Source organism: Pavona decussata, unplaced genomic scaffold (assembly GCF_977016875.1).
Source record: "Pavona decussata unplaced genomic scaffold, jaPavDecu1.1 SCAFFOLD_329, whole genome shotgun sequence".
NCBI lineage: Eukaryota > Metazoa > Cnidaria > Anthozoa > Scleractinia > Agariciidae > Pavona > Pavona decussata.
Window position 1 is genome coordinate 596165 of NW_028145717.1, and position 63174 is coordinate 659338.

General features: G+C 38.1%; 1 protein-coding gene and 1 pseudogene across 2 annotated transcripts; one reads left to right on the forward strand and one right to left on the reverse strand.

Annotated features, from left to right (window-relative positions):
• Positions 1–12643: 12643 nt before the first annotated feature.
• On the forward strand, positions 12644–25747 carry LOC146453567 (uncharacterized). Its single transcript, XM_085096475.1, has 4 exons — positions 12644–12889; positions 21305–21519; positions 23497–23521; positions 25330–25747. Exons 1-4 carry the CDS (start codon positions 12757–12759, stop codon positions 25545–25547), a joined length of 591 nt encoding a protein of 196 aa, XP_084952601.1. The 5' UTR covers positions 12644–12756; the 3' UTR covers positions 25548–25747.
• A 4384-nt stretch (positions 25748–30131) lies between these two features.
• LOC146453568 (bifunctional heparan sulfate N-deacetylase/N-sulfotransferase 4-like) lies at positions 30132–56992 on the reverse strand (annotated as a pseudogene). The gene is made up of 8 exons (XR_014859475.1): positions 56629–56992; positions 49702–50618; positions 43845–44084; positions 41848–42033; positions 41246–41374; positions 40245–40426; positions 38487–38703; positions 30132–31544 (listed from the first exon to the last, which is right to left on the reverse strand). The product of XR_014859475.1 is annotated as a bifunctional heparan sulfate N-deacetylase/N-sulfotransferase 4-like (transcript).
• Positions 56993–63174: the final 6182 nt, after the last annotated feature.

The following is a 63174-nucleotide window of genomic DNA, read 5'->3' on the forward strand; positions in this document are numbered from 1 at the left end:
AAAAATAAGCCGTTTCTCGACCTTCAGCTCGTGGTTGCCCTCGGGCAACGCACAAGGGGAATAAATCACATAACCCCTCGCTTCAGGCCGATAACTGTTACTCAGACCTGTTTTCTTTTTTATTATAATAATAACAATAATAATAATAATAATAATAATAATAATAATAATAATAATAATAATAATAATAAAATCTTTCTTTATTATAATATTCCAAGCAAAATTAATATTTACAAGTTAAAAGTAGAAAAAAGAGCTATTAAAACCTATTTACAATTCAATATTTAAAATTCATTTCGATTAAAAAAAAGCGACTATTTCCAAGCACAACAGAGCTATTTTCAAGCACAATTTTTTAACAATAGTAAGACTAAAATTTTGATGAAATAAAAAAGTTGTTAAAAAGATCCTAAAATACTAATTTACAACGTCACGCCATCATTCACTTTCTAAAATTAGCGGAGACACGATTGGCTAGCGTTTAAGCGGCAGTCATCAATGAAATCCCCAAATGGAATTTTGTGAAAAGGTGTCCTGGAGCCTCTTACGCATGTGTGTACCGACCTTAAAATCTCAAAAGAAAGCAATGTTCTAATCCAAGTGATAGTAATGTGATAAGGTTCCTCATTCTTTTCTGAGAGCTTCTCGGCTAGGCGTTTGAGAAAGCAATTGCAGTCGGCTCCCATCCCACCGTTGGTTCCAAAAACTAGGGGAGTGAAAGATCCAATTTCAACGTCCAGCACCCTCTGTTGGTACTTCCGCTTTTTCTCCTCTTCCTGCTCTTTAAAGATTGTAATAATAATAATAATAATAATAATAATAATAATAATAATAATAATAATAATAAGAATAATAATAATAAGAATAATAATGGTAATAATCAATATTTACAATTCATCAATTTTTTACAGAGCAAACGCGGTACAATTACGAAAGCATTAAAACCAAAAAGATGATAAAATTTAAAAAAGATAATAACAGATTTCGAGGGCATTGTATTACTTTCTTTATTATTTTCAGGAGAGTAATAATAATAATAATAATAATAATAATAATAATTTTCAGATTTTTATTGCATGAATCCATTTTGATGTCTTATTGCGTAAGCTCATTTTAAGTAAACATAAGAAGTTTGGATTTTCTGTTAGACGTCTTTAAAGTATTTTAGTCCAAAAGTAATTATATTTAAAGGGTTTTATTTTTTGATTCACTTTTAGAGCTTCAGTGTATATGATTTTTTCTTGGTGAACATTAGGATTTAGGGGTTTGATTAGAAGTTAGTGAATAGTTGTTACGGTTTAGTCTTCGAGAGGTTGGCTACGGTTTGCCGCCCAACTATCGTTTGCTTAGGTTCTGGGCATCCACAAGTTTACACTGCCTTTATAATAATAAAATTATTTGCACTCCCTGGGTGGGGCTTTTCAGTGACAATACGAAATACTATATTACTTTATTTAAAATGGTAATTAAGACTAAAGTAATAACAATGAATATTTAGATAAATAATTAGATAAATAAATATCATTAATACAGATCGCTACTCTATTAATTTGTGATAGTTACGAGCCGGGTTTTACTTTTACCTGACGTAACCTTATTAAACTTATGTACATGTGTAACAAGTGTACGCACTGCAAATGGAAGATTAAATAAAAGAAAAGATTCTCCCAGTTATCTACCGCAACAAGACTGTTGCGAAAAATCTGGTGCATAAAAAACCCCAAAACAGCGAACTAATGCAAGAATTATTCACAAGCGGTCAGCTTAGCGACGCCAACAGAAAAGATTCCTCCCAACTACTGCGATCGGCATGGTTTGACTTGATCTTTTACTTTGGAAAAAAGGACAAGAAAATTAAAGAAAACTTACCAAAGAGATGCTGGTTCTGCAGACTACTCCCCAAGTAAGGCCGTACTATGAGTCAATGATTCAACAGACCAACAGACGAAGCCGATGGAAAGATGTTTGAAATTATTAATTCCAGTCGCTGCCCAGTGAAACCAATTGAGAAATTCCTCAAGGATCTCAATCCCAAATTGGACTGCCTGTTCCAGAGACCGAGGGAAGTTTCAGGAAAATTCAATCCTGAGAATGAAACCGTGTGGTATTGTAATTCAGCAGTCGGTAAATTCACACTCGCTAATATGATGAAAACCATGAGTAAGGCAGCTGGAATTACTCCACATCTCAACAACGTGTGTGAAGCTACAGAAGTTACCGTTTTACCAGATAGCAATGTGGAGGCAAAACAAATCAAGGCAGTGACAGGCCACTAATCGTACAGCTCGATTGGAATCGTATTACACACGGACGTCCTTCCACCAGAAGGAGAACATGTCGAATATTTTGAGTCGACTTATCTCCGGACTTGAGAGCCATCACAGCGGGTGTCTAGAAACCTAAGACCTAAGACCTGGAAACCTAAGACCCAGAAACCTAAGACCCGGAAACCTAAGACCTGGAAACCTAAGACCCGGAAACCTAAGACCTGGAAACCTACGACCCGGAAACCTAAGACCTGGGGTCCGTTTCTCGAAGTAAGTATATTTTTAAATGTTTTTTGGCCGATTACTCAGTGATTACAGACACGGTACTTGGGCAATGTTTTCATAGAATTATAAGATTCTAAAATTTAGTATTCTATCTAACAAAAATTGTACTTCTGTTAAGAAACATTCATCACCAAAGACACCTGACTTATCGGGCTCGGTAACTTAGCGGGACTTTCGAGAAACGAGCCCCTGGAAACCTAAGACCCGGAAACCAAAGACCTGGAAACCTAATACCCGGAAACCTAAGACCCGGAAACCTAAGACCTGGAAACCTAAGACCTGGAAACCTAAGACCCGGAAACCTAAGACCCGGAAACCTAAGACCTGGAAACCTAAGACCCGGAAAGCTAAGACCCGGAAAGCCAAGACCCTTGTTTTAAAACGTTATTTTTTTAAATTTAAGAAATAATGATAATTATACTTCAACTTCCCACACATGGATTACTGCTTTGCTGAACACCGGGTCCTAAAATTTCAACAGTCCCATTTTCTTTCGGGTTTCCTCCATAGTTACAGTCAATTAACGTCACGCGTGACCAGTATTTCCGAGAATGAAATGAACATGTTCAAGATTATATTCAAATGCCGGACATTACAATTTCATTTTCTCGGAAATACTGGTCACGCGTGACGTGGATTGACTGTAACAGAAAAAAATATATTCAAGATACTTGGAAAACAATTGTTATTCTTAAAACACTTAATGTAATGTAAAGAAACGTTGAACTTCATAGCCTTACACCGTCGATAAACTTGGGAAATTTCTACGGGAACCCTGAAACCTCGTTGGCGATTTTCAAAACTGCGTTCCAATTTTTTTAAAACACCGGTCAAGCAGGATTCCGGGTGGGCTGGGAGTGATAACTGCCCTCTTAGTTAATGGGTTGTTTATCAGAGAGTAATATACGTGGGAAAATAACCCGTCAAGCTATTATTAATAATGATTAAAACTATTTTAAAAAAAATTATTTCTGAAGCCGGCTCCTATTGTCGCCTTCTTTCATTCTAATCACAGTATTCACTGTTACGATCGTACAATAATATACAAAGACACAAGTAATACTTTCTTTGCTTCTAAATGCGTAGTTTAATATCAACATTAAGACTTAATTACGTTATCGAACCAGCAAGAAGGAAAAACACACATCGTAAAATTCGAACACACAACGACTGATTAAAATTGCCTTTGGTCTTTGTAAAATAAAGCATCAAAGTACGGTTGACATCTCTATCAAATGAACAATTACACGCTTTACACTTGGAATAAAAATTCCTGCAGAATAGGATATATCGCAACTCAGTTAGAGCGGTAATTAATACTTACAACGACATAACGTTTATGTGTTTCACTACTAACTTGTTTTGCAAATCCCTAACGCTGAATGAAGCATAACAGGAGGACCAGTATTTCCGAGAATGAAATGAACATTCGAATTGCTCTTTGTAATGTCCGGCATTTGCATAAATCTTGAACATGTTCATTTCATTCTCGGAAACGCTGGTCACGCGTGATGTTAATTGACTGTAACTATGGAGGAAACCCGAAAGAAAATGAGACTGTTGAAATTTTAGAACCCGGCGTTCAGCAAAGCAGTAATCCTTGTGAGGGAAGTTGAAGTATAATATTCATTATTTCTTTAATTAAAAAAAAAAGAAATAACGTTTTAAAACAAGGGTCTTGGCTTTCCGGGTCTTAGCTTTCTGGGTCTTAGGTTTCCAGGTCTTAGGTTTCCAGGTCTTAGGTCTTAGGTCTTACGTCTTAGGTTTCTAGACACCCCCATCACACCAGCCACCAGCTCTTCGGAATCGTTCCATTGTTAAGGTCCAGATTCTGAACGAGAAAAATCCATCCACTTCTTCTTCTACCGTTGCATCCCAAGTTTATCAGCAGTCAAACATCCATCTTCCACAATCGTTCAGCTTTCATGATTGCACGCTCTCAGTTGTAAACAACAACTTTTTTCGCTAAACTGCATTCAACTTGCCATAAATTTCTACTCATTTACGTTTTTTAGATTACCGGTAAAAATGTGGCTTCCAAAGGAAACTTTTACGTCAGTGTATCTTTGATTATTTGATTTGATTGTACTCGTTTCAGCTTCGAGCGAATGACAGTTTCAGTATAAAATCTCGAACGAAAAGCAAAGGCGCACACAGAGGCCAATGCAATGTGGTGAAGTTGTCAATTATCCATCCGCGGTTTGACCTATTTAGATCACAATTCAATGAATTGTGAATTTGTCTTGTTGTTAAGTTTTGAACAACTATCACGCGAAAGAGATTTCAAGGTTATAATCTAGTTGTCAAATAATAATAATAATAATAATAATAATAATAATAATAATAATAATAATAATAATAATAATAATGATCGTTTACTCAACCTTTTTGCAGTATAAACTGAATTACAAGGCGGGTCATTAATTACGTACAAATATATATCGGACACATAAATATAACATATCACATTTCGCTATTTCAAACAAGATTCTGGTATTTTATGGTGCAAAAATTTCCAAATCTGTTAGTTCTTGCGGAGGCAGCCACAAAAACAGATTCTCCTGTTCTAAGGGCATACGGTCTTGTGTTCGCAACTCTCGGCACTAGACTTCGTAGCAGGTCGGAAGAGGAGTAACTTCGCTTGAGAAATGTTATACACGCATCCTCCCTCCTCTGGCACAGCAAGATTAAGCCTGACTTCTTAAGCGCGTCCTCATAGCACAGAGAAGGAAAGATCATTCTTAGCGCCCTCTTTTGTATTGACTCAATTTGATCACTTAAGTATTGCGTGAGGCCAGCCCAAGCGGGACTCGCATACTCTAAAACAGACCTGATGATACTACAATAGACAAGAACAAGTTGCCTATAAGGGCGCGTATTGCATATAGCCGCTTAATCCCTTTCTTTACAATATGATTGACATGCTCGTTCCATGTTAAGTTATCGGACAGGTGAACCCCTAACAGCTTGTAACAGGAAACCTTTTCAATACATAAGATAACAATAGAGTTGATGTTCGCGGGCCTTAACATATATTTGACCCGACTTAGGCTCATTTTACGGCGAGGGCTAAACTGAGTTCTGAGTCAGGCCAAAAATATATTTAAGCCCAGAAACATCAACTCTATTACTATTATAGTAATAATTTGAGAGGGCATTCAGAAAAGGAATCATAGGCAGTACAGTAAGCAATTTCTTGATCGTTGCGGGCGTCGCGTCAGCGTTTATAAGGGCTTTAAGGTAGGACGACTACGGACTACGGCTACGGTTGGACTTGAGTCGGCGCCTGGATCGAGTCAGACTGCGCATGATCATTAGCACGCGAGTCTCCCGCGTTGTTCGTAGTCCTTCTGCTACGGAGAGTAGTCGGTGTGTTTCACGTAGTGGCGACTACGTAAGTATTTTTTTGCTGTTTCTTGCCAGTTTTTCTTTCCAATGTTACAATGTTAGGTGAAACAAACCGAAACCTTCTTCTTTTGAGTTAAAGTAGTGGAGGGCAGATGTGCTTTTGTTCATTTAGCGCCGCAAATTAACTGACACAGTACGATGTGACGACCATGTAAACAAAGCACACTAAGCTATCATAAGCTTTCTGTAATTTCTTGTTTTTTCTCTTTTAACGCAGAATTCACAATGTCTAAGAAAGAAGATACTACTAGGTAAGTTATGTTTAGAGATGATTCACACTTTTAAAATCGATATTGCTACCATAAGCAATTAAGCTTAATTTTAACATTTGTTTACTTTTCAGAGGCAGTGCCGATGTGGTTTCTTGGTCTACAAAGTATTAGAAGCTTATGTTTTCACTCTGTAGTCTCTGGTACAGGAATAAACAATTGCCTTTCTATGTACTCCAATTGTGCCATCTATTATTGCTTATTTTTTCATCCTTACTCTAACGTTGCGTAGTGGAAATCTTTAATGTCAAAATGCACTTCGATTTTCCTGCCCTTTCAGCGTACTCGCGCCAGTCCACGATTTGTATGGCCTGGCGCGTCCTACTAAGCATAGTCAGTAGCCCTTAGTCGTCCTATCTTAAACTCTTTTAAAAAGGGAGCTTACGAATCGACGACTTTCGCACGACGGCGCCGTTGGGTCACCTTATAGTCCGGCGTCGTCGTCCTGTAGAAATTTGAATTTACGATTCGCAGTAAAGACGACGACGTTTATGCGCGACCGGCAAATTTTCCCGCCGTTTTTGAAGTTTGTTTTAATCTTTTGACAATGCGAGTTGTTTAAATCAAAAGGCTTATTTCAGAGAAACGAGAGCTTGTATCGCATACGCTTATGGAAGCAACTTTATAAACGAACAAGAATTTTTACTTTTGTACGACCGTCACAAGTCAACAAATCCAGAGTTTCCGTACTGGAACTACGACAGGTTCGATTTAAACGAGAAATCAAACGACGAATGCAAGGCCGAGTTTCGTTTCTACAGGGACGACATTTTTAAACTTGTTGAACAGCTACAGCTACAGCAATTTACTCTTCATTCATACCGTGTCGTGCTTTGACCGCTTTCAGTGTTGTTTGAACACATAGCGTTTGCCATGGCACTGCAGAAGGTCGTTTCATAAACGAAAACAGACAAAACAATTGAAATCAAACGTCAAGGAAATGCCCCTAATGTGATACTTAAATTAGCTGGCAAAAAATACCCGAATTATCGAGATAAAACTTTGAAAACTAACCACACCTCCTCCTGTTTCTAAGACGCCGGTAAATCGCTCTTACCAACGTCGTCGACTTTGGCGCGAAGCTGGCATGTACTCAGAAAGGCATGCGCAGTGAGCATGTCACGCAATCTAACGGCGGCGTCGTGCAAAAGTCGTCGATTCGTAAACTCACAAAAGCTTTCATTTTTGCATAAGCTTAAAACTTTAACAGAAAACCGAAAAAATTGTCAAAAGAATCTTTGCTTTTAAGTTTTCAAAGGGAAAATAACAGAATTTTGTAAACAGCGAAGAAATTGTCACAGCTGTTGAAATTAATTGTGCAGTTACTTAACAGAGCAGGTTTCCATCGACGAAAACAAATTTACATTCACCTCGCCGTAGGCCATGGAGCTACTACAGGCATTATTTCGCCCATCGCCAACGTGTTACTGTAAGTCCTTTTCGGACCACTAAGAATTTGCTTCTATATTAGGTTTTTCAGCCATTTTGTAGCTCAAAACAGTTTCTTTCCAAATGGCGGCGCTTTCAGTCAAACAAAACTAAACAAAGAAGAACACGGCGCGAACAGTTGAATGGTTTCCAGTTCTGATTGGTTGGCTGTGTTAGTTTCTTCTCTCTCATTGGCTCAGAGCAGCGGAGCAGAATTCTCCATTTTAGCCCGCAAAATAGGCCGCAATGCCCGATAAAATTATTACAATGTTCATTAGTCCCTTTGAAAGATACATAAAAGAATAACCAGACATTCAAAGAAATCTCGTTATCGCTTCACCAATCGATAAAGATAGACAACAGCCAAGTTATCTTATACAAAAGGAGACCATTTTAAGACCTGTCTCGAGCTATGGATACATTAGCCAGTCATCTTCTAGATTTGGCAATATGCTTGTGGAAAGGTTAAAATATTTTCTGACTATTAAAAGGTTTTTTCTAAAGGAATATACACCGTACAGCGCTGCTTTTAGGTTCTGCGCTCGATAAGATTAAACGAAACCTTCACTTTCGATATAAAATAGTTACATTGCTGGAAATATCATTTAATTTCAAATTTCGTTGGGAAACAAAGAAATAGTACTTCTGTACCAGTAGAAAAGTTCATAAGGGTTTATTATTTGACTTTTTACTATAAAGGCTGGAACGTTTAGAAGATTTTGGTTATATTATCGGCTATTACAGCCGTCCTTTGTATCTAATTGCTCGCAAATTTTTAAGTGTCCGATCGCATGTCCTTCATGCAAAGACATAGCTGATTATCAGTGTTATAACCAGAGGCCTATTGGTACATTTCAAATTCAGGTATAAAAATATATATATAATGACGTTCATATAAACAAATATCCACCACATGCACGAGAAGTCTCCAATAACCATTTCCCAGAATTGAAACTAAAAAATGTTCACAAAAACTGCCAACTTAGTAGACAAATCTTCTTAGGGAATTCGTAATTTCAACGCATATGAATTTATACCATGTTTGGTAGTACGAACAATAAAAAGACCTGTCAAACTTCTTCCGGTGGCTATATTGATTATCTGATTATGATATCAGTTTGTAGTCGCATATGATTCAATATCGACTGTAAAGACTTAATTTATTGGCCTTCCCCAGTCATGACAGACCATGCATAATCACACTTGATTAAAAGTAAAGCTTATGACATCCAAAAAACGATCCATTATATTATATTTGCATCTCTTCTCATGGCTTCTTGGTCGACACTGACGCTATTACGAGAAATGTATCCACGTGTTATCATTCACTGCTTTGTTTCTCTCTCAGTGGCTTACTTGCGTTTTTTCGGTATGATGTTGAGGTTGATTGGTTGCTTTCTGTACGACTGTGCGACGTTCACATCTGTTCGTTACAAGTTGTTCTACACTCGCCCGGATTGGCTTCAAAGCGTATGTAAAACATTTATCTCCGGTTATGAAATGAGGCCTCAAGGTTGTTCATTGTTAAAGTCATAAATATATTCAAAGCTTTGACACATTTCAATATAAAAGGAGGCGTCAAGCCTTTTCATCGGTCAAGCCATAAATGGATACAAAGCTTTTGCCGCATTTATTAATAAATATCTGGCGACGTTTAACAACAACATTGCCTTGAGTTATATAACTACTATGCTGGTGATTCTCCATGTGTTATGTCACATTGCATAATTAAAGAAACGATATTTGTTGTTGTTGTTGTTGTTGTTGTTAATGCTTGCTGTTTAATTTTTCTTCCAAGTCATGTTACTGTTTCCTGTTGTACTGTTACATGTTACTGATGGAAAATCGCGTATTTTGGCTTAAGGTGGCTTCCATAACGTGTCACGTGTCACGCTTTATAAACAGCAGTAACAGCTTTACACATATGCCAATGTCTTATTCAAGCAAACAGAATTTGCGTATCAAATGCAGCCGTTCTGACATATTTTACGCGTTTCATTCCAGTTGACAGGTGGTTCGTTGTTATTATTGACGAACCGTGACGAACTCTTACCTTAGCTCAACACAAAATTATTTGTGTCTTATTCTGAAACAGGACAAAGGGGAAAGTTTGCTGTAAATGGATACAGGACTACGCCCGAAGAACGTGTAACGAGGATTACACGCTTCATCATATACTTTGTACAGGGCGAAGTGAGTTAGAGTAAGTTAGCAACATCGTGTTAGGTGACCTAGTTTTCACTGCTGTTAACTTCGTCATGAAAGCTAAGGAAATGTCTGTTCAGCAGCTTTCAGGAAGGCCTTAAGATTTTACCCTCGTTGCAGATGTATATAGAGGATATTACACGGTGGCGCGAAGATATGGTAAAAACAATATTTTGCCAACCAGCGCAGCGATTGAGTAAAATACTGTTTTTAACACGAGAAAATAAAATTCATATGTTCAAGCAACCTTCTTTCTATTATGTAGACAAATCTATCCGTCGCTATTTTTCACCGACTGTTTGCGCAAACATCCGTGAAAAAGCTAGAAATGACGTCATCAATATGCTCACTAGGGAGGACGCAAAAAAATTACCCCATTCGGGTCCTGGATGTTTTTTTTGTATGAATTTTACGAGTCGTGTATTTTCCAGTAAAACACTAGTGTCTATATAATTATAATACGCAGTATTACAACCACCGGTTTGTATAGCGAATAAACAGCACACCAGGAGGAAGCTGGTCAAAAGGTTTTCCAAACTGATTTAGAGTGCTTATCTTCAGAATTTTTTTCATACCACAATGTTAAAGGAATTGCCCGAGAGCTTTCCTTTGAATGAATACAGTCACAGTATAAGAGACATGCATAATCATTAGCTATTGTTTATAAGTACATTTTTCTAGACATTGAATGCCGACAAACTGTAGAAAGCTATGACCATACCAACTAACTATCGGGATCTTAGTCTGGGAGAATAGAAGGATGATTTTTTTTTTACAGAATTTTAATTTTTCGAAGCTGTTCTCAAGGTATAGTTTTAAACGTCTTGGCGCTGTATGTTGAAAACATTTTATAATTTATGAAGGTTTATATGTTTCGCTCTATCGCTTTACCAAGGAAATAAACAAGTAGGATTGCATCATGGTATCAATTATTTAATTTTAATTTTAGCTTGACGAAAAAGGATTCCAATTCCAAGACTATTGGATTAAGATTTTATGCAACGAAGCTTCCTGTTCTGCTTTCTGGGGTCGTTTTAGAAGCTAACGCAGTTTGAACTGTTCTGATTACTTTATGCTGGGTATTTGGTAAATCCGAGGTGCTGAAGACTTTTGAACTATCCTAACTGGTCTTAGTTTTACTCTAATTAAAAGACATACTTGTCCCTTGAAATCCAAAATAATTGAAATAATTCAGTTTGAGAAGACGACAACCGTATACAATATTTCGTAAGCGATAGTTAACAAAAATTATTCTACTTATAGAGACCCTATGTAAAAAGTGGCTAACATTTTAGTAATCTTTTGTTTGCATTCAAATTAGCCCTACTAACCTCGTTCTTGAGATGAAAAGTCAAAAGAAAAATTAGCCAAAGACGATGCTACTGAGGCTTATGCAGGCAAATGAATGTTTAAATGTCAGTCATTTTTGTTTAAGGTCTATTTCTCAGTTTTGTATCAAATAATTATAAGTGCAACTCGTAAAGTTGATATTAAATTTAAATACAATGCGCTCTCGTGGAATAGTTTTTTTTAGGCATCTTGAGAAAACAATATTCTACTTATAGACGCTATGCAAAAATGGCTGACATTTAGAATTCGTTGTTTGCGCATGCATTCAAATTGGCCCTACCAACCTCGTTCTCGAGTTCTAAAATCAAAAGAATATTACCCTTGAACGAGGCTAGTGAGGCTAATTTGAATGCACACAAAGAAATTTAGATGTCAGTCATTCTTGAATAAGATCTTTTTCTAAGTGCAACTTGTCAAGTTGATCTTTAAAATTAATTAATTTTATCAATTGATTAATTAATTAATACGATGCGCTCTCGTCAAATAGCCTTTTCTTAGACATTTTGAAAAAAAAAAATCAAGTTATGGTTAATCGATCCTGAAACTAATGGAGTAAGAAACAAGTTACAAGTCTGTCAAAGACTTTTAAGGAGAGCTAGAAAATTTTAGTGGTGTATGCGAAAACAGAGGTATCTATGAGGAAAAGAGAAATCCTCTTTCTTCCTGGAATACGGAACAACTTTTCAATTACTTAGTGATCAAAGAACTGTTATGTGGTGGTAAGTTATAAGATGTCCAAAGTCCTTCCAACTCAAAGAAATAGATCAGTATAATCTAAACAAAATGGATATCTGGTTTGGGATTTTACAACTTTCTTCGTTAATTATGACGGATTTTCGAGTCCGCTGCTTTGCGCCAAACATCACATCCTATGAAAAGAGTATAGCAAATGTGATGTTAAAAGACACGAGTCCTTCTTTTATTTTCTTTCTTTCTTTCTTTAACTCTTTTCTTTTCTTTCTTTTTTTTTTTTTTGAGCTATTATACACACAAACGCAGTTTTGTTTTAAATAGTGATACCGCCAAACGGTCGGTGTATTAGAAGTTTGGCGAAAATTTTGCGTGAACAATTTTTTGAGGACACTTGTTTGTTTACTGTCGCAATTTGTTGAAATAGACTAAAATATTATGAATTAGTTCCCGAAAAATGTTCACCCCATAAGATATTTTTTATTAAAAATGTCTCATTACATTAGCTTTGATACTTTTTTCCCTCGATTTGGGATCGACATGCTAAGCGTTCTTACCTTTGTACGTCGGCTATTGATCAGATTAACACAATGCTAGCACGTTTATTTTAATTAAAGACTTGCTCTGTACAAACTAATTTATGCTTAACACCTTGACATGTCTTTACGTTTGCCAACCAAGAAATGAAAGATACACATTAATAGATGGTGACATATATTAAAAAAGCATTTACATCAAAAATAGAGGCAACTTAGCTTTCCTTTGCAAAAACGACACTTAAACGCCCGTTTCATTTTGTAGAGAAGAGTTTAAGTTGTTCTAACACAAGCAATTCTGTTTTCAGCCATCACAGAATGAGTCGACAGCGTTCATACCCGTTGTGTGTATGGTCTATATTTTCTATCATGGCTGTCTTTTTCTTCGCTGTGGATTCGGTGATAGACCGGAGTTCATCGCAACGATCTGCTTATTTTCAAGCATTTGAAGGTAATTCAAGAGTTATGGTAATTTTAAAATATTTTAAACTACTCTTTGAAGGTGTTGAGTAATTATAAGTCACAGAAAACGTCTGCGTTGGTGACTACTGGCTATTTCCATCGGTATATATTCATTGAGTCTCCCAAACATCAACGAGAGCCCTTCCATTGAGCTCAGTATAGATGGTTTAAAATGAACATCGTCTTCAAAGTATCACTGTAAAGGCAGAGTTAAATGTGACTTCAATTTTTATTTGGATTTGACAAGCCTATTTGAGACGCATGTTTTTCGCTTGAGAAGAGAACCCGTCGCTCGACGATTATAGCATATCGCTGACTGCTTTTGTCATCTTCATTCATCCTTTTTTATGGAAAAAAATTTTTGAAACTAAAAGCAGCACGACTATCCGTGTTGGCTTTTAGAATTGGAATATTTTTGTGTATTTTAGCCGGCCAGTTTCTATAATTGTGCATCTAGTTCAGTAGTAAAAACTAAAAACAATATAATATATATTTACTGTAATGATCCAGGATGTCCTGAAATAAATAATATACGGTGCGAATTGTAATTTTAGAGCTTAACATTAAAAGAAAAAAAGCGCCAAAATAAAACCACAACACTTAGCCTCAATTCATACATCGTATTGACTTTAGTCAATTCAAAAAGCATTGAAGCCCTGCAAGAACAAACGTGACCAACGAATGGCCAAAATTTTGAATAAATTTCGTTTCCTATGAACTCGAATTATGTTCAACCGGACTGAAACGGGATGAGAATAAGCGGTGTCAAGGTATTACAAGTAAGAATAACTTCCAACTTCCTGCAATCTAATGCCTTTAGCAATTGCCATTTTCTCCCGTAATCTGCTGCAGATGGTTGCACTGTACGCTAATTCGAACGGGCTGAATTGCAAAGTTGCCCCGGCTAACAATTTTTTTGAGTTTTGGGGTTTAAATTAGTGCAATACAGCCAAGCAGAGAAAATTGCATGCGGGTAATTTTTGCATGGAAAAATAAAGTTGGATATATTAAGATTGTACTGTATACATAAAAATGTCAATACAGCTGTCTTGGTTATGAGGAAGCACTATATTGATAATGGATACCAACAATTTAAATCATAAGGGGATGTCAATTTGGATAATAGACCTGTGAAAAAAAATTGCAGTTCAACCGTCAACTTACTGTCAGGCAAGAGTAGGACTTTAGGCGTTAATGTTGTGAAATTCTATCCTTCGCGACGTGATCATATGGCAATTCACAATCTCTTTTGAACGCTTTCGAGAGACTTGCAAACGCTTTGACTAAAACATTAACACCAAATTGTATCTGTTACAAAGGAAATCATATTCTCTTGTCTCGCAATTTTCTTCAAGTTAGGATACCGGTATATTTTTTGCGTATTTATCTTTTTTTTCTTCGTAGTGAAGAGGTTATCGCCATGGCAACTAGCAAATTTTTATTGGGTGCAATAGAAAATAAAAATAATTAAGAGTGATTGTCAGTAAAAATCAAAGAAATCGTGGCCACGGTCAAAAAATCGATTTCGCTCATACTTTGTCAGTTTGAAGGCCTAGGTAAGCAACTGAAGGATATGAAGTTAGTTTTTTGAAATATTCCATTTAACGGCAGAAAACCACGAAAAACGGTCACCCTACCGGAAGCTCGGATTTCACCTAGCGGAAACTCGAAATTTTACACTTTTCAGCTTCTCGCTACACAGACGTTTACATAGCTGTGAATCTTTCCTAAGTATAATTGAATACATTGATTCTTCCTTAGTCAAACCATGGCAATAATTTTTATCTCTACTCATTTGTGAGCGAACTGAGACCCGATTAAGAAGACACACTTTTCTCATTTACGCGAAGGTGTAAAATAATCCAAACTCAGCGGCGAAAAAAGCTGACCGGTAGTTCTTCAAATCCTCTGATATTATAACCAAAGAGAGTTCAGTCATTGATTTTTAGGTCTACGTTTTGAAATCTTTAGGATCTAGTAGCACTTTTGCATGAACGCCGATCAAAATTCGATAAAATTCCAATTGGGCGCCTTTGAAATCTACAACTCTACATAACAAAGCACTATTGAATAAATTAACTCCTCGGCCAAAGTTTATACATAAACATAAGGGTTTTACGTTTTTAGCGGTTTGAACCGTTTTAAAGTATTTATTGATGTTAAATATTGTCTACACAGGTAAAACAAACTATGAAACACCAAAATTACCACGAGCTGAAATTAAATCTCCCAGGCTCGCTCCCTTATCTGTGTCACGCACGAGCGACTTAGCTACAATTAGTACAGTAACAAACCGATATTTACATCTGTTGATTTAAAATAAGTCTTATTTTAAAATATCTTACTCAACGATGTACCTCTGCTCCTTGAGCAATTCAGCTTAAAACAGCCATAGAGTCTGGTCTAGGATCTTGCGCTAAGGCTAGTTACGTTACATTCAACCCGTCAAGCACTCGGCACGTCAAATGGGATGGTGTAAGCTTACTCAACAACTTCAAGTATGAGGAGAACGGAATACGAGCGTGGAGGGCATTTAGGGACCGATCGTTTATAACGTCCTAGGGGGGGGGGGGGGGAGGGGGGTGGTTTTCTAAAAAATCGAGTGTATAAAAATTTTACCCCCAAAAAAATCTTTCAAACAAGAGTATTACCCCCCACTACAATGAAAGTTTGAAAATTTTACCCCCCCCCCCCCCCCCCTTCCCCATGGTTAGCCTGGTGGTTGAATTGTTGAGAACGTCCTGGGCACAACGCTTGGTTACATGCGGAAATCGCTAGCTCTCTGAATCTGAACTGGCAAGAGAAACAATCAGAAGTTAGGCGAAATTCAAGTAAGGGAACGTACCTTATAATATCTCTTCAATGTCTTGATAATAACGATGTTTATTGCTGGAGTCAATTCTTCAGTCGTCAAACTGAAGAAGGTATACGGAAGGTCAAAACAGCTCGGGGTTTGAGAGCAGTACAGGAGCATTTGATGTATGGATGTGGACATATAGAATTTGAAGAAGCCTACCATCTCTATTCGTCTTTCAGTCAATTTTTTTTTGCCCAGATAAACAAGCCTTTAGAGATAAACTGCTTGATGAAATACACGGTTTGCCTGTCAATGTCACTACTCAACCTATTACGTGCAAGATCTTTGTCCCTCTGAAGAATAGTAGCGATATGGAGAAGTATCTAGTCGATTTTACCAACTCTATGATTGATGAGAAGAATGATTGCTAAATACATTTAGTTGGTACCTTTTGTATGTCTTAAAATTTTACCCCCTCACTTATCTTACAAGGTAAAAAATTACCCCCCCCCCCCAAAAAAAAGAGCTCGTTTAAAAAAATCCCCCCCCCCCCCCCCTCAAATGCTTAACGCCCCTTACAATGGGATGGGCACTTAAGACAATCACAAAGAAGATACGTTTTACGCAAAAACAGAATGAATTTTTGCAACAGCAATTTGAAATTGGCGAGCAGAGTGGAAGGAAAGTAGATCCGAATGAAGTCTCAAAAATGATGAGATCTTCAAGGGACGAGTTAGGAGCTCGTCCATTTCTACCAGAAGAAGTCCTAACAGGACAGCAAATCATTGGATTCTTCTCACAACCGGCAGGAAAGAAAAGGCCTCCTCCCAGTACAGTGAACCGGGAAGAGTCGGACAAAGAGACCACTAGAGAAGATGATAGAGGATCACAAGAACAGGTAATCCAATCTGAAATCTGTGCGCAAGTGATGAGAGAGGTTTCCCTTAAGCACCCCATTGTATCCTCGTCAGGTTACAACATCTGTGAACTCATGTGCATGGGCAAGGAAAAGCTGATGTCACTGAGTGTGGACATGCTGCGCAGCATTTGCGATGAACTTGGTGTGGACGTCTCTGATGTAACACAAAGACGAAAGAATCCGTCTATTAGTCGTGTAGGCGAGTGCGGCTGTACCTCATAAGCAGCTTAATAAACTGTTTTCTGTTCACTAATTCTGCCTTGCGCATAATTGTATAAAAGATAACATTATTTATTTTTTTTCGAAAAATCGTTTTATTTGATCAGGTTATCTTTATTAAAAGTGTGTTCAGTGAAGAGGTAGATACACTAATGGTATCGCGACCACCTCAAGGCTGCCACCGCGATTAAACCGGCCAACCAGCACGTAATGTAACTCGCTAATTACAGTTGTAAATCAATTCAAAGTCTTAGGGCTAAAAAGTTTGAAATTGTCTCCGCAAGAAGCCAAGACAAATTCAAAGTAACAAAGTTTGACGAACAAGATTGATCAAAGATCTACTTAAATATAGTTTTCTGGGGAAATGGCCATATTGGAGTGATGCAAGGACCGTAATTGTGCTATTAGACGTAAACATATAATTGTTAATGTGACATTTCCACTTGTATACTGTGCAAACTGTTTACTTTGTGGGTGGTTGGGGAGAGAGACACTGGAGAGAATAGTATGGTTGTTAAATCCTCCCCCCCCCCCCCCCCCCCCAACCCCTTCCCTCCTTTTTAACTGTCGTAAAAATGACCGTGCACATTATTTATTCTTCGGTGCCTTCTTTGGAAACGTCTTAGTATTTTTCATCGAATATTGTCAAAATTAAACTTTATTTTCTCTATCAATGACAGACTGTACTGTTGTTTGACAAGCGCAATCAATAAAACATGCAAGTCGTAAATCTCATAGTGCTTTCAATAGTCACATAGGAAGACAGAATGAAGAGGATACAAACTCACGCTCATTGGAGACAGTTCCTGCTTGGTAGTATATTTTGCAGTTGTTATTTACCTGAGTCCGTGAGGACCTATTTTGAAAGGTCAAATATCTTCATAGATTGGAAAAAATATATTCCTATTCCAGTGCGGCTACTTTCCACAGCTCCTGCTGAGTGACCCGAAACAACTCCCGGTATGGTGCAAAAATTACTTTTCAAAATGATGTATTAAGTCAGTAAGTGACACAGGCATAATCGAAAAAAAAAAAAGCCCGAGTGCTTCATGGGACAAACATCCTGCATACTGCTAGGATTGGAATGTCATGTGTGGCATACGCGCAATGGAATAAATGTGATGGAATATTTTTGAGCCTGGTGAATAAATGAGAATGGTGTATTATTCAGTAAGTGACACAGGCATAATCAGAAAAAAAAAGAAATCCGAGTGCTCCCTCAGGAGTGGAACCTATTGACATCGTGTCAGGTTATGCCTAACCAGACACGATGAGACGGACGGGTGGTCATCTCCAATAAATTCGTTGGCTTTTAAAAACATGCAATCTTGCAAAAATCAAATCTTGTTCAAGTCTGGAGAGTTTTTTTTTAGGACTGTGCGATGTTTTATATCCTTGTTACACTGAGCGTGAGTAGTGTGACGGAAGTTGAGTAGCAAGTGCGTTCGCCTGCGCGGCAAATCCCACCGACAATACTCAAGAACGAGCAAGACATCGTTGTTATGTATGTCCATTAACTTCACCAACAACATACTCTGGTTATGTGGTTAAGTAGATTTGTTTATTCAGAGAACAGTGCAATGTTTGCTTTTCGTGGAAACAGTTACTTCCGATTGGTTATCGACGGCACAAAACTTCTTATACTAAATAAAATCAATTCTAATTGAATTACTATTAAGGTATTTTTTTTTTTATTTCAGCAAGTTAATTGGGGAACCTGGCGCATCGTTGAGTAAGATATTTTAAAATAAGACTTATTTTAAATCAACAGATGTGAATATCTGTTTGTTACGGTATTAATTGTAGCTAAGTCGCTCGTGCGTGACACAGATTAGGGAGCGAGCCTGGGAGATTTGATTTCAGCTCGTGGTAATTTTGGTGTTTCATAGTTTGTTTTACCTGTGTAGACAATATTTAACATCAATAAATACTTTAAAACGGTTCAAACCGCTAAAAACGTAAAACCCTTATGTTTATGTACAAACTTTGGCCGAGGAGTTAATTTATTCAATAGTGCTTTGTTATGTAGAGTTGTAGATTTCAAAGGCGCCCAATTGGAATTTTATCGAATTTTGATCGGCGTTCATGCAAAAGTACTACTAGATCCTAAAGATTTAAAAACGTAGACCTAAAAATCAATGACTGAACTCTCTTTGGTTATAATATCAGAGGATTTGAAGAACTACCGGTCAGCTTTTTTCGCCGCTGAGTTTGGATTATTTTACACCTTCGCGTAAATGAGAAAAGTGTGTCTTCTTAATCGGGTCTCAGTTCGCTCACAAATGAGTAGAGATAAAAATTATTGCCATGGTTTGACTAAGGAAGAATCAATGTATTCAATTATACTTAAGAAAGATTCACAGCTATGTAAACGTCTGTGTAGCGAGAAGCTGAAAAGTGTAAAATTTCGAGTTTCCGCTAGGTGAAATCCGAGCTTCCGGTAGGGTGACCGTTTTTCGTTGTTTTCTGCCGTTAAATGGAATATTTCAAAAAACTAACCTCATATCCTTCAGTTACTTACCAAGGCCTTCATACTGACAAAGTATGAGCGAAATCGATTTTTTGACCGTGGCCACGTTTTTTGAATTTTCCTCGATTTTTACTGACATTTACTCTTAAGCCTATCCGATGACGAGGGGGTAAGCAGGAGGGGGGGGGGGGGGTTTATTGTACCCGCGGCGACTTTGAACCTGAATAACGTTTTAAATATTTGAGCAAACGCTCTCAAAATTTAGGACATTTTCAGAAATTTATCTGGGAAAAAATTGGATGTGTACGGTTAGTATTCATAAAATTTGATATTACCATGGCAGCCAATTTTGACAGGCATTTTAATCAGAATCTTTCCCCGTAATTGTTAGTTTTTTAGGTCATAATAGGGTTCCTGTATTGGTCATTGATTACTTTTCGTTCAATTTCGGCGCTTTCCTTAAGGTTTTGGAAAATTCAGAAATCCAAGATGACGGATCCAAGATGGCCACCATTTAGCAATCACGACCTTATTACCCCGTGATATGACGACATCACTTCGTGTTGCAGACCTCGAACCTGCTATCTATTCTTTAAGTCTCACTGTCATAGCTTTTATACTTGTAGAGCTATGGAGGGGGAAGGGCACAATCCACCCCACGGTCCCAGGAGACAAAAAAAAACCCGGTCTACGAAGATAGGGTTTAGATCCACGTTTCACCATAAAGTTGTTCAAACGGCTGTTTTTGACCATTGCACTGAATTACTGGGACAATTTTTCAGCACAACGGGCGGATACTTTTATCTCAAATTCTTGGAGATTTTTAAAATACCAAACAACGTAAGAACTGTTCAGATCATTTTGCTATTTTTGATCATGGCGATGTCGAGAAATGACTAAATAACCCACGATTTCATTTGACTGCATGGAGATTATTTGTGCTTTCACCATGTCTGCGCTCTTAGAGGTATGCATATTCCTTGAGTATTCAAAGCTGTTGTCTACTGTATACAGGATCTCCATTATTTATTTAATACCTGATTATGTCACCCTTCACATGTTTGTTATAATGGGGTATGCTTCATTCGTTCGTTCGTCTATCCATTCATCCATCCATCCATCCATCCATCCATCCATCCATCCATCCATCCATCCATCCATCCATCCATCCATCCATCCTTCTGTCTGTCCGGCGTGTATCTATCCGTCCCTCCATCCTTTTTTTCGCTCGTTCGTTCGTTTGTTTGTTCGTTAGTTCGTTCGTCCGTCCGTTAATCCGTCCGTGCGTCCGTCCGTTAATCCGTCCGTCCGTTCGTTCGTTCAGTCATAAATCCAACCATTCCATCGAAAAGTACCTTAAGATAGTTAGAAATGCGGTACATAAAATCAGTGTAACAAAACTACCTACGACTGGAAGTTTAATTAGCCATTAAAAATACAAGCAGGAAACAGGGAAACGAAATGATCATCAAAACCAGACATAGAAAGGATACGCTCAATTTGAAAGTAGAATTCCTGAGAAGATGAGCAGAATTTCATGTATTGAGAGGACACAATAGTTTACACTTGAAAAACAGACGCTTCCTTGCTTATTAGCAATAAAAATATTTATTTAGCTAATTTAGATATAAGTGATAAGTTTAAATTGGTTGGAAAGTATACCAATGTAATGTTCCAGAAAAAAAGAGTTCCTTAGTCCAAATGTTATTTTTGAATTAACTACTTACCTTTTTTTTCCCTTTTGCTGTAACTTTCTGTAAGTTTTTATTTCATTCTGTTAGTTGAGGTTCACTCTTCTGTGTTTTAAGACAAATGCTTTCCTTTGATTAAGGTGGAATAAAGATATACCATAACTATAATTACTAACATTGCTATTCATTTTCCCACTTGTTTCTTCCCTCTCTTCCATCCCCCTCCCCCACCTCCCTCACTCACCTACACAGGCATTTATTCCTTCATACTTGCCGTATTTCATACTGAAACTGTTTTTTTTTTGCAGGCCATATGCTAGATAATCACGTCATCGGCAGCTATCACGTGACATCTGCATTGGACTGTGGTACCAGATGTCTGCGCCACACAAAGTGTTTATCGTTCAACTATAAATCAATCAGCATCGAAGCCCACGAGTGTCAATTGAATAACGCAAACAGACTAATTTGCCCAGAGTGTTATCATGCTGAGCACGATGTCGTTTACTATGATGATGCTAAGGTACGAAATTAACATTTGAATTTTTAAACGTTAAACTCAATTCATTCGATTAGTAACAACTCAACTTACCTGCATACTCCTCTCTCAACAAAATGATATCAACCAGACTGCAAAACAGTCAGTTAATAAAGCTCAGTTCGCAAAAACGGGTTCTGTACTCAACAACTTTGAAACGTTGAAATCTCGTACTGTTAAAAAGTACGAGTGAATTTCGAAAGCCTACGAATAGCACAAAATTTTGAAAAAAAAAAAAAATGGTGCTTACAGTTTAAGGAACCGTTTTACTTTGGGCCACTTCCATAAGTCGGTTGGAAGCCTGGCAACCCCAAACTCCCCATCTCGCTGTTCTTAAGTTCTTCGGTAGACAAGTTTGGCGCGCTGGCTGTCTTCTAAACTTCTCTTTGGTACGGTAAGGTACAGAGAATCAGAGGCCTGCATCAAGAAATTCCCGATAAGTTATCGGACCCAATAACTATATTTATCAAATTCGGTCTTATCAATTGTTGATAATTTTGAGCACAAACGTTTCCAGTAAGTTCATAGAACTACGAAGACTTTAAATTTAAGTTTTCAAAAACAATTAAAAGTGAGTCTTGTTGGGAGACATTGTTCACACAGAATACACACTCGGTAACTTATTGCGAAACAGGTCCCAGGGGAGGGGGGGGGAGTTGAAAAAGAAGGACTAGCGGCCTTAAATAAGGAGAAGTGTGGTAGCCCTGTAAGACAGGTGATTTTTACTTGGTATGAAATAAAATCTTGCACATTATGTTAAAATCACGCATCAATAAAGCTTATCTATTGTGTTTTACGACAGTCAGTATCTAAGTTACAAAAAGGATAGCTGAATGAGGAGAATAGGAAGAATAATAATGGCAAATCACGTGATTAAAGGCCTATAACAATATCGCACTAGCAACTCTCATATCGGTGAAAATATCTTTGCATGCCTTAGAGCTTCTGGAATTTCTGATTCTACAACGCATTCAGCTTCGGAAAACCACCAAAAATGACCAAAATAGGTATCAAAACTAAAAGATGAACAAAAAAAATATGATTTAAAAACATGAAAGCTATCATAAAAAAGTTGAAAGTCTTCATTCAAAGCAGGATCGTTTATTATGTCTTTAAAAAAACTACATTCCATAGGTCACATTTTGCACCTTGGCGATCTTTAACAATCCCCACTGTCTTCAATTTTCCCAGTTGTACGCCATTTGAGTATAGGGCTTTTTTCTGTTCTGATCACGTGTTTTGCCAAATCTGGTTGTGACCCTTTAACCTTGAAAACCTTGTAAATATAAAAAAAATGGAACAAAACACTTCTTTGGTGAGGTTTGGGCCTCTCAAATATGACGATTAGAAAGTTTCCATAGCAACAATATGGTAGTTAAGTTAGTTCCCCGTAGGTGAATAAATTGGTCAGTCAATCAGCAATTTAAGAAAAAATTCAGTCGATCATTAGTTTCAATAACACAGTAACAATCATAATCAATTATAAGAAAATGAGAATTGGCAGTGAGTCTAAAGAGAGGCTCTTAACTTTAGGCACACAGTAATTTAGAAATTCATACGAAATAAAGTCATATAGGGATGGTAGTTCTGTCCAGACAGGTCAATGGTTCGTTCGCTCGTTCAGTCAGTCAGTCAGTCAGTCAGTCTACCAGAACTCACTTTAAACAATCAGCCCGTCATTAGGCCAGTAAGTCAGTCAGTCATTGGGTCCGTCGGGATGAATCTGTTAATAATAATAATAATAATAATAATAATAATAATAATAATAATAATAATAATAATAATAATAATAATGATATTAATAATGATATTAATAATAATAATAATAATAATAATAATAATAATAATAATAAAAATAATAATAATATAAGCAATTATTCAGTCTTTTTTAAGAATCTGAGTTATTTTTACTACTGCTGAAAAGCGGCATAAATTTGACTATTAAAATCATTTTTCTTTCAGGTAAACAGCTGCATTGGAAAAGATGGTAATGTATTTATGTGAAATTGTATTTCCAACTTCTGTGCTTATCATTCCAAATTTTTGTTGTTTCCTTAGTCAATTTTTACCCTTAATGAAATCCACTTTAATTCATTAAAATTGTAACTAAACTACAAAACTAGCTGGAAAAAGAAACGAGTTAAAGATAAGCTAATATTGTTCAATATTGTTCTTATTTGTTTTTTATCCTCCTGTTGTTCTCGTAATGTTTATACAATCTTTGTCTTCCATCGTTTTACACATTTTAATCAATCACTTTAGTCAATCAAATTAACTGGTGTTTTGAAGTTGAATTTCGACTAGCGATTTAAAAGTTGATTTATACTTATTCTGGGTTAATAATGTTGCAACCGGTTTGTTAATCTTATGATTCAAAGTTTAGCTATCCTACACAAATGCGTTTCAGGTTTTAAGAGGTGCCGTCTAGTTGATAAATTATTGTAACCTTCAAAAAACAATTCTCGAGATAGATATGCCTAGGACGTCTTACTAACTTTGATTTGGACCCCCGTGAAAATTCCAGTTCTAATAGAACTTACGCAAAAATGGCTAAATTTCAATATACTTTTGTATGTATTCAAATTAGCCCTACTGATCTCATTCCAGGTAAAATATTTTTTCTGATTTTTTAACTTAAGAACCAGGTTAGTAAGGCTAACTTGAATGCAAAAAAAAAAAAAAAGAATATTAAAATGTCAGTCATGTTTGCATAGGGTCTATTAGCTGTCTTTAAATTTTTGTTTTTTCTTTCGAGTTTACCTTGGATACCAGTTCTTTGCTTGTGTGATCGTGTAGGTATGTTTATATTTTTGGGATGAGTTATAGTGGGAATTCTAAAAGTTCCAATTGGCCAATTAGGTTGTTTCATTAGCCAATCAGCCAATCAAGTTGTTTCATAAGCCAATTAGCCAATCAAGTTGTTTCATTAGCCAATTAGCCAATCAAGATGTTTCATTAGTTACGGACCTCTCTCTCATTAAACTGCTGGAAGAATTAGATATAAAAATAATAAGAAGAACAGACTCATTTATTCTTACTCTGCCAATGGCGCCACTAAAAAACTACAAAGCAAAACGACTGCATATCAGAAGCTTTAAAACTGTGTTGTCTAACCTCGTTGCAATTGACTGATTAGCATAAAGCCTTACGTATGATAATCGCCGTACGTGGTACAGCTCACAACAGAACCTCGAAGAATATTCGCGCTACCACTATAGCCCACTATCAGCTAGACACAAATTATACTTTGTGTGATAATTTAACAAGTGGTGCATGCTTTAGGGTGCATACATCGCATATATGCAAGCAGAAAGTTCGAGGAGCATGAGAGAAGACGACTAGCGCGGTTCGAGCAATTCTTTGTTCTACAACTCACACTTTCCTAGCTCATCACAACTTGATATTCGTGCAGCTCTATGCATGAACCAATAATTGCTTTGTATCATTGCCAGTGAAAACGTACGCACATGCGTGACCAACAGTTTGACGATAGCCGGGAAGAAAGTTAAAAAAACAACAACAACAAAGGTCTTAGCTTCCTTAATTCTTTGGCCAGTTTGCAGGCTGAAGATGTTCTATTCTGTCGTGCTAGGCCGTTTATTGGGAAAAAAATCTTATCAAATTAAGCAAGAAACAGGTCGGGTTTGATTACACCATCAGCGTGCTTAACAAGATTATCGTACACGCTGACGTGTAATGAATTCGATCTCGTGGATTTCCAAGCTATGCTATAATACGTTTAATATGTATTTTTCAACCTTTTGTTCAACTGCTTTTTTCTTATCTTTTCTTAAGGTGAACGGTCGAATTACGACTTGTACTTTCCACGTAAAGGCCTTACCAGTTACATTAATCAGACGTGGTCCATGGACATTCAGAAGTTTACAATTTGCTTTTGGATGGAAACGAATGACTCTGGTAAGGGAGCACCGTTTAGCTACGCTACATCAGGAGCCACGAATGAGATAACGATTTTTAAGACTGACTTTACAATTAACAATGCTGATAGGTAAGCATAGAAATTAAAGCTCCCTTTGTCCTTTGTTTAAACTTCAAATATCTAAACACCCTTTCACGTTCACATGGAAACCTTGAATAAATTGTCCTTCTAACTTTTGATCATGTTGAAAAAAATCCTTTGGTGTGATTGCCCAAGGGGAGGTTTTGAAAAGTGTATTAAGGGTGAAATGCTAAAGTAGAACCATTGAGGCGAAAGCTCTTTCGACAAGTTGATGTTTCGTTATACTGTACAAAAGGTTTCCAACGTTTGACTTACTGTAACTACATAATTTGCGTAATGTTACAATGATCCCTTTCTAAAGCGTTTACAATGAGCATTTTACCAACAGTTTTCGTCTTTTGGTCTATGGTACTCTAATAAAAGGGTCATATGCGAAGACTTAGGACAAATTTGTGGAAATGTTTACTGACATTTAACCTTATTCATCCTGGGTGGAAGGGAGAGGGGACACAAAATGCTATCCTCTTTGTAATTGTAAGTGTATTAAAGCTATGACAATGAAACCTGGGAGCGCATATAAGTTCCAGACATGGTTCCATGGCGTCACACAACGTGCAGAATACGTCATTGATTCTTTAAAAACGCCATCTTAAATTTCTGTTTTCTCCAAAACCCCAAAACAATCAAACCTATAAAAATGGCAAAATGATGTACAATAATGACGATACACTTTTTTAAAAAAGTTTTAAAAGTAACTTTCTCACAATGTACAATCAATCCAATTTAAGAAAGCATGCTTGACATAATCTTGTTGTCATGGAGACATCAAGTCACACGGTCAATCAAATTTCATATGAAGCTGTCGCCAGTTGATTTGTATCAAAATTTAAAGTTTTGGCAATCTTTGCTTTAATATTGACAAAGTTATAAACGATCAAATTCAGCGCGAGGAGGTTGTGAACCCGCCGTTCGCGTTCTCAATTCAACTCCAAGACTGAATAGGAAGAAATACCCCTGCAAGGCTTGATTAAAAACACAACTGGATACAATTCTTTGTTTATTTAAGCGTCATAGATTTGGGTAAATGTTACGACGGATTAAGACACCACGTCTGTACACGATGGGAGAATCAAGCTGGATCCTGGAATGTGACCGTGGACGGCACAATCATCAACAATGGTACTGGGAAAGAAGTGGGACACACTATTCCTGGTAGAGGATACCTGGTGATTGGTCAAGAGCAAGACAGTACCCCTGGTGATCCCAGCGGATTCAGCTTGTCGCAAAGCTTCGTGGGGATTATCACTGGGATGAATGTGTGGAGCGAAGTGCTGACTCATGATGAGATATTAAGCATGTCCAAGACTTGCAATATGGGGAGTGGAGATGTCCTGAAATGGTCTGATTTTCAGATCTGGAGGCATGGCGATGTCCAAGTTAAGTGCCCTTCTACTTGCAAAGTTTGATATGTCTTATTGCATTGTTACACTGTATTAATATCTCTTGCTTAAAGATTTTTGAATTAGTCTGACACTTTGTCAGCCCACTGGTGGTTTCGACTTGGCGTATCTACTTAAATCCACGAAAACGAATCGTTTCTTCCGCTTAGGGACTTTTGAGGGTCGTCACGAGTACGGCCGACGCAAAAGATGATAAATCTACCTTAGATATTTCTTGGCTCGTTTTTATACCAGTAACAAGCAGAAGCCACAAAGAACTTGTCGAAATAACTTTGCCAAACTGCAATGTGTAGGGCGCAGGGCTGCAAAATGATCGAGCAAAGGAAAATCATTTGAAGAAAATTATTACTTTCGATTTTTCCTCTGTCAACTCCTTGTTAAACCGATCTACAACGGGCTTTTGGCTTTCTGAGGCTAAGAAGGGGGGGACTGTGCTCACACCCAGTTTAATTCCCAGAGTATTGAAGCTATGAAATAGAAATGTAGGCTTCTGTTTCTTTTAATAAATTATTCACGCTATATAGAGAAAACACTGTCTAAATGCACGCGCAAAATGGCGTGGATATTAATCACGCAAGATGACGAATTTTTACGTTTAGGTTTTTGGGGAGTTAAGAAAGCAGTTTTCAAACATATGCGTGGATGTTGTAACATTGAAATGTGCAAATTATATCTGGACGAAACCATGTACAGGGCACGTTATCCTTCTGACGTTTCTTTTACAATATTTAAATATGTGATTTTAGTCGAATTTTTGTTGAATTTTACGCGTGCATTTTACATGAATTTTTTTCATTAATGATGTCGCGTATTAAATTAATATCCACGCAGTTTTGCGCATGCATTTAGACAGTGTTTTCTGGAAATATCGCGAGTCCCTTAAACGTAACGAAAGCCGAAATGTATAGGGTGAAAAATAGGTCGATAAATGTTGCTTTTGAGGTCCAAAAAAGGGGGCGATGAAGCCATATGATATTGAAATTAGGCCATTATATCCAAACGATATCCTCCTCGTCGGATCCACCATATTGGATATCCTACGCTAGAAAACCACCAAAATGATGAAACAATATTTGAAAACGGTGGTAATATCACATCTAAAGAATATCATCCGCCACACGAAATTGTTTCGAAATGAATATCAGGAAGAGACACAAACCTTTTTCCCCGCGCTGACTTTGAATATTAATAACCTTTTAATATAAAAACAAACCCAACAAACTTTGTGACTCTTCCTAAAATTTATCTAGCGGCAATTTGATTTAATAATTGATTGTTCTGACTAGAAGTTGCCATGGTAACGAGATTATGACAGCCTGTTTCTTGACAACAAGATTTTGACAATCTGTTTTTTCTGCCTTGTACTTATTTATATATTGTATGTGTCTATGTCCAAACTGGTCGTTGAATTTACACTTGGGGAACTTTTGAAGAATTCGAAAGAACACTATTTAAATAAAAGTAAACAATAAGTAAGAGACCGCTAACGAAAATGCTGCAAGTATACGCAGGATCTGTAAAAGATCTGTAAACTGTAAACACCCGTTGTATTTGCATCAGAACTTTCAATTAAGTAATTAGGTTTTTTCTTAAGATTTTATAAATTGAAGAGAAAGTAGAATTATTCTAATGTAAACCATAGATAGTAGGTAAACATGTGTTACGTTGTAAGTCCTTACAACCCATGAGCAATGCGTATAATGTACAAATGTGAAATACAACGTCTGTGTGTAGATAATTAATACGTTTCTAACAGAATAAACGATCTTTTGGTGGAAATTGCGTGTTAGGTAACTACTTTGTGACAGGTATTAATGTTATAGATATGTATCGATTGATTAGTTTTGTGATCTTAGGTAAGTCATATTATCCGTCTCAGCCTGATTTATGCAAGGCTTTTTTTTTTTTAGAAAATAGTGCACTGTACACTTGAACAGGCCCTAGGGACCTGTTCTTTGAATGGAAGGTAGTGTTGAGAGTAGAGTTCAGAATGTAACAAACAAAGGTCATCTCTCTCCTTTGTGCAATAAAACTGGGCTTTGTTATCAATATGTATGTTGAATAATAAAACGATTATTATTACTCAATCTTGCGGAATATCCTCTGATTTCTGCCAACTCTGACTAAGGCCGTGCCTGCAAAATATTCGACGGCACTTCGCGCAATTTCATTGGGTAATTGTTCAATAAATTACCCTCATTAAATCTTAAAGGGGCAGTGTTACCTATTTTAGGTGACACTTTGAATAGTGTAAAAACAGATTTGCATAGATGCAAACATTAAAGAATGTTTTAGTTTTGTTAAAATATCCTTACTAGGGCATAGAAAGTAGAACACTTTTTTTGTCTGCAGATGGCTAAGATGGAGTTAAGTCAAGTTAATCTTGTGAGTTTTGGAAAAATTGCTACAAACTTATTATAGCTTGTTCTTCCCTGGAAAAATCATTTCATTTTTGCCTCCCGGTGCTTTAACGGTTGTTTTAGGTTATAGAAGGAGTTCTCTGTCAGTTTTGGCCAACATACAGCAAAATCTCCTTGACAGTGCACCTTAAATCCTGTTAATCGGGTAGAAAAGGTCATTCTTGATCAGAGCGGAAGCTTTGATTATGAGCACGAGATTGAGTACGAGTACTAATTTTCAAATCTAGTTTGCGTGCTTTGGACAACCGCTTGTCACGCCAATCTTGCTTCTAGGGTCTTCTTTTCTGCTGGCAAACAACGGGAAGGGTCGAGAGTTTTGGGGATGTGACTGATTTGAAATTTGAAACTCGGAGTCGTACTCAATCTTGTTCTTGGACTCTCGTCTGAAGGTCGCTAACAACTTTCAAGATGTTGCAAATTCCTCTATCCCAATTAAGAGTAATATACCACTCTGAAAATGTTATGGTTTGTAAACTTTTATTCTATTTAAACAAGTAGCGAAGCAGTGGCTATGGAACTTATACAAATTCAGTTGGCGATAGTGTCGGTATGCCTCTCTTGAGTCACAATGTCACTAGCTTTCTTTCAGAAGGCATCATTTCCCAGGGGCTGGGAAAGACCGCCGCCGAACTGGTTCCATTTGAAGAACAGTACAAAGGTAAAGCCTTCCAAGTGGTCCTATTAAAAATGAATACTTTTTTCAACAATTATTTTCAAAAAATTCTATGGTTAAATAGAAACCAAAACAACAACAACAACAACAACAATCTTTATTCGTGCCCAGAAATTATACAGAGTTACATTAATACAAGAAAGAAAATTACTAAAGAAGAGGGCACAGCCACTTAGAAATAGCAAGCTAATCGAGCTAAGTGGCTGGGCCAAGCGGAAAAATTTGCAAATACCCTACATTAAAATAGAACTAAGGACACGATTTACCATTCACACACACACGCACACACAAAAATAACAATAAACAAGGGGAAGTGCATACGCAAAAACTGGAAAATAAAGTGCATCAATGAACCAGTCGGTAGTTGGAGATAAGCGATTCTTTTAAGAGGACTTTGAAACAGGTACGACTCTTGAATTTTACAAAAAGTATTACTAGCACGCTGGAAATTAAGAAGGTGCATTCGCCTTTTCCACAGAAAACACATGGCAGGTTTTGTTACGTAAGTTTTTAATACCCTGCATATCACAAGCAACTGAGGTTTCGAGGGGGTGAAGGATACAGTTTTGAAATGATTGAATAATTTGATTAATTTAATCTAAGCGAAAATATTATGAAGCCTCGGCTTCTTATGTTTGCACTTATTGATACAAGCTCCTTATAGCCTTATCTCGCATAATACATTATATAATTAACAATTATTCCACGAGCGCGCGTTGGATATGAGATGATAGATAGCCAACGAGGCGCGTAGCGCCGAGTTGGCTATAATCATCTCATATCCAACAAGCGCAAGTGGAATAATTGTTTTATTAAAAACAATCAAGTAATATTGCTAGATCTTACTGGTTTTGCTGTGCAAGAATAACCAGCAGACAATTTAATGGTCGCCATTTCTCGGCCATGGTATAATGGCTCATATACCATGGCCGCTAAGCCAATCAAATCCCTCGAATTGCATTATACAATGATTCAGTTTTTAATAACACATTATATATTCTGTAAACCTATCTATATACCTAACTGAAATATATTTTTTTCTTTCTCTTGCTCTGTAATATTGAGTGTAACCACTGCTCGCCTCGACTAGCTCTTGCTAACCGCGGGCAGTACGCATTTCTTGTAAGATTTATGTCAAGAATCAATAAAATGAACTAAACTGATGGTTGCCGTAAACTCAACTCAAGCTCAACTCAACTCTTTAAAAATCCCAGCTGTTGGGGAGACTTAAAAATTCGCTATTTACAAGACCATCATTGAAATCCATCTTGTGATCAGAGAGGGACAATCCCCGGAGACCAAGGGGCACAGCCAGGTCAAGGCGAAGTTTTGACGGGTGAAACCTCGCTGGTCCCGATTTTTCCCGTGAAATCTTCGCACCGTCGCGACTTTCTGACCCCGAGATCTCCGGATTATATATCCGCGAAGAGCCAAAAGACGTGTAAAACAACGGTTACGAAAACGTTATCAGTTTTCGTCGGCAGTCATTGGACGATCTGTAACAAGAGTGTTAACCTTGATAAAAGTTTGGAATTTCCTCCTTCAATTTTCGGGTGACCTTTCTTAAACAAACAAACGAACTAACTAACGAAAAATCGACTTTGAAACACTTCCAAAATCTGTGGGTTCCTATTGGATATCTATGGAAGTGCAACCTGTGCTGAGATACCATACCAGTTCCCTACAGTTCATGATAATAAAATATGACTTCAACGGGTAATCTAGAATTAGTGCGTGGTAAAGTAGAGTCAGTTTACAATTTCATAGTTGCTACCTAGTATTTAACTGTTTGATGGTGAAACTCGCTTCATGGCAAGTAACGTAGTCATAAACTTTCATCGTTTGATCTTTGATGGAAAAAAAATCAAAGGCGCCACCACCAGCGCAAGCACAAACAAACTGTCATTTGGAGACGATTAAATTGTTATGTTTTATCAACAGAGTTGATACGGTTATTTGGCTAGTATAAGCAGATTCAAGTGCCGACGTTTTGAGCGTTAGCCCGGCGTCAGAGCGAAATAAGGAATTGTGTGTTAAAAGGGGGTTATTTTAAGCTGAACAGTGGAGCAACGCTATTGGTAGGAACATGGTAACGTGGAAAACAAGAATAAATTAGTCGAGTTGAAAAGTAGTCGTGGATTCCGTGGGGATTAAGAGTGCCGACTTGGAAGACGAATTTTTGCTAAACTTTTTCGGCTTCCTATATAAGCCTATATATCTCACACACAGTGGATTTGGGTAAAACATTGATAAATATGAGAAATAACAGAGGTCCTAGTATTGATCCTTGAGGTAGACCGGAAGAAATGAGATGTAGTTCAGAAGCGACACTATTTGCATGTAACTGATGTTTCCTATTTCAGAGGTAAGATCGAAACCAGTTGTTTTATTTTAGTAGTATTCCATAAAACTTAAGTTTACTTAATAGAACTTGGTGATTTACAGTATCAAAGGCTTGACTTAAATCTAAAAACAAAGAAACCACGTAATCTTCTTGATCAAGAGTAGTTGTAATTTCTTCAATGAGATCGATTGGGCAATCAAAAGTTGTATAACCCGGTCTAAATCCATATTGATCTGGAGAAAACATTTTTTCAATATTGAGATAGAACATAACCTGATGGAAAATACAGTTTTCGAGATAAATATCTCATTTGGAGCCAACAGCCATTAAATGTATCTGACCAAGGTTTTCTTTAGTTGTTCTTTATCGATGCTTCGGTTTCCCATGGTTCAACAAGTGGAGCAAAATTATATATCTGAAAAGATCGTTGGACGTAAAGGTAGATGGAGATGGAGTCGGCAGGAACTTGTTAGATAACGATTATTAAAGAAGCTAGCAACACAACAGAAAAAAAAAAAAAACAAACAAACAATCTAGTTGCTAATGTTTCAGTTAAACTTTATGTGAATTTGTATGACAAAATACCTCAATGTCTTCTTTGTCACGTGAAAACCAACAAACATAAAACTGTTGGTCACATACCCTTCACCAAAGAAACTTTGGAAGTGTAAACTAGAGTAAATATACAGTCCTATTTTGCACATTACTAAATCCACTACTATAACAATGCACTAAAAAAATTATATCAGCTATAATAATTGTATGTACCTCTCCAATGTGTTGAAAACGCGGAGTCGTATTTCTGAAATACACGGCTCAATGGAACTAGCCCTTTTATTGAGTCGTCGCATTCCTGTCGTCCTAAGAGCTCCTTGAGTTGCATTACCAGCAGTTTCTCTCTAGCTGATTGGCGACATTCAAGAAAGTATTCTTTCTGACACAGTTTTCACGGTACTTTTCCTATTCTTTAATTCCCCTGGATTTACCTGCAGTATCAAAATTGTAAACTCAGTGTTTCGTGTTGCTCTGTGGCTACCACCGGGATAGCAAACCTTTAAACATGGTTAGGGATATTAGCTAATTGGTTTCTAGCAAATCACATAGCTATCACATGGCCATCATATAGTGTTGTTATTACCTAGACTTTCACTCAACAAAACGAGCACTTTGATTAGATGATTCTTTTTTACGTGCCCCTGATCAAATACAAATGTATCCCGACCTGGATACATTCCGCAGTTGTTGCCCTCTCAGTTGTTTGTTTGTTTGTTTTGCTGTGATTGCTGAAGGGAAAGTCTAAATATATACCAAAGCACTTAATGTATGGTCCCTCAGGAAACTAGTTAGTTTTGTTTTCCTCGGGACCACACATTAAGTGTATAATATGCTAAGCGAGCTGCAGAGGAATTTCCTTGAAGAAAGACGGAAAAGAAACAGAACAACTTTGCTTTATAAAATCCACAATGGTCAAACAGGGATTGATGCGACAAAGTACCTAACCCCTCAGGGACAAAAAAGTGGCCATGTTAATGCGGAACCTTTCAAAGTCTAATTCACTCATACTGAGTATTTCAATTTTTTCTTTTTTCCCAAGAACAATAAGGGAATGGAATATTTTTTCAGAGAATGTAGTTAAAGCTCCATCCCATGCAGCTTTAGCTGCCCTTGTTTCAGTATTGTGAATTTTCAGCTGGTTATTTATTATTGTTATTTATTTATTCTTAAATCCTTTGACCACTGATAATCATGTTATTGATGGAGGCAAATAAATGTGGTAAATGGTAAACAGTACCCGGCCATTGTATCTTATAGCAGCAATTGAATTGAATATACGGTCACTAATTTTAAATACAAAATGCCACCAAAAGAGTCTTTCAGAAATTAAATTACTATGCAGCCCGCGAGGTACTGAAGACAAGCGTATGATCCTTTTTAGTCAACACGCCAGACCGCATAACCTATCGATGACATCAATGACACCAATGAAATCAATGAGTAATCAATCGGTTATCGTCAGGTAACCAGTTGATTAGTCATTGATTATTGCCGATGTCAATGGATGACTAATCGATAGGCCACAAAATTTTTTGTTATTGATTAGTCATCGATTGCATCGATTAGTCATTGATTTCATTGATTAGTGGTTGAAATCATTCATTACTCATCGATATCATCTCGTGGCAGCTGTTCCGGTGCGTAATGTAACTGCTTATGACGGTTGTTTCCTTAAGCCGAAGCAGTTTTACTTTAATGACAAACATCCACCGAACAAACTGTATAACCACGTAGTCGATTCTTGTCAGCGTACTTGTTAGTTTCATTTTCAGACTGGTTGGTTTCTGTTCAGTCGTTTTGTTATTACTTAGGTGGAGCCCAAGTTATAAAATAGGATTTCCTCGTAAGTCCCAAATGGCAAAGAGGGGTCTACTGCGCGTGCGCTATATGTTGGCCGTATAGTGCATGTATTCACCATAAGCCGCCATTACCGGACAAAAAAAAGGACGTAAAATCAACACAACGAATAACGTATTCTTAAAAGAAAACAGCTATTATATGTGTTGTCCGCTAACTCCTTTCATTGAACGAAGCTAAGAGGCAACTCTCCTTTCAGGACGGATATCAAAAGTTCGACTTCGATTAACCTCCCCTCGCAGACGCTCTTTTGGCTCTTCTCGATCAATCCCCCTTCGGTGTCAAACGTAATCGATAAGATCAGGCCGTAAACACAGAATTTAAATACAGCCGAACAAAACATTTCATTTCTCTGGCCGCAATATAAAAAAGAAAACGGGCAATTAACTTTAGAGATTCAAGACCATTTCGTGGGTAAAAAGACTAGGTGAAAAGTAGGAAACTAAAACTAAAGCTTCGAAAATAAATTTCATTCGGGGTCCAGTGCGAGCGATAAGATCTATTCACCAGAACAAATGTAAACATTGAAAGTTTGCTAATGCAAAACGACAATCAACGCTTGACGTATTGATTTCTATATTTACGTTCACTTGGATAAAGCCAAATTCAAAATGTGACCCTCCACGGGAAAAGAGGGAAAAAGGTGAACGCACGGGCACGCCAAATTGACACGCTAAACAATAGGCAGTGAGTGAAATGACACGCCGGCATCTGAGCAGCGTGTCAGAATGCACGGCTAATTAAAATTTTTCTTTTGTTCGTATCGCACGATAAAAGCAAAGGTGCGTGTTGGATCGAACAGTGAAGTGTGTCAAGCATAGCACCGGGTGAAATGGCACGCCAGCGAGTAAAATGGCACGCAAGTGACCAACATTACGCGGTAGCTGTGTCTAAGATTTTGAATTTCATTCAATTAACTGTTCTCTCTCTTGTCAAACAATTGCAAACTTGATCGGCACGCGAACTGTGTTTCATCCAGCGGTATAAACGTACGCTTACTTTAGAAACAATTAAGCATTCTTCACATATTTTCGACAGTACCAGGGAGCTCTTCTCAATCGAGTGTGAAACCAAAATTATTCAATTTATCTTTATCAGACGCTCTTTAACGCGCCACAAACTAACGAGGGCTACGAGAAAATGTCAGATGACTCGTGTGTTCGTTTCAGCAAACATAAAACGCAAAAATGAAAACTTTCAAAGGAAATTACCCTAAAAATCCGTGTTTATGTTGTGAATGAAATTATAACAGTAGAATCTGAAAAAAAAAATCTTTCAGTCTTAAGCGATAAGATAGATTCATTGGAACAAACGCAAACGCCGAAAATTTGCATATTCATACCAACAACAACCGAGTACCGCAACGCAAAACGCATTTTTTTCACGTTGGATAAAGCCAAAATAGCAACTTTAGCACCCGGGCTTTAGCAAAACGGAAAGCCCCTTCCGATGTTACAACACGTTGAGAGAAGCCGTCGTTTGGATGCAGAAAGGAACTGCAACGCTGAAAACACCGGGAAGATTTCGGTCACGTGCTACGCAACCAAAATCGTTCACGTGTATCAAGTTTCATCCGGCGATGCGGCATTGAGGAAGAAAAATTTTCGGCGGTTCTTAATTTGGAAGAAAAACTGAACGGTTTCTGCTTGTTATTCAATCGCCACGGGAGCTGCAATGTCTTTCCACTTTATAAACCCAGCTTCTTTCATTTAAAGCCCTTCTAAAACCTGGAAATTCTCTCTTTCGTGTCATGATGTTTCGTCCATTGGCAATCACGCAAAACCACTAAAAGATTGAACGTACACTTCGATCTTTGCGTTGCCTTCCATATCGATACACACCGAATCCACGGTAGCCTACACAGCAGTGGGCGCGTAAATTTGGACCAATAAGAGTCATTCAGTTTACGCTTCACCGTTAATATTACAGGTCTTAAATTTTTGCCGCGCAGTAAGTAAATGTGCCAGGAACAATAGGCATTCTGAGCGATGCATATTGTATAATTATAGAAACAGTGGAACCTCGATTCACTCTTGTATTTTGTGAGAAAACCTAATTTTATATAAGCATAAAGACCTCGTGGTTTCGTTTAGGTTTCCTTACCATATTTTTTTTAACCTTCGACTCAAAAACCTGTATTTTGTATCGTATTTTGTCATGTGTGTAGTATGGCAAAACTTTAAACTCTCTAAAACGAGGTCCTCGGTATAACGAACGATATTCTCCAACCCGACCTTTTAAAATGGATGGAACAGAACCTCGTCATAACGAACCGATTTACCTGGTCCCTTGGCACTTCGTTAAACGGAGGGGTTCACATTTCAGCGCATGTGCATGAATCTAAATGTTTTTTTCTCTTTCTTATAAACATTGTGGCCTTAAAAATCCCACTCACATGTACTTCAGTAATCACATTCTATAATTAGTCCAAGCAAAATGACCAATGACCAAAATTAACAGAAAATGCTAGTGGATTGTACTCATACTGTCGATATTGAATTTAGCGTTGACCCGTAGGATTTAATCCACGGTTGATGTGTTTACAGTTATTTGCATGCGAAATAACGCAATCATATGAAAAAAAATTACCACCCAAGTTACCTATTCCCTTCCGAATGGTTCATAAACAACGATAAAATAAAAATAGGCTTGGGTTATAGTGAGCAAAGGCGAAAAAGTATTTTGATTCATGGACATACGCAGAACCGTGCACCCCTCCCTTTAAATCGAGGTTCCACTGTAAGAGCTACCGGCTGTTCTGTTTTTCACTCTACTAAACAGCAGTCAGCTCATATCCTGCTTAACAAGAACTGCTGTTTTTTTTCTTTTTTGTTTGTTTGTTTGGTTTTTTTTGTCAACTAAGAACCTTTTAAGGTTGGGAGTAATATTTTTGAAAAGTAACAGAGTGAAAAAAGACGTACACACACCAGACAGTCCGCTGACAAGGCGGGGACGCATTATTTTGATGTCACCCTACGAATTCAATTTTCAGTCACCTTAATTATTATCTTCTTTTGTGTTATTCCAAAAACAAAATCACTACTTCTTGTTATTGATTCTTCTGCCAAATACCTTTTAAAGGAAATTTATTAACGCAAATTTTAAAGTTCGCGTTGATTTCAATCGCGTTAAAGTTTGCTAATTTCCGCGTTTCCGCGGCCTTAATTTCCATAATCGTCGCCCCAAATTCTCGATACACTCCAGAGAAAAAGGACTGTTTTGTCAGGGTGGAGATCCGCCTGTGTCATGGACACTGTGAAGAACGCTCGAAGTGCTCAGATTCCATCGCTTAACCCCTACGTTTAGGAACAATTCCACGAACAATATTTGCATTTCGTATCTTAACAGTTGGTGTTAAAATAAATTTGGTCCTGTCGCCAGTGTCACCAAATTCTGTTTCTTCGAGTAAGTCGCGTTAATTTCCCATATTTTGAAATTTTTGACCCTCTTTCACGTTAATTTCTTTTACTGGGAACTAATTTTTCCTTCAGTTCGCGTTAGTTTAATTCCCGCGTATTTCCAATACCTTAATAAAAACAAGCGTTAATTTTCTACAATAAGATATATGGAAAAAAACAGATGATGACATTTTTTGATTGTGCGAAATTTTGAAAAGAAAGGAGGGATTAAAAGTAAAAAGCGACAAGAAACTTAGGATTCAAGTGTTCTTCAGTTGACTCACCAATCTAATCCTTTCATGTAGTTCTCCGTGTTGAAGAAACTTGTTCCCACCGTGGCTTTGTTGGCGGGAATAATATGCGAAAAATCCGGGTGACGTTTGAAGAGTGTCGCTAGTACACCCAGACCCCCAAAAGGTGGCCCTATCACGAGGAATGAGGGGAGCCTGGAGACTTGTGATTAAGCCAGATTTGAAGATGGCAGCTGTCATCGCATGGACTCTGATTGGAAAATGAAATGAAGGTATGTCATATGAAGGTATCACCATATATGTCTTATGACGTCATATCTCACGACTGCACCTGGGGCCGGTTTCCCAAAAACTCCCGGAGAGTTTCCGGGTTCCGAGTGCTTGCGCCATCTCCCGAGCCAGAGGCTCATGTTAAATTGCTGGACAATAGTCCAGATAGAATTGAAATTTTGGTTTTTGAGGAGAGGGGAAAAATCAGAGTACCCGGAGAAAAATCCTTGCAGCAGAGACGAGAACTAACAACAAACATATCCACCAACATACCAACCCACATATGACACCGAGTCCGGGAATCGAACCGAGCCACATTGGTGGGAGGCGAGTGCTCTCATTACTGCGACATCCCGGTAGTGTTTTATTGGAAAGAAGCCCAAAATGATAGATGTATTTTTTTCAGTCGGTGACATACTTAGAAGTTCTGTCATCAGGAGTCCAGCATGTGACGTTCCGATTAGTATTAGTTCGGGTGTCCTACCATTGAGCTACAAAGACTCGTGGGTCCTTGGCCATTAAACTAGGTTCGTGTGCCAAACACTCCCGATATTGCAAGCATTTCAATGTCGATGAATGGTGTTTGTGAAAAGAATGTGATGTTATGGTTTACCTGGTGAATAAATAATAAATACATATTTTTTATTTCAGTCAGAGACACGGGCATACTCGGAAAAAGAAAATCCAAGTTCCCCCAATATGAGTCTAGCCTATGAACCTCCTATTACCAGTTCGGACATTCGACAACTATAGTGGGAGCTGGGCCTTCCTCATATCCTCAGTGGTAGAGCATCCAAACTAGTAATCGGAAGGTCATAGGTTCGACTCCTGTTGTGAGTACTCGAATTTTCTTCGAGGATAGCTGCGTCACTGACTAAAAAATTCCATGTACCATTTATTCATCCTCGCATCAATCCTCGAATATGCATCACCAGTTTGGGGCGCTCTGCCGAAATACTTTGTAGACGAGTTAGAGTCCACACAAAACAGGTGTTTGGACATCATTGGGATACCGAGAACATCCCTCCCGACGTTGGAGGAAATACGACAAGTAGTTACAAAGCGTGAATTGGAAAGAATTGGAAATAATAAAAACTACCCAAATTAAAATCACTACAAAGCAAAATACTTGCTACAGCTTTAACCTGAGATCAACACCAGGATCAGTAGCAAGATCAAGGCCAAGAACCAAAAGACATGCGAGCTCTTTTACTGCGCGGGCAGCAAGGCTCCTTTGTTCATGATTGTGTATTTTTAACTTTAGATCCAATTATGTTATTGTATATTTATTTTTTAAGATGGATGAATAAAGCTTCTTCTTTCACCAGACTTAAGACATAGCATCACATATTTTTTCAAATGTGTTTCTTTATTACAAAGTTTTCTACGTCAAAAATCGAATTTCTGGCTATAAACATCACGCACGTTAAAAAGTTTTTTTGGGCCCGAAGTGTATCTGCGAGTTTGAGGAACGGCGTGACTTTTGCCAGAATAGCAATGCTCCAAGTTTAAGTTACTTACCAGCCAGATGGGATCTTTATCTCTTGGAAACAGATTGAAGTAGATTCGGCAAGTTCAATCGGCGAAGCGTACTTCAGCTCAAGGTTGGTCCAGCGGTGAACAAAGTTGACCAATCGGCTGATGGCGTACAAAGCTAACTGGTCGTTTCCATAGTTGGTCATGTGAGTCATTACAATTGACACCTGTCAGGGAAAAAATGAAAGGCCTTTAATAGGTCCTACAAATGAATGAATTTTTGAAATCAAACAGCTGCATTACTTGGTAACAAAACGCGGCAACGCAGCAGCAATTTTGGTCTTCATGCATCACGCCCAGATAATGGAAGCATTACAGGCCACGAAATATGCGAGTTTTCGATCTTGTAAGTGGGGATGATGAGCGAATACTTATTGAAAACATTTTGTGGCGTTTTCGGCTAGATCAGTGAAAACGGAGATAATGGAGATAAAGTACCGAAAACAGCCGCTTAAAAGCCCACTCCACCCCGCTTCCCCCCCCCCCCCCCCCACGATAACAGGACCATCCACCCCCCGGATATAAGCAACCTCTTCTAGTTTCGTTCGTGTTGTTAGTTTTAATTTTGTTCTAAATATTGACGTTAATTCAAAACCAGAAAATGAAAAACGCATTTCGGTCAACACTGCTATAGCTAGTTTCGAAACGTTTTTTTTATTCCGGTTATAAGCCCGTCCGTTTATAATTATAAGCCCATCTAAAACCCCTTATGAAGTTGTATAGCCCGGGCTTATAAGCGGCAGTTTACGGTATTCTGTAATGACATAGGCCATATGGAAGACACCCTGTTTGCGTAACCATTTGCAATTGAAATAACTTGAAAAATTATGTTGCTAAAGAATTCTTTTTCCGACACAAGTCGCGTAGTTTGTTTAACCTCAAACTGAACCCAGGGGCGGTTACTAAGCGCAAACTGCGTTTGGTCCTTTGGGAATAAACCGCGAGTCCTGTTCTTCTAAACAAATTGTAAATTTGAGAATACTCACTGGATTTCGTAACAACGTTTCAAACAGCTCTCCCCCATCAATACTTCTGTCTAGGGCCTTCTTGCCACCCTTAATCTCGTGGAAAAAGTTTGTTGTGGTGAACAGGCCACAGGTTTGACGAGGAAGAACCTGAAACCAACAATAAACGAGGGGAAAAAAGCATGAAAAGTCAAAGAAACGTTTACTGTTTGGTATTTCTAAGGCATCTGTAATGGATATTTACCATTTACCAAAAAAAAAAAAAATACAAAAATGTTGATCAGAAAATTTTCATTTGGGAGGAACATGTTCCATTTGAAGGCAAAGCTAAAAAGAACCCACCAGTTTGAATAAGACGAAATGCCAGGAAATTTTCCAAAGTACACTGACAGAACCTTTGCGAAAGTGGCATAGAAAAATAAATCTGGACGCAGCTTTTAGCGCTAAGTTTGAGGATACAGATGCACAAAATTGTCGTCAAATTTGTAAAGGAGCTGCGACAATAAGAAGTATTTTATTTGCTCCATACTGGGAAATATTTTCCGAATGAACATCTCACCCTACTTGAATTGAAGATGAATGATAAGTGAAATAATCATCTTAAATATTATAAACCCGTTTACCTTGACTCCTTTGTAGATAAATCCTCGTCTGAACCAAGCAGGCTTCAAGTGTGGATACTCCTCCGTGGAAGTCACCCGGATGTGTCTGACTTTTGACCAAGCATCGTACAGCGGTTCATGTATTGGATAAACTCCCGAGTGGTGTGGAGCCACCATGTACGACAGGCTCATTGGTATGCCATGTTTCTACAAGGTAAATTAAAAAGGTTTTCAAGAAATGTTGCTACAGTCGAGCCTGCGGTCAGATATTCTTCTGTTTGAAAAGACATGCAAACGAGGTAAAAAGATCAATACTGTCACACTGGCCTCGCTTGTATGTCAAACCGCTCACGAGTGTTGAGTGTCTCTGCGCCTTAGCACACTAAAATAATAGGGAGGGGTGGGCCCCTCCGTATATCTACAATCCATCCTTACGAATTCTTACTGCACGGAAACCCTAAAAATGCTCATACAACACACAGAAAAGTTCTGAAAACTTCAAACCTAGCAGACGCAATCTTAAATAGAAGAAAGATCCTCGCAGTTAGTACGCAACTTAAACAGTTGCGAAAAGAAAGCCTAAACAAATTAAGGCTTCAACGGGATTCGAGCCCATGACCTCTGCGATGCCGGGTCAGTGCCCTACCAACTGAACTATCAAGCCAACTGGGAGCTGGTCATTCTGTGAGTTCGAACTTGGAAGCTGGTCATTCTGAGAGTCCAGTTCAAATATATGTTTCATATAATTTATTCACATTCATTTATACATAATGTTGTTAGTACAGGAACGAATCTCGTAAAAATATGACTTTCTATGCGCCTATTGGCTGTGTCAGGTTCGCTAGGTATTGTGGTAAAATGTATAGCCGCGATCTTTTCCGTACGATGGATTAAATCTCTTTGCAAGCCAGACACGCAATCAGCCACTGATTATATTCAGAACCGAAGAACATGAAGCAACGCAACGAATTTTTGGAGATGTCTATATTAAAGAGGCAAAGAAAACTACTAGACTAAAGAATTTGGATTCTTCAGATCCATGCGAACGGTCTCTAATTGTATGAAATGTTTGTAAGGAGAGGTTCGACTAGACTATGGGATCAACCCTTGAAGCCCCAATGGTGATCAGTATCTAATATCTCCTCACAACATTAATACTTCATCAAAGATGTAGATCGTGAGAATGAAGTAATACATCAAACACAAGAAGGTGTGTTTCATCAGATATCCAAACACTGAGAAGTCGTTTAAAAAAACTCGGCTGCCCCTCGTTTTTTCAACCTACTTCAGTTTTTGGATATCTGATGAGACACACTTTCGAGTGTCTGATATGGCTTCTCAAATGATTAATAATTCTTGGAGAAATTCAAGGCTAAAATTGGCAAAATTTTATGGTAATTAGGAACACATATCCAAACCACGGTCACAGTAGTGATTTTCTTCGTTTTCTCTTGATGAATTATCAATGAGTTTGAGAAGAAAATGATCTCCCCTGATCCTACAATGACATGATTTTCAAATAAATTTTCCCAACTAGTATCCTGAAACGTATGGAGAACAATGAGAAGATGCATTTTGATACAGTAGAGAGTTTTGGATCCGAGTCTACCACGAGCCGCGAACCGCAACCGCTGGAGGTCACGTGACCGGTCTTTCACGTCACGTTTGAGGTTTTCGACGTGCGTTTTCAACGTGGAGAGGTAGGTTTTCACGTATGTCATTTACCTGAAAGCTTTTAGCGTATAACTCTTGTTTTATCTCACGTAATGATACAAAAATCTTGTGGAGCAAGTCTTTATCCATTAACAGAGGCACGAATTCGGGCGAAATGCTAAATTTGATAAATCTTATTGGATCTTGAAAACAAGTGCCATTCTTGACTGCTGATTCAAAATAGCGGCCGTAAATTTGCAAGAAGAACTAAATCGAATTACGTTTGAACGTCGAACCGCAAACGGGTTACGTTAGAGGTTCGCGGTAAACTCGGATCTAAAACTCTCTAGTACGTGCCTTGGTACCTTTGCAAATTCCTTGTTCTTGTTCAGCGACCTGACGATCTCGGAGTAGGTGTGTTTATGAGGCTGCTCGTGATCATACAAATGACCAAACCACGTAAACTTCTGCGCATGCTCTATAAGTGCATTGTCCCCCTCGTCCTCTTCCTCGTCGCCTTGTTTGAAGCTGCGCCCTGAGAAACCCATGTTGAATTTAAACCCTGGAATCTTTTGCGCAAGTCTGTCTTGCACTGAGATCATCTCCTGCGGAAATAAAGCAACTTGTTCATCAGAGAAGACTTGCAACCATAGAACTACAATATAACCCTTTAATCCCTAAGAGTGCCAATTGGCACACAATGCCATAGTTCTGTCAATATTTGACAGATTTCTAAGAATTTTTGACACTAAGATGGTCTTGTGAAGATCTACTCATTAAAAGGATGAAAACTTAACCCCCTTCAATATGTGATATGGTTGACCACCCCCATAACTTTTCAACTATTTTCCCCTAGAAGTTGTGGGTCTTATCTCTTACATCAATGAACATGTTGAGAACTGCAAAATAAGCTATAGTTAAGGGGTATACCAAATATACACGAGGATTGGGACGTTTTTGAACTTTTAAATTCTTACGTTCTAAACCCATTTATCTCAAAGGCATAACTTTTTTTCATTTATAATTAAATCATTTATGAAATACACTCATGAGTACCTTTAAAATGGTTTATCATACATGGACATTGAGTCTGTAGTCCTGAATCTGGACAAAATGTCGTTTTGCCCTAGGGGTTAATAATAAAGCGATAATAAACAACACCACGGGAAAGTACTTAGATTTGATTGATTTCACCTCAACGGTCACACTTTGGAATTTCATTCACAGACTGCAAAGCAGGGCTTAAAGTGCAGCTCCACAGCTTTTGATAACGAAAATCCTTCGAGATTTTACAGAGTCACTGAAGTGAGAGTCAACTTGTACACAACCATAACCACGGTAGGGTATCACTATTTGCACGGTCAAACTTTAAAAAAAAATGTACTTTTATTGTGGAAATGTACTAAGGTACCCAAAGCTAGTTTACAGACATTCCACTCAGAAATAACGGGAAGCAAATAATAATCAAACTAAACATAACAGGTTAAAAATCCCAACTGGCAGGAGGCAAACCAGCTGGCTATATACAAGCGTGGCCGAGGACGAGGCTTGAACCCGGGACCTCTGGATTTCAAGTCCGGGGTCCTAAACCGCTGCCGCCTCCATTAACGATTTAATGCACGGACTGCAAAGCCAAAAGTTCCAGTTTCAGCGCATGATTTCTGCGGTAAACCAGAGCAAGCTGTTACGAGGCAGCCAATCAAAAGATTTAAATATTTCGAATTCTCTAGCGTCCAATCTCGTACCCAGAATCCTCAGGCTCTTTGGCCAGCGGTTGGTCGCCAGGAGAGACTCTGGAGAACTGGAATTTCATTACCGCAGGATTCCTGCGGTAAAACAATGCAAACTCTCTTAGTCCTGTTATTCGAAATGCCACAAGTACGGCTTCCTTTTGTAGTAAGCTGAAAGCATTCCTCTTATCATAAATATTCATTTATTTATTTATTTATTTATTTATTTATTTATTTACCTCTGCTTTACACTTTCATTTTCGCCTTTTTTTAGCCTAACTATGATTAATGTAACTAAGTAATATATTTTAAGATTTACTGTAGCTCTGCCATTGATTTTGGTCCCATGTGTATACTTTGTTCTAGCCCATTCCTTATAAGCCCGGTGGCTTCCTTGGGCTTCCTCGCCATTAGTGTTCAAATAATAATAATTTGCATTTGAACACTTTTTTATGGCAAACAATAAACTGAACTGATGCACAAGTTACGGACCAGCCAATCAGAAAAATTGAAAGTTTTTGAAGTCCCCAGAGTCTCTCCAGGCGACTAACTGCTGGCCAAAGAGCTTGAGGACTCTGGGGACGAGATGTGCTACTCAGTATAAACGAAATATTCAGCACACAACCCATAATTCCTTAATTCACTCTGGCGAGGGGCTGACTTTCGAAACACCAGCACTCGAATCTCTTTACGGTGGGCACATGACCTTTTCAACTATGCTGATAAAACTAAATATTTGTTGAAGATAGAGCCCGCTTGTCCAACATAGCAATTATTAGTACTACAGCAAAGAATTGCTCCTGTTCAACGAGTTTTATTTGAGGGATTTCATTCACAGAATCAGAGATGGTTTGATTCTTGATTAAACACATAGAACTCTTTTCTCAATGCTAAGTACCACAATACCTCTTGTGTCGCGCCACGTTCACCAACCTTACCGGATTATACGCTATTTCTGGCGTTAAAAAGGGAATTATCCCCAACTTCAAAAATACACTATACAACAGCTTTAATCTTGTTATAGTACACAATTGAAACCCTGTAAAACAATCCAATTAAGTTTTAAAATATTACATCCAGAGTTGTCTACAGAAGTGTTCTATTTTTAACTTGTAAGGTTATTATGGTGGGAAAGGTTTAACTTGCTAATTTTCTTAATCACTAACAACGCTTTACAATGATGCACACACTAGGGCTTTTAAATCCAACAATGGAACGCTAATCCGGAAAACATAAGTACTATTAATTTAAGAACACATAAGCCAATTTGCTATGTTATTAATTGTAAATGAGAAGTTTGTCTCGATTAATTTAATGGAGACAGACAGTGACTATGACTGATCATTCCCAACTTAGCGCAAGCTAATAAACACAAACACACCTTTAAGAAGGTCTTTAACAACACGCTATTTCCTCAAATAAGTACTAAACGACGGTGGCCACTGGCGATTGGAGCGACTGCAGACCGATAAGAGTAAACAAGTGATCCAGACAGCATGTCTAAAAAACTTAATCCTAGAAAATGACGCAGCTTTGTCAGTTGAAGCTAACGCGTTCGGATACTGTTGCACAGTTGACTCTTCATCTTTGTAGAACGTGTAACATGCGAAAGACAAACTCGATTCAGATTTGCCGAAGGCAAAATGGACGTGAAACATCGAATGCAAAAGTGCGTTTTGAGCAAACAAGCCGGCAAGCTGATCAAAAGGTCTAATAATTTACCCACAGTCAGAAGTTAGAACCACTTTGTACAGGATGAATAGCATCAAAAGAAAGTACTTAGACTCGATTGCTTTCACCTGCCCTCGGCTTCTCACTCACAAACTTAAAAAGATAGAAGCACTTTATACGCCATATTGAACAGAACGACTTAAAAGTATTGCGCGATAGCTTTCATTTGAACGATGACCCTTCAAGGATTTTACCTCCAGACTCAGTAACCTTGTACAGCGTTACGAAAAACGAGGGGGAAATAGATAGCATCAATGGCTGTCATTTCAATGGCCACACTTAAATAGGATTTAACTTACGCGTTGAAACTACAGCTACTTTGTTCTACATCTAGGAGTTCATTCACAGGCTCCAAAGTCCAAGGTAAAGTGCCTTATAACATGACAGTTCGTCTGACTCTTGGAATAAATACAGGTATAAAAGAACAGATACTACCATGCTTAGAACCGCAATTCCACTTCAGTGGCGCCACGTCCAAGATCCTAACAGGATTTTACCCTACCTTTGGCCTATAAACCGTATGTATCCCCATCTTAAAAACAAATAACTCTACAAAGGCTTGAATCTCGTTAAAGTATAAAAATTAGACCTTTCTTAACCCTTTAACCCCTAAAGCAAAACGACATTTTCTCCAGATCCAAGACTACAAACTCAATGTCCATGTATGATATACCATTTTAAAGCTACTCATGAGTGTATTTCATAACTGATATAATTATGAATAAGAAAAGTTATGGCTTTGAGATAAATGGCCTTAAAATGCAAAAATTTAAAACTTCAAAAACGCCCCAACCCTTGTGTATATTAGGTATACCCCTAAATTATAGCTTATTTTGCAGGTCTCAACATCTTCATTATGTGAGAGATGTCTTAAGACCCACAACTTCTAGGAGAAAAAAGTTGAAAAGTTATAGGGGTGGTCAACCATATCACATATGGGAGGGGGTTAAGTTTTTATCCTTTTAATGAGTAGATCTTCACAAGACCATCTTGGCGTCAAAAATCCATAGAAATATGTCAAATATTGACAGAGTTATAGCATTATGTGCCAAATGGCACTCTTAGAGATTAAAGGGTTAAACAAACTTATGAACGATTCAGTTTTATATCAGCACAAAGACAGTTATCTAACAAAACTTTCCTGTTTGTAAATCCCCAAGGTTATAAACGAGGTTATCTCCTAATTACAGTCAGCTTCTTTTATTGCGGACAGCCTCGGGACCGCGAGTTAGAATCCTTAACATCGAGAAGACAGTAAGAGCGGGAATTTATTTCAGTCAAAAGTCTGTACTCTATTTTTGCCGGGGATTTAGCTGCTGTCCGTAATAGCGAGGTGTTCGCAAGGCGAGAGTTGACTGTATGCTGTTCAATGACGTGTAGATGATTGCTTCAGAAACAAAAGAATAAAATCAGAACACTAATCCGGTAAAACTAAGCCAATTTTCTGTATTGTACTTGTTATTGAGAAGCCTGTCTCGATTAATTCACGGGGGCAGAAATGAACTTTGATTTCTTCCCAACAAGCGAAAGTTAACTAACAAGATTTTATGTCCGGCGACGACAAATAATTAAATTAACGAAAACGTTTAAGGACCGACTGCGGAGACGCCGAAAAGTCTTTAAGGGAATTGGCTATAACAAGTTTGTTCGAAAAGGACCCATCTTGTCTTGGGTAGTGGGGGGGGGGGGGGGGGGGGGGGTTATCGAAGACACCATCTATCTCAACAAAAAAATTTATTGGCTTTAAAATTTGAGTTGACAAAGAAATATTCAGCTAGCGTGAATCAGCATTGCTAGATAAACAAGAAAATTGAGGTTTGAATCTCACTGTCATTTCTACTGCTGGATAGAGGGGTGGCTTATGCCACAGACACCATCTCTTGAGGTTCGGGGAGTGTGTGTGTGTGTGGGGGGGGGGGGGGTAGTGCAGGCAGAGACCACCATCTATTTTGTGGTTTGGTGGGCCCTGCTCGAGTATAGTAGTTTTAAGCAATTCCCTGAGACAACGTTTTTTTTAATCAGCGTATTAGACGGGGACCAATGACAACTACAGTGGCTAATGAAAATGGACCATTGTCAGGGACTAAAATGATCTTCAAAAGTAAAACGTCGTCTGTACAAATGAGTATATTTTGAACTGCGGATAAAATAATTAATAAATAAGTGATCGTCGTTGTTATGTACGCAAATTAAGCAGCTGCAAATGAAAGCCTGAAAAAAATTCAGGATTGAATGAGGTAACATACATTACAAATATTGCGGGATTTAAATATATTTCAGGCTTTCTTTTTGCACTGGAATCGCGCGCGAAGGCATTGCATTTAAAAACTCTCACGGATTATGGGATATATCAAGACTCACGCAAAAGCTTGTAAGTTAAGGACGGTGCCTACTAATACAGAGCAATTTTTGCGCAGTTTATGACTATACCGGAAAAGCAGATCTTAGCAAGGGCTAGTGGAATCCAAAAAGAAAATTGAGGGTAACCAGGCATTTTTAGAGATAATAAAGCAACAATAATTTTAAAAAGTGCTTAAATACAAAGCAATGTATGACACGTTCTCCCAAATTGAAGCTCTTCTTTTTGGATACCAAGAGCACTTGCTAAGTTCTGCTTTCTCCGCATAGCTTTCAAGCGCGCAAAAATATCACTATATTAGTAGGCACCACCCATAGGAAACCCGAGTATCATGAGATGAGCAGAACATATGCGCAGTAACTAGGCACCGTCCTTAAGCTAGCAACGTGTGCTTTTACTTACCAGAACGTCTTTTTTCTTCATTCTTATCCCGGTCTTGGCGATGAAAATATCGTCTATGTCAATTTGCAGATACCTCTCAAGTGAAAACACAACAGGATTTACCGGCGACAAATACTCTAAACTATCCATAAATAGCATGGTGTGAAGGAAGAACGGAAAACCTCCGCCAAAAAACACCTTTTTAATGCCGTCTGTCATCCCATCATCCAGAATAATAGTAGCTTGCTCTGTTACTGCATTTTCAAGGTCTCGCTTTCGTCTCTTTTTACGATTAGTGGCGAATTCAACAGTCTCGTACGAAACTTGCCGCGGGTCATATCGCAGAAAATTCCACCTCGTTCCTTGTCCCTTCTGCACATAAGGTTTCACCGTTGAGCCACCTCTGCGAGTGACTCGTAATAGCTTTGAATCTTCGTTAACTTCCACATCTAAGGGCTGTCTCTCTTTTTGTGGCTTAATTACCTCGAAGTGAAACTCCGCTATGTATCCCACATGATTCGAGATGAAAAACAGGATACCTGTTCCGAAGTTTTTGCAGTAAAGTTTCACTATTTGCCGTACATTAGGCTTGAGGTCTATGTATGTCTTAATGTCTACAAAAACAAGAAGAGAATATCTGCCTACAGAGATGTCCGGTTTTAAATCTTCTTTTAAATCCAAGAACGCTTTGTCGTCAGGTTCGCTCACAATATAAGGCGCGCGTAAACCATCCAGGAACCGGGTCACGTAGTGTGAAAGCTTTGATCGTTCTTTTGCCCAAGATTTATAAACTAGCAATATTTTCTTCTGCACCTGAAATGTCCTGTTTCCGTACTGTGTCGAAGACAACGTCGAATCACCAACATGAAGTTCACTCCTTGCAACTGGAAAAGTGGCTCTCCATGTAGCTTTAGTTAACTCCGTGGCAAATACTTTATCTGCAAAGAGGAAAAAAGGTGGCAATGTTAAATGTACCTTTTGTGGGAGGGAGGGTGGGGGAGGCGGAATAAATAGCTTTGTAAGCAAATAACTGAATCCCAGGCAACCCTTGGCAACTCATTATTCGATAATAAAAATGTCATGTTGCTCGCGAGGAAACAGCCAATCATTGGAAATAGAAATTATTACACAGACCTGAGGCACAAAGACAGCCACACGTTGAGGTAAGAAAGGTTTACTTTCACATTTATGTCTTTATTTCAGCAATTTGAGAACTGAAGTGAATTTCCCATACTAGAGTCTTTAACTAGTAATAATCAAAGATTAGGGAGTGCGTTCGATGATCTCGATCCCGGCCTCTCTCTCCTTTGTGATCTCATCCGCCTCTACAAAAAGATCTGCGGGGGATGCCAGAGACGCGTCCCAAGCTAGATCCACCCATTCATTCCGGCAGTCAACGTTGTCCCATACAATCTCGACTCCAATCCGTATTAGGAGTGCGTTCTTCCTACGTCGAACGCAATTATAGCTCGACAAAACGTTCATAGTGTTATGGAATAATCAGCTTTCGCTTGCCTATGCTGGAGTTTTCATATATTGGCAAACTGCGAAATGAAAAATTCAGACACCTAGTATAAAAGATCTCTCACTGAATTCTGAACACAGTCTATTTTTCCAGCCAAATTTGCCCCGTCCAAACTGGCAAAATTTATGCTCTCACATAATCGTTTCGTGCCTTCCTTGGTCGCAAAGGTTTTGCTTCTTCCATCTCCACACTGAAATATCCGCATTGTGTTGACGTTGACGTTATCGGTCGACTCTCGCTCGACTATCGAATGATACACGACCGACATTCCGCCGATAGTTGACCGATATGCCACCGGTAGTTGACCGATAAGAAAAGAAAACTCTCTAGCGATCTCTATACTCTAGGCCCGGGACGGGAAGGGGGGGGGGGGGGGGTTACCCCTCGGAATTGTTGGTGCGGGTGTGCGGTTCGGTTCTCCAAACCCTTTATAAACCCTGGCACTTTTTCAGACCAAAATATGTATTTTACCGGTCCTTTTTTTCAGACCTGGCCTCCAAAAATTCATGTACCTTTTTTCGGAACTGGTTAAGGTTTCGGCTAGGATCCATACCTTCCCTTTTCAGACCAAAATAGTTAAAATCTGTACATGTACCATAATTCTGACCGAAACGGCTGAAGAACCTACATAGCTTATATAGAGCTAGAGGAGTGCCCCCACCCGTCGGCGCAATTTACCATCAAGGAAATGAGAAGCATGTTTTTTTGGTGGGAAGGTGGGGTTGTGCGTTAGCATATCCGGCAGTTGGGTGGGCTAATATTAAACCACAAATAAACTTAATGCGAAAACGGAAATACGTGATGGACGTTTTAGCACTTAAGGATTTTACCAAGTGTGTCGATATAACTGAATACGGAAAAACAGGAAGCGGTTTGCTTTTCGGGTAACTTTCAACACTGCACTTCACGGTTTACACATCAAACGTTTACTGTCATCCTTATGTTTTCTTTTTCAACATTCTTCTAAATTTTAGACATGTTTGAAATACAAGATCAAATACAGTTATCTCTGACGTGACGTCAAAGTGACAACACCGGAAGGAGTCCATTTAGCTGTCTTGGATCCACAAACAAGCACTACAAACCAAACACGCTATGAAACTCGACACATTTGAACGCTTTCTCCTTTCGACACCCCCCGAGCCGAGTTTCTACTTGTGTAAGAGAACCTGTTTGTAAGAATTGATCATTCACCTGAATGCTATACGAAGCAGTACTTTTCTGAGGAAGTGATGTGCTCCTAGGAGGTTCTAAGCTTTAACCCGTGAATTAATTCCTATAGTTTATCCTGTCAAATGAAAGCTACTGCGTCGTACCTTCCTTCTGTATTATTCATTGTGTAAAAGGTGCCGGCTTTAAGTCAAATGACTACTAGACTTTCTCAAAGTCCGTTTTCTCTTTCGGCGCATAAGAAGAAAGAAGCCGCCTTGAAGCAAGTCTAGATCTCCACTTGCAGGGTAAGCCCCCCCACCCATGCAAACTGGAGAAAGACCATGGCAAACTGGTTCAAATTACTGAGCCAAGTGTGACCTGAAAGCTATTGGGCGTCACTTCTCTGAGGTACTGTTCATTTATATGCTGCAAGAGGTAGCTCAAACATGAGTGTTTTCTAATGTGACCATTCAAATGAAGCCCATTTAACCGAACTTTGCCGCGGTGGCTGTGTCCAACCTCGTTCCTCTGGGGTGAAGAGATGACCGACCGTGGGAAGGAAGTTGGTGCTGTTTATTGCGCGCTGAAAGGTAGTTTTAGCAACTACATGAGCTTCGATCCGAAACTGTGGATAAAATTCAACAGCGTGTCCGTTTCAGTGGCTGAAACTTGAAATCTACTTGGTAGCACTTTGTTTCGTTAACACGGAAAGCCAAAATTTTTCGAATTTTTTCTGTTTTATAAACAAGCCCGTGTCATACATTTTTTGCCGCATGCAACTGAGAAGCTTATCATAAAGGCATCTCAAATCTGTCTCTCAAGATTGATTGAGAAATCTAAGCTGTGGTTAAAATAGAAAATGCAGCTGTATTAGAGTCTTTAGAAAGAGAATACCGACCGTTACAAATGACTGCCTCGTTCGCACAATTTTTACGGTGCAAAAGGATTCCAAAATACAATCACACGCAGAATTCAACAGTATTACTCTTCCTTAGTTTGGCATCGGCGATTCAGCTCAGTTAGTTTATACTCATTTTAAGTTATCTTAACTATTCTTCTGCACTTAAAGATTTCAGTCATTTATCAGGGGCACCCAACGGGGACATGGAAACTAAATAGTTTTCTGTTTTTACCTGAATATTTCCTATAATGAGTTTATTGTAAGCTAACGCAGTTTGATCCATACCATTACGCCGGCTCCTTAAACTGAAAATTCAAAAAAATTTAGCGAACGGAATCTCATTCCCCGAATTTACGAGCAGCCGTTGGCTTTATGAAATGTTAGCTGGCCATTTTTTGCATATTTGCCCCTTCCAAAAACAGAAAATTTTCGGATTAGTTTTTCAGCCTTGCGAAAGGTGGAGGTAACCTTTTGCTAAAGAAAACGCTAGTTTTTCTTGTTGAGGCGAATATTGTATTTCAGAACAGTTATTCACCCTGATTCATGGGAAATAAAATTTTTGGCCCGTTGTGTTCAGAAAAGCCAGGTTAAAAGACAGCGAAAAGCCCAAGATGCACATTGGGGATTGGCAGGGGATGGGGGGGGGGGGGGGGGGGGTTGCAAACATATTGAAAATAAATGATTGAAAATCATTTACAATCAGTAAACCACAAAAATTATGAAATTAATGAACTCAAGATGAAACAGGAAAACATTAATTCACGTAACTCTTATGCCATGATATGTAAAGGAAATATTACCACGAGTGAATAGAAATATGGAGTGATTTTAGGTTAACATATCAATTCACAAAATGAAAACAGCTTGTACGGAGATAAAATGTTTTTGCGCAGATAGCCGAGGAAGCAAACAACAAGCGGAAACTGTTTTTTCATACGCTTCTGTAGTTATAATATCAAGTTTCACTGATAATAATAAAAAACAGAAAAGCTTCGGTTATCACTGGTTTACAATAGACCTCAGAGTTACTAACTTACAACAACACTTCAATCTCCTTATCGTCCAAAAATCTCACCAAAAACGAGATCATTGTAATTGGCTTTGAGAAATCACAACAGATAGCTCTGAGAAAATAGGGCGTTGCTATTTTCGCGGTGGTTGTGCTGTTTTTAAAAGAAATTGACTTGTAAAAAAACAAAAATAAGGCCCTGTTCGCACTAAGACGAAAATTTGAGTTAAGCGTTTGCAAAAAAAATGAAAATTTTGTAATCACCAATTTTTTGTTTTCGTAATCCTGTTCGCACATGAAGATGCGAATTTTTTTTTTGTCACAGATCTCAATCAGTAACTTGATCAATTTTCCATCAAGATGTCGTGACATGTCTGGCGGTTTCTGTTTTTTGCGAAATTTGATGACCCAATGACGGATGGATGTCAAGGAACAAAGGATTTTCTCGCCTGACAAAATTTTTACAGCCTCCAAAGCTAGTCGACGGAATCTTTGAAGTTTCGTTGCGCTTGCAAAAATTTTGGTGGATGTAAAAAATCGTTCGCACTAGAAATAGCTTCGCGTTGACAGATTTTTTGGCAAATCAAACAAAATTTCGCGTAGTGCGAACAGGCCCTAAATGTCGCCTATAGCTAAAATTAAATTAAATTAAAAGCCAGACGAAAGCACTGTTGGCGGCATAATTTTACATTGCCTTTTGAAAACAAAAACAAAACAGTTCTACAAAATTGCTTTTTTAGCCGACTGCTTTGGCAGTCTGTATAATTGCTTTCTCCTAAAGGGAAAACCTAAAAAAAAAACTACCTGATATCAAAATTATGATTTTACAAGCTCAGTCGCTATATTGTTTCCCGGAGCGTGAGTTTGTCAAAACGCGGCAGGCAGCTGTTTCTGGTATCAACATTTTATACAATCACAAGAATGGCGGTTTCTCTTTCAAATATCAGCAGGTTTTCATGTAAAATCCATTTACTAGAAGTCCGTATATAAATTTGCGGGGTTGTTGAATAACCGCCAAGATATTCCGGCGAGCTGAAACCCTTTCAATATGACAGCCGGGAAGAAGGCGGAGAGGAACGACTTGAGATCAGACTTGAAGCAATATTTTTGTTCATGTACATGTACTGTAAAAAGTTTAATCTCGACTGCAGTGATATATTTTTCGCAAGACTTAAGACTGATATTTTTTAAAAACTCTTGAGAAGGAACCTGTTATACACCTGTGTTAAATAAGTGAAGAATTTCAAACAAACGTGCAAATGCAGATTTCATGTTCGTTTCTTGACACAGGAAGCCGACAAGTAAGCAATTACAAAAACACCTGGCTAGCTCACAAATTGATTTTAATTTTTAAAAAAATACTCCAAAATCACTGGTTTGCATTTGTAAACTTCTTGACGACAAAGAACGGCCGTATCACTAAAATTAGTCAAGATCTAGCGTCGCTTTAATGCAGAAATCAGCTATCTTCTATCTCTAGCTTTTTAAAAGCGTATGGTAATTTGAAAACAAAGACAAATATATCTCGTGTAAATTAACCTCATAACTTGTGTCGATGAAAGCGAGTTTTACAGAGGCCAATAAAACATAAGCTCTACAAAATGAACGAAATTCGCATCCATGCTAGTAGTAAATAAGAAAAGAAATGCGCTCGTTCTTCTTCAGAGTTGAGAACTATCGTGGTAAGTAAAAAATAATAACTATGCTTTCCATTCTTCTTTCTTCACAATTTTTAACAATTGTTCCTCGTGGCCACATAAAGAAACCTAAATTCGAAATAAAGATTGCAAATCTCGTCTAATCTTTTCCCAGTGTCATGAAATTAAGCTACTAAAGCACGATTTGCCAGTTTACAAAAGACATGACAACTTCTCTCGCGGTTCATCAGGACAAATTCCGTCAAGATGGATGAATTATAACAGCGCATCACTCTGTTTACGGACATGCCAGAATTGGAAAATATACCTTAACACAACCACAATTACTGGGCATTTGGTCACCCGCAGATTTTGTGTAAAAGGCAAGAGTTACTCTCAACAGAATGGGGTAAAGAATTCACAATTTTCATCGTGAATTTTGAGTCACATGCCTGTGCATTCATGTTAGGATATTGGCGAAGCATGCAGTTCAAGCGCTCTCTTTAAACCGTTTTCAATATAAATGACCGCTTGAAGTATACCAAGAACAAACAGCGATATTCTTCATCTAAACTGTTTGTATCTAAGCAAAGATTGTACGGTTATAGAAACATTTGTTCGCTGCATGCCTGCGGAGTCGTTATTAGAGCGTCCCTGCTCTTTGACAGCAATTTGTGAAAGGAAGCTAAGCACGCGTATTAAAGCAAGACAACAAAAACCTTACCGGTATTCTCGTGGTCATTGTACAAGGAGAGAGCGATAAAAATCACAAGCCAGCCGACAGGAATTACAGCTAGGAATAACTTTCGAGAGAAACAAAGTCTTTTAGCCCGTGTGAAGACTCGCATCGCATCGCTGCTCACACATCCATAAAACTTCGACAACACTTGCTCTCGCAGTTCTCGCTACGATATCCCGTAGAGAAGATCTGAATTTTTCGTTGATACCTTCACGTTATAGTCACATTATACCGCTGGAATAACTCACAAGATCATCTCAATGAACTCAGGTAAGTGTAATCCAGTGAGCTCTGCTATCTCTCAACAAACATTTGTTTTGGCTGTTGAATACAATCAACAACTGCACTTTATTAGCGAAGCGCTTACGACATCGGTCTATATCACTGAAATTGAATAGGGGCGGGGAAATAAAGAATGAATGGCGTTATCTCAATGAAACATAACGCTCTTGTCACGCACTACAGTTATTTCAGTGGCTAGAAAATAAGTTAATTCAGACAAAGATATCAATCTTGTAATTTTATTAAGCGCAGGTGATGTTAATTATGCAAAATAAATTCTTCATTTTGATTTGTTTTTAATTTTAAGCCTGTCAGAAGCCATAATCAGAATGTCCAACATTCGTTGATTTGAGTGTCAATGTGTAGATAAGATTTCATGATTGCATGCCGACTACTTGCTGCCAAATTTTTAAATAGCTGGTCAAACTGAACTTCATTTTGTTTGTGGCAAAATCAGTTTTATGTTGGACAGCTTTGATGGCAAAGAACAATATAAAAATAAAATAAAATAAATACGATCACAAAGAAATCATGAAACTATTGAATGCGGGAGACTACATAATTGTAAATTGTTCTGAGTACTTTTCGTTACCGGATCTCTTGTTGCGGAGCTGCACTTCAGTCAGACATCACTTTACGTGAACCAAACCGAATACAGGGCTAACACTACGACCCACGACGGCAAGGGCAGTTTTGAACAAACGTCAACGAGTCGAGTACTGACCAGTCTTCTTCAGGATCCGTAGATCTTGAGCTGTCCTTTGCCGTAGTGTCGTCTCTGCAATCAATTTAGGTTTACGAATTGCATTGTAGCGAGTGTTATACCAGTGCCATGAGGAAATTCAAAAGTCAGGTCATGTCAATACAAGTATTCCCCACCCATCCCCCTGCTGATAATTTTAATTAATATCAACTTTATAATTTTAATATTACATTGTGATAGTTTTGGTTGAGAGTCACAGAAGGCCAGCATCCAGCATTGCAGGCGTTAATTTGGCCTTTGTTTGTTTTACTTCCCCACAAAAATAAGCAAAAATCAGTTTGATCTTGTTTGTGGGGGTTCGAAAAGGTTGAAAGTTGTTGTGGCTTTTTAGCATACTTCTGTAACACAACATTGCTTCTCTGGTCCGCTGTGAGTGAATTAGCTAGATTGCTGAGGTCTTTTATGAGACTTGTATAAGCCGAACAACATAAGTTTTGTAAACAGTTGTCAATATAAAGGTTCCAAAATCCAATTAAAAATCGTGTCTTTTTTTCGTCATATCATCAGAATTGATCGAGCCACTTGTACAAGCTATCAATTTTGTGGTCAACTGTTTGGAATTCACAGACGAACTCACACAGGCCTAATCCCTTCATTTATACAAATGTTGATTAAATACGGCGCCGCAAAAACCACGATTTCCTTCGCGCGGCTCCACAGTGTCTAAAACAGCACAATATCTTTGCAAATTCTAATGAAAATGTACAACATTTGCAAAAGAAATTTGCACCTTCTTTGTGTTCGATGCATCACATATCAGGCGTCATTACGTGCAATAAGCGCAAAGGTATTTTCTTCTCGCGACAAATAAGGGAAAACCGTGAAGCATTAGAATTCGGCAAATCAAAATAACGCTTAGAGGAATGTAACCAGGCCTCGATAGACCTCAGTGGTTTAAGTTGTCTTCCCGGAACGTAGATTCCACAAAAAAAAAAAAAAAAAAAACGAAAATAAAACAAACGACAACTGTGATCAATTCGCAGCCAACAGTAAATTAATCTTCCACTAATAATCTCCTTATTACTGAAGAAGATTCTTCTCACGGTTCGACTAAAATAAATGAAATTATTAGATATACTTTTGTGATCAGGGGATTACTCTCCTTTATACTAAAGCTACTGTTAAATTAATTCTTTCTGTAAGATCTTCTTAGCTTGTCTCCCTTCAAACCCCCCCCCCCCCCCCCCTCCTTCATCTCCCAAAAACATTAGACCCGTAACTACAGAATTTTAACAAAAACTGATCCTTCCTTAATATCAGATCCCAAGTCAGCTGTGTTTTTGAAGCCGTTTTTATTAATTGTCAAGTGGCACCACGCTTGTTATAAAGCAAGTTCGCGAAACTGACGAACACACCCGACAGAATAACCGACTATAGAAATTTCTCTAAGCGAATGTGAGGCTTATCTTCGGATTTTTACGGTGTGCATCGATCGGCACCAAAACGTATGAACTGTATGTCATCTTGGTCTAAACAAATGTTTACCTCTAGTAATCGATTGCCACCCCCTATCAGCAGAAAAACTGAATTTGGTCAGACTCAAATCTGGGACGAAAAATCTAAAAATCGATCAGACAATTCTTATATTCTTTTGTTTCTTGGTGGCTCGAATTGTAACGTTTTTTCTTGGTAAACTAAGTTATTTCCTGAGCCAGTCCGCGCTTCGCTTTGTTACGTTCCAGTTTCGTTCGTGTTGTTGGTTTTAATTTTGCTCCAAATATTGAAACGAATTCGATTGATTATGGCGTTTTAAAGCTTACTTAAAAACCAGTTAATGTGAAAAACGTTTTGCGATCACCGCTATATATAGCTTCTTTCGAAACGGTTTAAGCCCCCTCGGATATAAGCCCCTCCGTTTATAAGCCTCCCTAAAACCCCTTATTAAGGGTATAAGTGCAGTGTTTATGTAGTCTATATACAGTGTAAAACCCCAGTCCCCAGCTGTACATTCAAGCTCTTTTTATAAGTTGTTTCAATTCAAAATTTTCCGGACTAGTATAGTGATCCAACTAGATCTGGCACCTTTGCTTTATCCGGTTGCTTAGTGCAAAATTGTGCAAAGTGTTCAATCCCAACTCTGTAGAAACGTTTACATGCTTGCTAAAAGACCACGAACAGGACCACGAAACTTTGTGCTGGTACATAACTTCATAACCTTAACTCATTTCCAGCCGTCTTGAAAGTATATATCACGTGACCTGCATGCCCAAGATGTGCCGCCGAGTTTGAATTCTCAGAAGTTCAGAATGACGCAGCTAGAGTGATTGTTCAAATCCCGAGATTTGATCATATCACTCCTGCTCTTATCGATCTATGCTGGCTCCCGTTAAAGTTCAGAGTTCAAATCAAACTGCTCCTTACTGTTTACAAGTCCTTATATACTCAAATTCCACCCCGTATTATGAATTTTTTTTCTCTGAAACCAGCTGCTAATTATTCTCTTAGCTCGTCTACTCAGTCTCTTCTCATAAGTACGTAGATTATGATCATCCGGGTGAGTGTAGTCCTGAGAAGGACTGTTTGTGGTGACTTTGACTGACGTTTCGACAACCTGAGCGGAAGTCATCTTCAGAGTCAAGTGAATTTTGGAACGTCAGTAGGTGGTATATACGTCTCTGGTTGTTAACCTGATTGGTCAACGAAGTCCAGATGTTATTGGTCTTTTGTCAGTAAGCCGTAATATTATTGGCTGTGAAGACTGTAAAAAGTGATTGGTGCGTTTCGATCCGTCTTTTGTTAGTCAAAAAGTCCGTGGGTCTATTGTTAGTAAAATGTCTATTGTTTGTCTGTTTTGTTGTTGTCGTCAATGAGTCGTTTGTATGGTGCAGGTAGTTGTAGGCAACGGTTGAGTGGCGTTTGTTCTAAGTTAGTAAACCAGCTTTCCAGAGGGAGTCGTTGATAGTAATTTGTACTGTAGGTAATGCACTTGGCAGAGTCCCCACTGAAGATGGCTTAGTGAGTAAAGGAAAGATGTTCTCTTCAGAGAATCGCGGTTACTTTGAAAGCAAGCACTCAGACTGCTTATATTATATTTCTCTCCTTTGTTTTATTTTAAGAAAAAGTATTGGATTAACAGCGTTGCCTTAAATGAAACCTTATGTGCCATATTGTACACATTTAACATTGGTTTCTTACAAAGGGTTATAACGACACTTAGTGTCCTAAACAATTTGTCACGCGCCACTTCAGGACTGCTGTGTAAACACTTCAGTAAGTAATATAACCCTTTTTACGAAAAAAGCTAAAGCAAGTTAGATTTTATAGGTTAGTTATAGGAAAGAGAAATACGTTAATAGTACAATAGAAGTAAATAAAAAGAATGCATATAACCTTAAGGGCAATTGCCATTTAAAGGAGAAAAAACGAAAGCTAATATAGTGCACGGCATATTCCTGTCAATGACAAAGATTTCGCATAATTTTCTGGTCTTCCAGGTTGATATACGAGCGTTTCATATTTTTCGAAGGGAGACACAGGTTAAATCTCTGACTATCGAACGAAACAGTAAGTTTACCTTCTAATAAAAACAGCTAGCACACCTGGTTCTCAAAGGTGATTGCATGAATCCTGGTCGAACAAAATTCAACATCCCCAGATTTCTTTGGTCTCAACTGACAACTAAAGGTCTTACACGAGAACTGTTCCATCGGCAAAACAGACCGCTTCTATGAACCAGGTACTAATCTTAGCTGTTTTTGCAGGTATGCCGTTAGTAACAACAATTATTAAAAAAGGATTACATTGAAATGCCGGCGACGAACATAATCTAAAGTGGTGTCTTGCTGGGATACTTGCAGAATTGTTATTATGATATAATTTGCCAAGATACCCCGAGAAATATCCTGTCAACCTAGGTTTCACCTAAGCAATATATTCTTTGAACCAGGAATAAAAGACAACCGTGAATAAGGGAATATAATGACTACTTTCACAAACTAGCATCAAGAGAGTCAATAATGGAAACCAAATTTGAAAAAGGGCCTTTGAGCTAACATGGCTAAAGAAAAATGGAGAAAAGCCACTTGTCCTGTCCGTATAATACCATGAAACTCTCCCAGTCATTTCTCATAACTTCTGTCCAACTCTATTAGCATTTGTCAGCACCTGCCTAAAATACTAGCAACTACAAGAAACTTCCAAGACCTAAGAATAACAACTATAGACAACGACAAACACAAATCAGTATTTAGAAAAACTGCAACTAAGCAACAACAACAACAACAACAACAACAAACTACTACTACTATTGCTGCTGCTGCTGCAGCTGTTGCTACAACTACTACTACTACAACTACTACTACTACCATTACCACTACCACTACCACTACCACTACCACTACCACTACCACTACCACTACCACTATCACTACCACTACCACTACCACTACCACTACCACTACTACTACTACTACTACTACTACTACTACTACTACTACTACTACTACTACTACTACTACTACTACTACTACTACTACTACTACTACTACTACTACTACTACTACTACTAGTGATGCTACAACTACTTTTGCTACTACTACTGCTACTACTACTACTACTACTACTACTACTACTACTACTACTACTACTACTACTACTACTACTACTACTACTACTACTACTACTACTACTACTACTACTACTACTACTACCACTACTACTACTGCTGCTGCTGCTGCTGCTGCTGCTGCTGCTACTACTACTACTGCTACTACTACTCAGAATTGAAGCTGGTAGATATCAGAAAGATCATCTTCCTAGAGAGTTAAGATTATGTCAGTTGTGTCAATCAAATCAAGTGGAAAATGAAACTCATTTCTTGTTTCAATGTAGTTGCTACTCTTTACAGAGGCAGACATTCTTTGAAGACATAAGTAAAATGATACCTGATATTCAAACGAAATCGACATCAGACATTGTGAAACTACTGATGAACTCTAAAGACTATAATGTAAACAAACTGGTTATGAAGTTTATTTCTTCATGTATGATTATACGTGACAGGCTATTATTGGATATTGATGATGTAACTTAGAATTAATTATATATTGTTATGATACTTAACACTGTTTTGTTAGTAATTAGATTATATAAGCTTTTGCAATACTGTAAATCTTGTGGTCATGCAAATAAAGCAATTACTACTACTACTACTTTTGCTACTAGTGATGCTACAACTACTTTTGCTGCTACTACTACTACTACTACTACTACTAGTGATGCTACAACTACTTTTGCTACTACTACTGCTACTACTACTACTACTACTACTACTACTACTACTACTACTACTACTACTACTACTACTACTACTACTACTACTACTGCTGCTGCTGCTGCTGCTGCTGCTGCTACTACTACTACTACTGCTACTACTACTACTTCTGGTGTATTTGCCCCTGCTAGTACTTTAACTAGGACTAAGGAAACTAGATGTATAGGTACATATAGGGCTTCAAAGATTTTTGCAACAATCGTCAATTACGACA

Coding starts and splice junctions, on each gene's coding strand:
- LOC146453567 (XM_085096475.1), top strand. CDS start 12,757: ATGAGTCGACAGCGTTCATACCCGTTGTGTGTATGGTCTATATTTTCT. Junction 12,890..21,304: donor TTATTTTCAAGCATTTGAAG/GTAATTCAAGAG, acceptor TTTTTTTTGCAG/GCCATATGCTAGATAATCAC. Junction 23,522..25,329: donor CAGCTGCATTGGAAAAGATG/GTAATGTATTTA, acceptor TCTTTTCTTAAG/GTGAACGGTCGAATTACGAC.